General features: G+C 42.6%; 1 protein-coding gene and 1 long non-coding RNA gene across 5 annotated transcripts; one reads left to right on the top strand and one right to left on the bottom strand.

Annotated features, from left to right (window-relative positions):
* Positions 1 to 39,107: 39,107 nt before the first annotated feature.
* On the bottom strand, positions 39,108 to 53,140 carry LOC115150119 (GTPase IMAP family member 7). 4 transcript variants are annotated; one of them, XM_029693073.1, is made up of 3 exons: positions 52,887 to 53,140; positions 52,456 to 52,649; positions 39,108 to 41,063 (listed from the first exon to the last, which is right to left on the bottom strand). In XM_029693073.1, exons 2-3 carry the CDS (start codon positions 52,478 to 52,480, stop codon positions 39,643 to 39,645), a joined length of 1,446 nt encoding a protein of 481 aa, XP_029548933.1. In that variant the 5' UTR covers positions 52,481 to 52,649; positions 52,887 to 53,140; the 3' UTR covers positions 39,108 to 39,642. The 4 variants fall into 4 exon arrangements, with proteins under 4 accessions (XP_029548933.1, XP_029548934.1, XP_029548935.1 ...); XM_029693074.1 differs by lacking the exon at positions 52,887 to 53,140 and adding an exon at positions 52,758 to 52,782; XM_029693075.1 differs by lacking the exon at positions 52,887 to 53,140 and adding an exon at positions 52,750 to 52,768.
* On the top strand, positions 49,975 to 51,209 carry LOC115150120 (uncharacterized). The gene is made up of 2 exons (XR_003867050.1): positions 49,975 to 51,008; positions 51,136 to 51,209. It is a non-coding gene; the product is annotated as an uncharacterized LOC115150120 (long non-coding RNA).
* Positions 53,141 to 67,736: the final 14,596 nt, after the last annotated feature.

Genomic DNA, 67,736 nt, shown 5'->3' with positions numbered 1-67,736 from the left:
GCAGGATGTTTGCTTTCACAGGATGCCTGCCTTGACAGGATGCCTCCTTCTGGCCGTTCTGACTTTCTGAAATTCATTCATTTTTAAACATTTAAACATTTAAAAAAAAATTACATTCCCTACTTCACTCCAATATAATCCCACTCTATGCTCAAACATTTTTGTGTGTTATTTCTTACATTATTAGCCCAGAATTGTTTTTGTGTTATTAAATACAGCTGGAAATAACTTCTGGATATCAGAGCGGCGGTAACTCACCAGCATTACGACCAGGAATACGACTTCCCTGAATTGTATCCTTTGTTCGTACCCCCCAGGGCAATTGAGTTTATCCCAGAGGTTGCTCCAAGACGCCGCCGGCAGATAAGAGGTATTCGGAGTGGACTTCTAGTCTGACTCAGGAGGCGTGCACACCATTCACTGCTTCCTAGTATATTATTCACTAATGTTCAGTCTCTGGACAATAAAGCAGACGAGCTCAGGGCAAGGATCTCCTTCCAGAGACATCAGGGACAGTAACATACTCTGTTTCACGGAATCATGGCTCCCTCCGGATATACCTTCCCGGTCCACACAGCCCGCTGGCTTCTCAGTACACTGCGCAGACAGGAATAAAGAACTCTCCAGGAAGAAAGGCGGGGGTGTATGTTTCATGATTAACTACTCATGGTGTGATTGTGGTAACGTACAGAAACTGAAGTCCTTTTGTTCACCCATCCTAGAGTACCTCACAATCAAATGCCGACCATATTACCTCCCAAGAGAATTATTTTCAGTTATAGTCACAGCCGTGTATATTCCCCCTCAAGCCAATGCCACGACGGCCCTCAAGGAACTACACTTGACTTTGTGCAAACTGGAAATCACATATGCTGAGGCCACATTTATTGTAGCTGTGGATTTTAACAAAGTAAATTTGAGGAAAACGCAACCGAAGTTCTATCAACACATTGACTGTAGTACTGCTAAAATACTTGACCACCGCTACTCCAACTTCCGCGATGCCTACAAGCCCCCCCCCTCCTTTCGACAAATCAGATCATGACTCCATTTTGCTCATCCCTTCCTATAGGCAGAAACTCAAACAGGAAGTACCCGTGCTAAGGTCTATTCAAAGCTGGTCTGACCAATCGGAATCCATGCTTCAAGATTGTTTTGATCACACGGACTGGGATATGTTCCAGGTAGCCTCTGGTTATAACGTCGACGTATACACTGACACAGTGACTGAGTTCATCAGGAAATGTATAGCGGATGTTGTTCCGACTGTGACTATTAAAACCTACCCAAATCAGAAACCGTGGATAGATGGCTGCATTCGCACAGAACTGAAAGCGCGACCCACTGCATTTAACCATGGCTAAGTGACTGGGAATATGGTTAAATACAAACAGTCTAGTTATTCCCTCCATAAGAAAATCAAACAGGCAAAACGTCAGTACAGAGACAAAGTGGAGTCGCAATTCAACAGCTCAGACATGAGACGTATGTGGCAGGGTCTACAGACAATCACGGATTACAAAGGGAAAACCAGCCACTCCCGGACAAGCTAAACACCTTCTTCGCCCGCTTAGAGGATAACACAGTGCCACCGACGCGGCCCGCTCCCAAGGACTGTCGGCTCTCATTCTCCGTGGCTGACGTGAGTAAGACATTTAAATGTGTTAACCCTCGCAAGGCTGCCGGCCCAAACGCCATCCCTAGCCACGTCCTCAGAGCATGCGCAGACCAGCTGGCTGGAGTGAGTACGGACATATTCAATCTCTCCCTATCCCAGTCTGCTGCCCCACTTGCTTCAAAATGTCCACCATTGTTCCTGTACCCAAGAAAGCAAACGTAACTGAACTAAATTACTATTGCCCCGTAGCACTCACTTCTGTCATCATGAAGTTCTTTGAGAGGCTAGTTAAGGATCATATCACCTCTACCTTACTTGACACCCTAGACTCACTTCAATTTGCACACAGCCCAAATAAATCCACAGACGATGCAATCGCCATCGCACTGCATACTGTCCTATCCCACCTGGACAAGAGGAATACCTATGTAAGAATGCTGTTCATTGACTATAACTCAGCCTTCAACACCATAGTACCTTCCAAGCTCATCATTAAGCTCGGGGCCTTGGGTCTGAACCCCGCCCTGTGCAACTGGGTCCTGGAGTTCCTGACGGGCCGCCCCATGTGGTGAAGTTAGTAAACAACACCTCCACTTCGCCGACCCTCAACACAGAGGCCCCACAAAGGTGTGTGCTCAGCCCCCTCCTGTACTCCCTGTTCACCCATGACTGCGTGGCCACGCATGCCTCCAACTCAATCATCAAGTTTTCATACAACACAACAGTTGTTGGGCTGATCACCAACAATGGCAAGACAGCCTACAGGGAGGAGGTGAGGGCTGTGGCGGAGTGGTGCCAGGAAAATATCCTCTCCCTCAACGTCAACAAAACGAAGGAGCTGATCGTGGACTTTAGGAAACAGCAGAGAGAGCACGCCCCTAACCACATCGACAGGATAGCAGTGGAGAAGGTCAAAATCTTCAAGATCCTCGGTGTACACATCACTGACGATCTGAAATGGTCCACCCACACAGACAGTGTGGTGAAGAAGGCGCAACAGTGTTTCTTCAACCTCAGGAGGCTGACGAAATTCGGCATGGCCCCTAAGACCCTCACAAACTTTTACAGATGCACAATTGAGAGCATCTTGTCGGGCTGTATCACGCCTGGTACGGCAACTGCACTACTCGCAACTGCAGGGCTCTCCAGAGGGTGGTGCAGTCTGCCCAATGCATCACCGGGGGCACACTGTCTGCCCTCCAGGACACCAACAGCAACCGATGTCACAGGAAGGCCAAAAAGATCATCAAGGACATCAACCACCCGATCCATGGCCTGTTCACCCCACTACCATCCAGAAGGTGAGGTCAGTACAAGTTCATCAAAGCTGGGACCTAGAGACTGAAAAACAGCTTCTGTCTCAAGGCCATCAGACTGTTAAATAGCCATCACTAGCCAGCTACCACCCAGTTACTCAACCCTGCACCTTAGCGGCTGCTGCCCTATATACATTGACAGGGAATCACTGGTCACTTTAATAATGGAACACTAATCACTTTAATAATGTTTGCATACTGCTTTACTAATTTCATATGTATTCTATTCTACTGTATTTTAGTCAATGCCACTCCGACATTGCTAGTCCTAATATTTATATATGTCTTAACTCCATCATTTACTTTAGATTTGTGTGTATTGTTGTGAATTGTTACTGCACTGTTGGAGCTAGGAACACAAACATTTCGCTACACACGCAATAACATCTGCTAAATATGTATATGTTTGATTTGATTTCTCCCATTACCTCTTAAACATCCAACAACATAAGCATTTAGCCCTGCTCATTATACCTTATCCAACCTTTCAGTTCCACCACCCACACATGCTATGACATCTTCTGGTTTCATTGATGTTTCTAGAGACAATAGCTCTCTCATCATCACTCAATGCCTAGGTTTACCTCCACTGTATACACATCCTACCATACCTTTGTCTGTACATTATACCTTGAAGCTATTTTATCGGCCCCAGAAACCTGCTCCTTTAACTTTGTATTCTGGACGTCATAGACGACCAATTCTCATAGCTTTTACCCGTATCCTTATCCTACTCCATCATTCCTCTGGTGATGTAGAGGTGAATCCAGGCCCTGTAGTGCCTAGCTCCACTCCTATTCCCCAGGCGCTCTCTTTTGATGACTTCTGTAACCTTAATAGCCTTGGTTTCATGCATGTTAACATTAGAAGCTTTCTCCCAAAGTTTGTTTTATTCACTGCTTTAGCACACTCTGCCAACCCGGATCTCCTAGCCGTGTCTGAATCCTGGCTTAGGAAGTCCACCAAAAACTCTGAAATCTTCATCCCTAACTACAACATTTTCAGACACGATAGAACGGCCAAAGGGGCGGTGTTGCAATCTACTGCAGAGATAGCCTGCAGAGTTCTGTCCTACTATCCAGACCTGTACCCAAACAATTTGAACTTCTACTTTTAAAAATCCATCTCTCTAAAAACAAGTCTCTCACCGTTGCCGCCTGCTATAGACCACCCTCTGCCCCCAGCTGTGCTCTGGACACCATATGTGAACTGATTGCCCCCCATCGATCTTCAGAGCTCGTGCTGCTAGGTGACCTAAACTGGGACATGCTTAACACCCCAGCCATCCTACAATCTAAGCTTGATGCCCTCAATCTCACACAAATTATGAATGAACCTACCAGGTACCACCCCAAAGCCGTAAACACGTACACCCTCATAGATATCATCCTAACCAACTTGCCCTCTAAATACACCTCTGCTGTTTTCAACCAAGATCTCAGCGATCACTGCCTCATTGCCTGCATCCGTAATGGGTCAGCGGTCAAACGACCTCCACTCATCACTGTCAAACGCTCCCTGAAACATTTCAGCGAGCAAGCCTTCCTAATCGACCTGGCCCAGGTATCCTGGAAGGATATTGACCTCATCCCGTCAGTAGAGGATGCCTGGTTATTTTTTTTAAATGCCTTCCTCACCATCTTAAATAAGCATGCCCCATTCAAGAAATTTAGAACCAGGAACAAATATAGCCCTTGGTTCTCTTCAGACCTGACTGCCCTTAACCAACACAAAAACATCCTGTGGCGTTCTGCATTAGCATCGAACAGCCCCCGTGATATGCAACTTTTCAGGGAAGTTAGAAACCAATATACACAAGCAGTTAGAAAAGCCAAGGCTAGCTTTTTCAAGCAGAAATTTGCTTCCTGCAACACAAACTCAAAAAAGTTCCGGGACACTGTAATGTCCTTGGAGAATAAGAACACCTCCTCCCAGCTGCCCACTGCACTGAGGATAGGAAATTCTGTCACCTCCGATAAATCCACTATAATTGAGAATTTCAATAAGCATTTTTCTATGGCTGGCCATGCTTTCCACCTGGCTACCCCTACCGCGGTCAACAGCACTGCACCCCCCACAGCTACTCGCCCAAGCCTTCCCCATTTCTCCTTCTCCCAAATCCAGTCAGCTGATGTTCTGAAAGAGCTGCAAAATCTGGACCCCAACAAATCAGCCGGCCTAGACAATCTGGACCCTTTCTTTCTAAAATTATCTGCCGAAATTGTTGCAACCCCTATTACTAGCCTGTTCAACCTCTCTTTCATGTCGTCTGAGATTCCAAAAGATTGGAAAGCAGCTGCTGTCATCCCCCTCTTCAAAGGAGGGGACACGCTTGACTCAAACTGCTACAGACCTATATCTATCCTACCCTGCCTTTTTAAGGTCTTCGAAAGCCAAGTCAACAAACAGATTACCGACCATTTCGAATCCCGCCGCACCTTCTCCGCTATGCAATCTGGTTTCAGAGCTGGTCATGGGTGCACCTCAGCCACGCTCAAGGTCCTAAATTATATCGTAGCCGCCATCGATAAGAAACAATACTGTGCTGCCGTATTCATTGACCTGGCCAAGGCTTTCGACTCTGTCAACCACCACATCCTCATCGGCAGACTCAATAGCCTTGGTTTCTCAAATGATTGCCTCGCCTGGTTAGCCAACTACTTCTCTGACAGAGTTCAATGTGTCAAATCGGATGGCCTATTGTCCGGGCCTCTGGTAGTCTCTATGTGGGTGCCACAGGGTTCAATTCTTGGGCCAACTCTTTTCTCTGTATACATCAATGATGTCGCTCTTGCTGCTGGTGAGTCTCTGATCCACCTCTACGCAGACGACACCATTCTGTATACTTCTGGCCCTTCTTTGGACACTGTGTTAACTAACCTCCAGACGAGCTTAAATGCCATACAACTCTCCTTCCGTGGCCTCCAACTGCTCTTAAATACAAGTAAAACTAAATGCATGCTCTTCAACCGATCGCTGCCTGCACCTGCCCGCCCGTCCAGCATCACTACTCTGGATGGTTCTGACTTAGAATATGTGGACAACTACAAATATCTAGGTGTCTGGTTAGACTGTAAGCTCTCCTTCTAGACTCACATCAAACATCTCCAATCCAAAGTTAAATCTAGAATTAGCTTCCTATTTCGCAACAAAGCATCCCTCACTCATGCTGCCAAACATACCCTCGTAAAACTGACCATCCTACCGATCCTCGACTTCAGCGATGTCATTTACAAAATAGCCTCCAATACCCTACTCAATAAATTGGATGCAGTTTATCACAGTGCCATCCGTTTTGTCACCAAAGCCCCATATACTACCCACCACTGCGACCTGTACGCTCTCGCTTCATACTCGTCGCCAAACCCACTGGCTCCAGGTCATCTACAAGACCCTGCTAGGTAAAGTCCCCCCTTATCTCAGCTCACTGGTCACCATAGCAGCACCCACCTGTAGCACGCGCTCCAGCAGGTATATCTCTCTGGTCACCCCCAAAGCCAATTCCTCCTTTGGCTGTCTCTCCTTCCAGTTCTCTGCCTCTAATGACTGGAACGAACTACAAAAATCTCAGAGTAGTTGTCAGAGCAGCTCACAGATCACTGCACCTGTACATAGCCCATCTATAATTTAGCCCAAACAACTACCTCTTCCCCTACTGTATTTATTTATTTATTTTGCTCCTTTGCACCCCATTATTTCTATTTCTACTTTGCACTTTCTTCCACTACAAATCTACCATTCCAGTGTTTTACTTGCTATATTGTATTTACTTTGCCACCATGGCCTTTTTTACCTTTACCTCCCTTATCTCACCTCATTTGCTCACATTGTATATAGACTTATTTGTATATAGACTTATGTATTATTTACTCCATGTGTAACTCTGTGTTGTTGTATGTGTCGAACTGCTTTGCTTTATCTTGGCCAGGTCGCAATTGTAAGTGAGAACTTGTTCTCAACTTGCCTACCTGGTTAAATAAAGGTGAAATAAAAAAATTAAGTAAAATTTCATCATTACCACATTTCAACATTATAACCTTTCATTATCAACCTCCTACAGTCCCTAAGTCCTTGTTCCTCTAAGCTTAACAAACATAGTCTGTGCATTCTACCTTAAAGCAAACAACATGATCACATTGTTAACCTTTTTACTGCATTACTTCAATCATCCACTTATATCTCCCTGGGTACATTTCAAATGCTTTCAACTTTTAACATCATTTAACCTTGAATTATTATTTTATTTTTCTTATTTTCTTCAATCAATGTCAACTCTCAATGTTCATTCTCCTTTGTGTGTGTGAAAGTGAAACTTTTTCATTTGTGTGTGCGTGGGTGTATGCAAGTTTGTCTTTTAAATGTCACAGAGAACTGAGCCTTAACCTACTACTTTGTCTGTATCACGACATCTCCACTGTGGGGCTTCATTCTTTGCTTCAAAATTATATCTCTGTGCGTGTGTTAAGAGAGAGAGATAATATGACATGTCTTTATTCTTTTGGAACTTTTGTGTAATGTTTACTGTACATTTTTTGTTTATTTCACTTTTGTTTATTATCTATTTCACTTGATTTGTCAATGTAAACATATGTTTTCCATGCCAATAAAGCCCCTTAAATTGATATTTTTTTTGAGAGAGCACACTGCTCAAAAAATGAGGTAGAAACTGAGCCGCACTTCCTAACCTCCTGCCAAATGTATGACCATATTAGAGACACATATTTTAAGCTGAACTCTGCCTAGCAGATATATCATTGTATTAGCAACTATTAATTATGAGTTTATATGGTATTAAAGTTGAGGGACATCACCCTGGGCGGGGTGATCCTCAGTAGGGGATAAAAAGGGAAAACACCATCTTTTGTACTGAGTGTGTTACTTGCAAATTACTGTAAGTGTATACTCCGGGTTGCAATCCTTATTAAACAAACTAACCACTGATCAAAGACGTTTCCTGTGGTCACTTGTATAAACACAGGCCAGAATTCCCTTACAGCAATCACAGGAGCAACATTTGTGGCCTGTTGCCACAAGAAAAGGGCAACCAGTGAAGAACAAACACCATTGTAAATACAACCTATATTTGTGTTTATTTATTTTCCATTTTGTACTTTAACTATTTGCACATCATTACAACACTGTATATACACATAATATGACATTTGAAATGTCTTTATTCTATTGGAACTTTTGTGAGTGTAATGTTTACTGTAAATTTGTAATGTTTATTTAACTTTTTGTTTAGGCCAGACAAAATTGATTCACAGTTTAAGGGATTTTACACCTGGAAAAGTGAGGCGAGTTAAAAAATAAAATAAATAAACATTAAGTGGATAAGGAATAACTGTCACGTCCTGACCAGTAAAGGGGTTATTTGTTATTGTAGTTTGGTCAGGACGTGGCAGGAGGTGTTTGTTTAGAGTGTTTCGGGGTTTGTTGGGCTATGTGCTTATGTAAGAGGGGTGTTTGTTTTATGTGTTCCGGGGTTTTTTGGTCTATGTTCTATGTTAGTGTATTTCTATGTTCAGTCTAGTCTATCTATTTCTATGTTTAGTTTATTGGATTGACCTTCAATTGGAGGCAGCTGTTCCTCATTGCCTCTGATTGAAGGTCCTATGTATAGGGATGTTTTTGTAATGGGATTTGTGGGTAGTTGTCTCTTGTTTTGTGTCTGTGCACCTGACAGGACTGTTTAGTGGCATTCGTTGTTTTGTATACGTGTTTCTTTTGTTTTTTTCCTTCTTTTCAATAAATAAAGAAGATGAGTATACACGTTCCCGCTGCACCTTGGTCCAATCCTTACGACAACCGTGACAATAACAGTTCTTTACCACATTGCCCTAGGCGCTTGTGCACACTCTAGGTCTAATGTGAGCTTCAAGAGTGATATTATTCCATGCGAAAACCTAACAATTTTTCTTAAAAAGAAACAGATGTTACAATATTGTTATAACCATGAGGAATGAAACACAATGGGAAGTATAACTTGGGACAGTTTCTTTATTCCTGGTTTAAAAAAAAAAGATCAGATAAAAGTCAAGAACACCATAACTAAATTTGGCCCGTGTGCAGCAGAGCAGCTACTGGGTGTCAATAAACGATGGCGATTCAACATGTAGAATGACGGCCAATGTTCTGTGGTCAGAGGCAATAGCACAATCACCTGCTGCTTTTTACTGTTCAATAGCACAGTCTGTTTTGTCCTTTATTTGTTGTTTATTCTGGTCTCTAGGGTGTTTTCTTTTTGCTTACTGTCGTGGAAAATTGCAAGATTATGTTATAATGCTTGTATTGCAAAGTATGTTTGTGATATACGTGTCTATTAGAATGTATTTCTAATAGACTCTAGTGTTGGCAGTTGCATTTCTTCCCTCAGCTGGGGCTCAGTCACTTGGGGCCCAGAGAGGGGAGAGGCAGGCTTGTCTTTTACATATCCATGGTGCTATGCAGAATATTAGAAAGGGAAGAGGACAGGATGGAACATTGTCTTCATATGTGAATGTATCTGTTAAACCATGTGAAGGGATGGCGTGATTAATGGGGAACCAATTACTTTTCTCCACAATGTCTGTGCACAAGTCACTCCCTCCTGTGGCATTGGGGGAGGTGTATGGTAGTGTCTGGAACCATTGTATGTCCTCTCTGATGTTGCACTTATCCTGGGCTAGTGTATGACCTAGAGGCTCACTCCCCTCAGTGAGCTTGTCCAGGAGTGGGGTCAAGAGGGGGTTTACTTGAGATGGGAGTATCTAGAGTTGACAATTGATTTATGCCATTGGATGAGATGGGGTTTTTGTGCTATGAAGTACCAGGAACGGGATTAGAACCTCATCTTAGGGACCAAACTGAACGATAATTTATAGCGAATGCTATCTGGCTATGGGATACTCCTCTCTCAAGTAAAAGTCTTTCTTTGTGAACTGTTCCTAAATCTGTGGTTCATCATGTAGGTTGAGAGGGGTGTATCTTGGCTATAAAAGATCTTTGTACTTTTGTGTTGTCACTTTCAATTTTTTATTTCACCTTTATTTTAATGGTTCATTAGAAATGGTGCATCATTGAAAGTCAGTGCTATTGCAAAGCTCTTATTATTAAAGATGTAGTTTAAGTATAACTCTGACTGGTGTGTGAAGTTTGTAACTCTCCTCATCTGGTAATGCAGAAATGAACCACCACATTACACATTGGGCACATTGGCCTGACATGTTGTAATTGTTGTTTGAGCCTCACCACCTCTTCCCCCTCAAGAACATCTGGACATCCACAATGAACACACACATCTGGGAATGACACTGTGATTGCTGACTAATTCTGCATCTCCACTTGCGTTCCACAGGTTAGCCCCTTGAAAGCAACTATCTGCACGTCATATGGATTGTCTTCCTGGAAAAGCTCTGAACCACATGTAAAAATGATCTCATCCCATATGCGTTGGGACTGCTTTCTGTTCTTCTTTAAACAGCTTTCTTTTGGCATACAAGCAACTTGGTTTCTCACATTCAACACAGTTGATGGTAGTTTTCACCTTTGCACTGATCATGGCATCACTCCTTTTTACATGTTGTATATTTCTCGTCAGAGAAGGCCTATCCTTGTCAGTGGTGTCCAAGCTGTACAGATCATCAAATGTCTGGTACTCACGTCTGTCTGTCAATGTTTGATCAGGCACAAACCTTAATTTCTTCAATTGTTCTTCTGGCAAGCGTGAAGGATTTGTTAAGCAGTACCAGCATGGATCTTCTCCCTCGCATTTATTGATCTGTACCATGTATTGTGACATCTTGAAATGAATGTCCTGGAATTGCTTGTACTGTTCCTTTTCTGCTGAGGTCATGCATCATGTCAGCTTTTTTATCAATGATGTTGAATTGTTGTGAAATATTGGCAATTTCGTCCTGTGTTGTGGGCTGATGTACTCCTACGTGTGTTCCTTTCCAGGTGCTCAAACCGGCCAATCACAAGAGCTGCAACAGGATGCATACTCTTTTCAAAAGCCTCTTTCAGGTTTGGTTGTTTGGTGGCTGTTTCACGTAGGCCTGTCATTGTTCTACACTTCCCATGTGGCTCAGTTGGTAGAGCATGGTGTTTGAAACACCAGGGTTGTGGGTTTGATTCCCACGGGGGACCAGTACGGGGGAAAAAAATTATGAAATGTATGCCTTCACTACTGTAAGTCGCTCTGGATAAGAGCGTCTGCTAAATGACTAAAATGTAAAAAAAAAAAAATGTTCACACGCTTCTCGATTCTTCCATCTTCTAACTAGCCAGGGCTGTTCCCTGAAACCCCCAGTTTAGATGGGTATTAACTCTCTTGGCAGAGTTGGCCCAGCTTTCACCTGGTGCTGTTCTACAAGTGATAAGCATGTCAAGATCCAGTTGAACAAACGGGAGTGTGTGGAATGCTTGAACAGAGTCATAAGTTGTTCTGGCCCACCATCAGATTGAATGATCAAGATTGACTTGTTGAGAGACACATCATCTTCTCTCCCCTGAGGATGCTGAGATTTTCAACTGTGTGTCGAAGGGGACTGGATGGCTGGAAAACCGTGTCCTTGACAGTGACATGAACGTTCCCATCCTAGAATGAATTAGATGGAGATGCTGGGATCAACATGATAGATGGTACAAGTCTACTGATGTGGTAACCATGGTCGGCAGCTGCTAGAACTGGCCCACTCACAGGAGCAATGATTGGATGTCTGCCTCTGTTACAGGTTCCGATAGGCTGGCCAGGTTCTCCAACAGGAATGATTGCCTTATCATTCACACATAACATTTCACAGTCCTTCTGCCACATGCAGGCAAACTGTTAAATGTAGTTCCACTGTACTGCAACAAACTTTGAGTCTTGATGATGTCCCTTTCTTATCACCCTAGACTGGACCATGAACTTGAGGTCAAATCTTCCTGTGTACTGGAGAGCAGACATGGACCATGGATTCTTGGGTGTAAACTGCAGTCTTATCCACTGTATTGATGGGATTTTAGTTTCTTGTGGAAGCCGCTTTTCCACTGCGTCAAGCAAATCCTCAACTGATATAGCAAAAAAGGTACTCCTCCCCATGTCTGTGATCGTTGACCTGAGCTGTGAATTTGTTAAAATACTTCTGTACTTAATCCCAAAGGGGCTGGAATGAGGATTGAGGACTGTGGTTTGCCATTCAGCTTCCTTAAATCCATGATCAGGTCTGGGTCATCACCATCAACGAGGAACAAGGGTACTCTCTCATCAAGTAGACCCTGTTCATCATCGTTTGCTGAACTATTTTCATCTGTCAGAAACCGATACATTTCTCTCAGGAAGTAGCTGTTCACTTTGGCAGCATGTGTGTATTTGTACAGGAATGCTTGTTGTATTGCTCTAGTGTGGTATGTTGGTATTTCCTTTCTCAGTGTGGGGATGACAGAAGCTTGGTCTCATGAACACCATTGCGATGTGAGGATACATTCCATATGAATGTCAGAGTGCCTAGGTAGTTACCACAGGCATACTTATACAAAGTGAAAGTCAATGGAAGTTTCAAGTTGTCAATCCATTTCCTTCTCTGGAATCTATCTTCAGGAGCAAAGTCCAGTAGAAAGAGGGGGAGGTATTGGGGCACTTTCTCCAAAGTTTGTAACAGAGTGCTGTACTGGGGTCTGACCGGTTCGCATGATGCTCTCACAGTGTAGCATAAAACATCAGACTTTGGTGTCCGTAGGGTGTGGGCTGTTGGTGACGTCTGGTCATTGCTTGATTCACCTTCTCCAAGTGGGATGCATCAGCTGCTATGGACTCTGTTAGACGCAGCACATCTTCTCTGAGATCTAATGTGAACAAGGAATACAGGCCACTTTAGTTGAGAGGTTTAAAACATAAAGCTTACACTTACATTTGAAAATAAACATTTTACATTTCCTGAATAAATGGTGACATTTTACAATATCAGATACAGTATGTTTGACAGTAGTGTGTGTGCCACAAACTTAATTGCTAATTGAAAAATGACACAATACATTCTTTAAAATACCTGTGAAGTGATTCCGGTGTGCCCAGGGCTGGGATATTGAGATAGAGAGCTGACTGCAATGATCCCGAAGCTGATCTTTACTTAGTTTTGGTGCCTTGTGTCGTATTTCCTGGTATCTGTTGTGGGATTCAAGGCCTTGTGGTAATTGCAGGAATCTGTCTGGTATGGCTAAGCCTCTCTCTTTGAACTTCTCTAGATAGGGGTCCATATACCAGAATGCTTTTGATAATCGGGTAACACATGTCCAGGCTATATGGACATGAAAAATAGGAGAAATATTACATTTCAACCTGATTATCAGATTATTATTAATACACAAATTAACATGAATAAACATTATTCGCATAGAATATTGCATTATATTATACATCCTATCATATTAAACAATTATTGAAAAAAAAGAATGTATGAATGTATTATCAGTTCATTAATCTACTTAATTGTATAGCCTGACAAGGCTTTAACAAATGAAGACAATACAAATATAAAGGCCTATCATAGACTACCCTTTCTAGGAAAAATATGCCATTGCTAATAAAGGGAAATCATTCGAATTAGGTCAGATGAATGTAACACTGGAAAAAGTGCAATCCAATCTCGTAATTTATTGTGATGTACAGGGTAATGGAGTAAACTATTTAAAAATAGATATATTTCAAGAATGATTGACAATAAATAATTGTAATTAAATTAAAATGTTGATATATAATGAGTTCATTACCTGAATGCATCTCAATAGCCTACAAATATGACTAGGCCTCTCAGACTAGGCCTTGAAGAAAGAGGGTCAATCAAGTTAGGTCTGGCAAATTAATGTAGAATTGGAAAAAATACATACATTCAGCCATAGAGTATAGCCTATCATCATCAAAATAAAATTTTTAGTTTTTAACATGCACAATTAGAAGCATCAATCTATATAGAGCAAGCTCGACTAAATTCGAGCCCAGTAACTTTGCTCATCGCATCTTCCTTCGATTGTCTCGTCTGGCTGCCACGAGAAGCTCCCACCTTGGAGACAGTCGATCATGTCATTGTGGAGCTGCAGATCTGCACAAATTCGTGTGCGCGTGCCACTGGCGATGTACTTTGCAGGACATGCTAGCTGTTCTTGGCGGCGCACCATCACTTCAAATGCATTCCATCTTGGTGTTATTGGTTGGCCTAGACTACTGGTAGTACCGGTAAAATGTAAATTATGAATCGCAAATCACCATACAGCTGACACACTTCGATTTCATCAATCATTTTGACTTCAAATTGGTTGTCCAAAATACTATCAGTCTTTGCTGATGAATGCCCTGATCTCTGGACAGTGAATTGGTTCAATGACGTTGTTTCGTCTATTAATCCCTTTTAATATATCTGAAAATGCTGCATTAACCATGAATTTAACCGACTGTTTGTTTAATTCAACTTTGCCGGCCTTCTCTATTTCACTTGCTTTGGCAATAGAGAGAGCGAGAGAGCGAGAATAAATGCTGATTGGCGCTTGTAAGGACGGTATGTTGATAAGCACAGTCATTATCAACCTGACAGTAACTGAAACCGATCCAGTCAGACTCGGGTGGTCTTGGATGTAATAAGCAGGAAGAAAATCGCACATCATAACCATCAAACGAACAGAGGGTAAACAGAACAGACCAGATGATATCACAATACATTTACAGTTGGTTAGTTATTGTTTTCTTAAAAGGGAAAATGTTTGGTTTTATATTAAAGGATTCACTATGACCTAGGCAACGAAGTTGTGGGCACATACTGTTGTGGCGGGTTGGACTGGAATGTGCTTTGGGGATTACTTATTGGTTCCAGTAATGCATTTCATTGTTGTCCACATGATATAGTAATAACTCTACTCGGATGTAAAGTATTAGTGCTCCAGACGTCATGGCGTAGGAATTGTTCAACTGTTTTCTGTGATGCATTTGGCTACTCATGTGACGCTCGTCAAAAGGAGCAGACCAAGGTGCAGCGTGTCGAGTGCTCATGATAAATACTTTATTTTAACTCCGAACACTATACAAAACAAACAACGGAAAAACGAATGTCACGTTCTGCAGGCTACTAAGCTATGCAAAAACAAGATCCCACAAACTCAGGTGGAAAAAAAACCTACTTAAGTATGATCTCCAATTAGAGATGAGGACCAGCTGCTTCTAATTGAGATGATCCCAAAAAACAACAACGTAGAAATAGAAAACTAGAATCGAAACATAGAAATACAAAACATAGAAAAACACCCCCTGTCACGCCCTGACCACTCTACCATAGAAAATAACAGCTTACCATGGTCAAGACGTGACAGTACCCCCCCAAAGGTGCAGACACCGAATGCCACTAAAAAACAAAAGGGAGGGTAGGGAAGGTAACAAGTGTCAACGGCGGCTCTGATGCAGTACCCAGAACCTTATCATCCAGCGAAATCCTCCAGTAGAGGAGGCGGCTCTGGTTCGGGGAGTAATCCCCGCTCCGCCCGCTGATCCCTCTGCTTCTGTGCCACCGGACTGTGGATCATCGGCGGAGATTCCGGCCTACGAGGCGTCTCAGGAGGTTCCGGGCTGCAGGCCATCTCAGGAGGTTCCGGGCTGCAGGCCATCTCAGGAGGTTCCGGACTGGGGACCGTCGCTACAGGCTCCATGCCATGGATCATCACTGCAGGCTCCGTGCCATGGATCACCACTGGAGGCTTTGTGCCATGGATCATCACTGGAGGCTCCGGGCCATGGATTATCACGGGAGGCTTCTTGCTATGGATCATCTCTACAGGCTCCGGACAATGGACCATCCCTACAGGCTTCTTGCCATGGATTATCCCTACAGGCTCCGGGCCATGGATCATCACTGGAGGCTTCGTACGTGGAGCCGGAATAGGTCTCACCGGACTAGGGAACGTCGCTGGAGACTCCGGACTGGGAAATGTCGTTGAGAGTTCTGGACCAGGGAACGTCGCTAGAGGCTGGGTGCGCAGAGCAGGCACAGGGTATACTGGGCCTTGGAAGCGCACTGGAGGTCTGGAGCTTATGACTGGCACAACCCGTCCTGGCTGGATACTTATTTTAGTCCGGCAAGGGCGGGTTGCTGGCACAGGACGGACTGGACTGTGCAGGTGCACTGGCGACACAGTGCGTAGAACTGGCGCAGGATATACTGGGCCGTGGAGGCACACTGGAGGTCTGGAGCTTATGACTGGCACAACCCGTCCTGGCTGGATACCCCCCGTAGCCCGGCAAGCACGGGGCGTTGGAACAGGTCGCACAGGTTTGTGCTGGCGAACTGGGGGTACCGTGTGTACAGCTGGTGCAGGATAACCTGGGCCGAAGAGACGTACCGGAGACCAGGAACACTGAGCAGGCACAATCCTTCCTGCCTGAATGCCAACTCTGGCACGGCAACTGTGGGAAGCTTGCACCGAGCGCACCAGGCTGTAGCTGCGCACTAGCGACACAGTGCGCATCCCCGCATAACACGGTGCTTGCTCGATCACTCGCCCCCCAAGGTAAGCACGGGGAGTTGGCTCAGGTCTCCACCCTGACTCTGCCAATCTCCCCGTGTGCCCCCCCCCCATTTTTTGGGGGGGCTGCCTCGTGCTTGCCTTGTTGTCGGGCTAGTTCCTCTTCTCGTCGACACTGCTCTCGCTGCCTCCACCTGTTCCCATGGGAGGCAATCCCATCCAGCTTGGATCTCTTCCCACGTCCAGAATTTCTTCCCAGGTCCATTCCTGATCACGCTGCTTGGTCTTTTGGTGGTGGGATCTTCTGTGACGCACGTCAAAAGGAGTAGACCAAGGTGCAGCGTGTCGAGTGCTCATGATAAATACTTTATTTTAACTCAGAACACTATACAAAACAAACAAACAACAGAAAAACGAATGTCACATTCTGCAGGCTACTAAGCTATGCAAAAACAAGATCCCACAAACCCAGGTGGAAAAAACCTCTACTTAAGTATTGTTATGGGAATTATTTTATCCCCATGATAATAATTAACAATCAATAAGCCTTGACCAATTCCCAAGGTTTGAAAGACACTGGGTAAAGTATAATTAGGCAAGGACTCAGCTTTCTGCAAAAGGTTCGTACGGTTTATTCAGAGAACGTTCTGCCCAACATTAACAAAGAAGTTCATTTTATCCTCTCTCTCCGCTTACGCACACACCTCCACACAAACAGTAGATAACCTACGCACATACATACACACAAACAGTAGGTGAATAGTATCCCTCCCCGGACTTCCCACCACCGTTAATCACTATCCAGCGCTGCCTGTTCCTTTCCCCCGAGATTAGGGGAACCTTGAAGGCTACTCCCGGTCTCTTCACACACACACGTCTACAATTCCCTTAGGCCCACTAATTACACACACACACACACACACACATTTCTCTCCCTTCCGGGTCTCTACTAGACCTTGTCGGACTAACGTTCAGTAATTTAATTATTCATTACCCATGCTACATAACTACTAATTAATAATAGATTCTTTATATTAATTTACCTTTATTATATAATTCTCTTATCAAGTATGATCTCCAATTAGAGACAACGAGGACCAGCTGCCTCTAATTGGAGATCATCCCCCTCAAAAAACATAGAAATAGAAAACTAGAACCTAAACATAGAAATACAAAACATAGAAAAACACCCCCTGTCACGCCCTGACCACTCTACCATTGAAAATAACATCTTACCATGGTCAGGACGTGACAACTCACCACTGTGGCTAATGATTGACAGAAGGTTTACAGTAACCAAGTTATTTATCAGGAAGAGACATATAAATGGGTTATATCCTGACTTTTTGGCCCTGTCCGGGGGTATCATCGGATGGGGCCACAGTGTCTTCTGATCCCTCCTGTCTCAGCCTCCAGTATTTATGCTGCAGTAGTTTATGTGTCAGGGGGTTAGGGTCAGTCTGTTACATCTGGAGTATTCTCTTGTCTTATCCGGTGTCCTGTGTGAATTTAAATATGCTCTCTCTAATTCTCTCTTTCTCTCTTTCTTTCTTTCTCTCGGAGGACCTGAGCCCTAGGACCATGCCTCGGGACTACCTGGCATGATGACTCCTTGCTGTCCCCAGTCCACCTGGCCATGCTGCTGCTCCAGTTTCAACTGTTCTGCCTGCGGCTACGGAACCCTGACCTGTTCACCGGACGTGCTTGTTGCACCCTCGACAACTACTATGATTATTATTATTTGACCATGCTGGTCATTTATGAACATTTTAACATCTTGACCATGTTCTGTTATAATATCCACCCGGCACAGCCAGAAGAGGACTGGCCACCCCTCAAAGCCTGGTTCCTCTCTAGGTTTCTTCCTAGGTTTTTGGCCCTTCTAGGGAGTTTTTCCTAGGGAGTTTTTCCTAGCCACCGTGCTTCTTTCACATGCTTTGCTTGCTGTTTGGGGTTTTAGGCTGGGTTTCTGTACAGCACTTTGAGATTTCAGCTGATATACGAAGGGCTATATAAATACATTTGATTTGATTTGATTTGATTTAAACCTGAACGTATCCAGACAGATTGGTGTTTGCGCTATGTGACTGATCAGAAAACATGTATTTATTTTTTGAGTAAACAATTGTACAGTTAATAAAGAACAAATTAAATACAGAATAACACATGAAAGCTTTTTTTATACAACACTTGTTTTCAGTGTGGGTCTCAGGCTTTCAAGCTGCCTACTTGACAAAACTAGAAACATTGGTATGGCTGTATACCAATTGTCAACATGACGTTAATAGCATGTGGGTAGACTGTGCACATACCTCTCTTTAGGCCAGGCCAGTCGAAGTGTTCTTTTATCACGTGCCCATGTTATGTAAGATATCCGTAGATAACACATACCTAGAGTATGCAGTTTAAGATAGTGGCCGTGTTCCAGGCCGACTGCATTGCGGACGCCTAGCTGCCAGATCTCACAACGCATGGATTGGTATTTAACATATCAGCTAACCACATCTTATGATATAGCAATCTGATGCCCGAATACATAGTCAAGGACGTGGCACACAACCATTGGTTAATGTAATGTAACGCCTGAAATGTATTTTGCCTGGAACGTGACTATTATGAAAACAGTGGTGGTGTTGTGAGATCTGGCAGGCATCTGAAATATAGTTAGCCTGGGATGTGCACAGCACTAATGAGTGTATAAGTGCTGCCCTTTAGAGAGAACCAACATATTTGTTCACCAAATTGATAGAACAAAAGCAAAGGGCAGTGCATCAAAACTATTTTTATTTAGAGTGGGACACCTGTGTTTGTCCCACTGTGTGTAAGAAATTATAAAATAAAGATCTCACTGCTCCGGACCGAAACGTTGCTGCTATGGACTTACTTGTAACGCCCTGGCCATAGAGAGGGGTTTTTGTTCTTTATTTTGGTTAGGCCAGGGTGCTACATTGGGTGGGTGTTCTATGTTCTGTGTCTATGTGTTTGTATTTCTTTGTTTTGGGCCGTGTGTGGCTCCCAAATCAGGCACAGCTGATGTTCGTTGCTGTTGATTGGGAGTCACACATAAGTGCATGTTCTTGCACTGCGTTTTGTGTGCCTGCAAGACTGTTCCTGTCGTGTGTATTGTTTTGTCCGGTGGATGCTTTACTCTTTTTTTGAATTAAAATATGAGTATCCACATTCCCGCTGCGCCTTGGTCCATTCCTAACGGCAAGCCTTACAGAATTACCCACCAACAACTGACCAAGCAGCGGAGGAAGGAGAAGCGACAGGAGTACAGCTTGATGGACTCGTGGACATGGGAACAAATCCTGGACGGAGAGGGACCATGGACTCAGGCTGGGGATTATCGCCTCCCGCAGTGGGAGATTGAAGCGGCGAGAGCGGAGAGGCGATACTATGAGGAGAGAGAGCGCAACGAGCACGAGAGGCAGCCCCAATAATTTTTTTGGGGGGGGCACACGGGACAGTCGGCGGAGCCGAGGTCGCAACCAGAGCCAGTCGGGCTGACATTGGAGGTGAGCGAGGGGTACGAGGCAGAGACTGTGACGGAGTTAATGGGGAAATTAAAGGAGAGAGAGATGAGAGAGCTGCTAGTTTGGTGCATAAGGCACGGCATTCGCCCTACGGAGCGTGTCGTGGAAATTATGTCACCTGAAGCAGCTCTCCACACTCGGCCTGAGGTGCGTGCTGGTTGTCTGGTGAAGACTGTGCCTGCGCCCAGAAACAGGCCTCCTGCATGTCTTCCCAGCCCTGCACGTCATGTGCCTACGCCCAGAACCAGGCCTCCTGCATGTCTTCCCATCCTGGTCAAGCCCGTGCTTCCTCCACGGACCAGTCCTCCAGTGGGTCTCCCTATCCTGGTCAAGCCCATGCCTCCTCCATGGACCAGTCCTCCAGTGGGTCTCCTCATCCTGGTCAAGCCCGTGCCTCCTCCTCGGACCAGTCCTCCAGTGGGTCTTCCCATCCTGGTTTGTCCTGTGCCTCCTCCAAGGACCAGTCCTCCGGTGGATCCCTCCACCCTGGTCTCTCCTGTGCCGCCTCCTCAGACCAGGCCTCCAGCGGGTCTCCCCAGCCTGGTGAGTCCAGGGCCTGCGCCCAGAGCCAGGCCTCCCTCATGTCTCCCCAGCCTGGTGAATCCTGAGCCGGATCTGCCAGAGTGGCCCGCCTGTCCGGATCTGCCAGGGTGCCCCGCCTGTTTGGATCAGCCGGAGTGGCCCGCCTGCCCGGATCTGCCGGAGTGGCCAGCCGTGCCGGATCTGCCGGAGTGGCCCACCTGTCCGGTGCTGCCGGAGTGGCCCGCCTGTCCGGATCTGCCAGGGTGCCCCGCCTGTTCGGATCAGCCAGAGTGGCCCGCCTGCCCGGAGCTGCCAGAGTGGCCCGCCTGTCCTCCGGCCCAGCCCGAGTGGCCCGCCTGTCCTCCGGCCCAGCCCAAGTGGCCCGCCTGTCTTCCGGCCCAGCCCGAGTGGCCCGTCTGCCCGGATTAGGCAGAGTGGCCCGTCTGCCCGGATCAGCCAGGGTCGTCCGCCAGCTGGGAGCAGCCATCGCCGCCCGCCAGCCGGGCGCAACAAGGGTCGTCCGCCAGCCGGGCGCAGCCAGGGTCGCCCACCAGACCTTCGGCGTGGCCAGTTGCGCCACCTAAGAGGGCGACGCCAAGGGTGGGGCAGAGGCTACATCCTGCACCTGAGCTGCCGCCGTAAGAGGGCCCACCCAGACCCTCCCCTTCAGTGTCAGGTTTTGCGGCCGGAGTCCGCACCTTGGGGGGGGTACTGTAACGCCCTGGCCTTAGAGAGGGGTTTTTGTTCTTTATTTTGGTTAGGCCAGGGTGTTACATTGGGTGGGCATTCTATGTTCTGCGTCTATGTGTTTGTATTTCTTTGTTTTGGGCCGTGTGTGGCTCCCAAATCAGGCACAGCTGATGTTCGTTGCTGTTGATTGGGAGTCACACGTAAGTGCATGTTTTTCCGTTGGGGTTTTGTGGGTAATTGTTTCTGTTCAGTTTGTTAGCTGTCAGTACTGTTTAGCTGTCGGTTGTTTCTTGTTTTGTAGTTATATATAGTGTTCTTTCTGAATTAAATTATGAATACTAACTCCGCTGCACCTTAGTCTTCTTCCGACGACAGACGTTACATTACTCTGTAAATAGAAAGTGAGTTCTGAAAACAGCAAAATTGTGCCCTTTAGTTCTGAAGTAATAATAGGAGCAGCTAGAGAGAAATAAATTGGTTATGAGTCTCAGTTTTACAGAGTTTAGTTCTCGTCTGGTGGCCATGCTAACATGTATGTTTCAGCTTGTCAGCATGACACACTCCCTTATAGACCTCCTGGGTGACCAGGAGCATGAGTTGGTTCAGGTTTTTCTGTGACTCAGGAAACTCTGTAGGACTTCCCACCCAACCGAAGAGGCAATGTGACAGACATTGTTGAAAATAATGTTGAAGGTCTACCGTGATGAAGGATCCAAGTGCATGTGCTGATCCGCTGTAATGGAACACAGGTGGGTTTTTGTCTTCTATGGGTATTGAAGAAGAGGGGGATACATGGGCTTATACACACGTTTATTCTACCTCCTGACAATACAACACCCTGTGTGTGGACACCTGTCATGAAAATAAACAATGACTTCCTATTAATGGTATTGATTGCTAAACACTCGTGCTGGCTCAGCAGGCAGTTTCGCCACAGCAGAGGGATGGCACAAGCTTTCTTAATTGGTCATTCTTCATGTTTTTTTTTGTTTCAGTCTTTTATGTTGCGTCAACAACCCTCAATAAAGCCACAACAACATGTGACAGACACATGACACTCACGCACAAAGCTATGTTTTTGTGAAATTTCAGAGGTTTTTGGACTGTACAAATGCTTGACCATTAAAAATCATATTTTCCAAAACCCTAAAATTAACCCTAAATCTTAAAATAGCATTTGAACAAATTCAGGACCTGAAAAATGTCCTGACTTGTTTTTCTACCTTTTCAGGACATTAGGGTGAAATGTTAGGACAATGAGGTCCTGATAATGTAGGAAAACAAGTACACACACACAAACACACTGCATAGCTCTTCTCTCTCTCAGCAGTGAGTGGAGCTGGAGGGCAGGTCTGACCAAGCATCAGTCCAGCTGTTCAGTGTGTGAGCAAGGGCTGAGAGACCCCGTCTCTTTTAACTGTGGACACAGAGTGTGCAGACAGTGCATCGGCAGCTACAGGGACCAGCCTGGTCCATCAGGAGACCCTGGCTGCCCCCAGTGTGGAAAGAGATCCAGAACACATTCTGAACCAAACCTACTACAACAACATGCTATTAGACACCAAGAAAGTAAGACACCTTTTTGAAAATTAGGATTATTTTTCCAATTTATTTGTAGGAAAAAGAATCCTTGAAAAAGTGTAATAGATCAAAATGATTGACCAAGTACATTTGGATCTACATTATATCGTGCAATTAGAATGTTTGCCACCAATTTTCAAATCACTGTGCCAATGTTGTTCTGTTTGATTGTCAAATAACAGAAGACCAGCATGTTGAGGAGCATAGAGTAGCTTCTACCCCAACCTCCATTAGAGCTCAGGATGGAAGCACTATCATCGCCCCATTCATCTACAACTCTACTGTAAGAGACATCATCATCACTGTGCCAAAAACAGGTGAACACTTTATCATTCTCACACAGTTGATGTCTGTATGAACAGATACTGGTTTTAGTGAAACATCTCAGATCAGATGTTGTATTGTGCAGAGCTGGGATAACTATAATTTTAACTATGCTTTGTGGAAAGTAACTATTTTCCCTGGGGAACAAATAGTTACTGTGGAGGTGACTACAACTATTTGAATATAGTATTTGGCAGCCATCAAATAATTGTATATTGCATATATTCAAATACTTTGATATTTAATGATGATAATGATATTCTCGAGACATACAAAGCCAGTCTGAGGTAGAGATCAAACTCCCCTTTTAATAGAATTTACACACAGCTCTACATCACACAGGGAGAGTGTGAAGGGGTTTTAATAAAGAACATGAGGTTCGGCAGATTGAACATACATCCAGGACAAAAACATCACCAGACACCCCTATTAATGTAATAACATTTTTAAACAATCACATGGAGAAGAGGAACACATAAGAACTGTGCTGACGAAGGGTATCGCTGAAATCGGAAAAACGGTCTCATTGAAGAAATTCATCGTCAACTGGGCAGAAGGACAAGCCAATCAGGATGTGGATTTCATCTTTGTGCTTCCTTTCAGAGAGCTGAATCTGATGAAAAAACAATGCAGTCTTCATGGACTTTTAAATGGCTTTCACCCTGAACTTTCTGAGATAGGAGATGTAAAGAAGTACACTGATTGTGAAGTTCTGTTCATCTTTGATGGTCTGGATGAAAGCAGACTTCCCTTGTATTTCCAAAACAACGAGACACTGTTTGATATGACACAGATGTCATCAGTAGACGAGTTGCTGACTAACCTCAGCAAGGGGACTCGGTCAGTCGGATTTCAGAAGTACGAGGGTTCACTGACACGCAGAGAGAAGAATACTTCAAGAAGAGATTCGGTGAATGGAAACTAAGCCAACTAAATCACCTCACATGTAAAGACATCAAGGAGCCTCCACATCATGTGCCACATACCAGTCTTCTGTTGGATCACTGCAAAGGTTCTATAGGACGTGTTTCATAGACAGAGAAATGAGAGAGGAGAGATCCTTACAACTCTGACTGAGATGTACGCTCACCTCATGGTCATTCAGATAAATCTGGCAAATGAAAAGTATCAGGGGCAGAATGAGAGGGATAGACAGAAGATCTTGGCATAAAATAAAGTCTTAATTTTGAACCTGGCACAATTAGCATTTGAACAGCTGCAAGAGGGCAATATCATATTGGACGAGGAAGACCTGAGAAACTGTGGGATTGATGATAGTGAAGCCTCAACATACTCTGAGTTTTGCACAGAATTCCTGAAAGAAGAGTGTGGGTTGTATACAAAGGTGTACTGCTTTGTGCACCTGACCTTTCAGGAGTTCCTTGCTTAGGAAATACCTCAAGAATCCTGGTGCACATCATGTGTCACCTGAAAGGTACATGAACCTTTTCCTCTCTTTGACTGAGATGAAGGACAATTCAGTTCAGGAGAACATTTAGAAGTTCCTTGAGTCCAGAGAAGAACTGTCACCTGCTGACTGCTCAGCACTGGCCTACGTGCTTCTGATATCAGAGGAGGTGCAGGATGATTTTGACCTGGTGAAATACAACACATCAGAGGAGGGGCATGACAGACTGGTCCCAGCTGTAAGAAACTGCAAAAAGGCAATGTAAGGCTTCAGTCAAGACTAAACTCACACATACCAGAAAACGATGAAATCTGAAAAATTCTAGTCCTCATTTTTCATAGTATGTATGTATGTATGTATGCTGAGAGACCTAATACCCCTAACCATTTGTGTGTTTGCGTTCATTTCACTTATATATGTTTTTATCAGAACAACAGGTTGCATGAGATCAAGTTATTATGGACAGATCCTACTCAGCAGACACCGAATACAATAGGATTCAACAGTTTGCCATGGCCTGCACAACATCAGACTGAAATGATATGTTCTCTGTTTCTGCTGACTGTCTGGCTATACTCTTTCAAATCAGGTCTGTGACACACTTGCCTCCGTTCTCCAATCATACTCACCTCTGAGAGAGTTGGACCTGAGGAACAGTGAGCTGTTTGATGATGGAGAGTTTGTACTTTTTGCTGGACTGGAGGATCCACACTGTAAACTGGAGACACTGAGGTCCGTACATTTGGAGACATCTTTACATCACCAAATCAAATTGTATTTGACACATGCGCCGAATACAACATGTGTAGACCTTACAGTGAAATGCTTACTTACAAGCCCTTAACCAACAATGCTTTAAGAAGTTTTAAGAAAACCAGAAACTGTAACATTGTTGGATAGTTTGTTAAAGACATAGTTTGGGACTTTATCTACTTCCCCAGAGTCAGATAAACTTGTGAATACCATTTGTATGACTGTGTACAGTATGAAGGAAGTTCGAGGCCAATGCTAACTACAGTAGTATTTGCTTACCCTAAAGCTAGTTAGGAATTGCGCTAACGCAAGTTAGGAATTGCGCTAACGCAAGTTAGCAATTGCGCTAACGCAAATTGGCAACGTCCATCACACTGAACACAGAGACATAACAATGGGTTACACAAGTTCAACTGACTCTTGGGAAGTAGATAAAGGGCATCGTTGCCAAAATCCCAAACTATCTCTTTGAGGTTAATTTTCAGTCTAAGAGCAAGCTCTAATGCATTCTGTTTTCATTTATCATAATTAGCATTAAGATCATCTTAAGTACACTGGTAGAAAATGGACGAACAATGATCTAATGTTAAAGATGATCTTTATGTTTTTGGGAAGTTCATCCCAGCCTGTTTCAATGGTATGTTCTCACATCTTTATAGACTTACTGGCTGTGGCATCACAGGGGAGTCTTGTGAAATATTGGTCTCTCTTAACGTATCTCTTATTGAGTTGGACCTGAGTTACAACAGACTGAAGGATTATGGAGTGAAGCTGTTTGCTGCTGGATTGTTGAGCCTACACTGTAAACTGGAGAAACTGAGGTCAGTCATTACTTTGTGATTTTCCTCTCTTTATGGCTACTTGTTGCCTAGTGTGTTATAATATTATTATTTCTCTCATTTAGGCTGAATCGATGTTGTCTGACAGAAGACTGTTGTGAAGAGTTGGCCTCAGCTCTCAGCTCAACCTCCTCTTACCTGAGAGAGCTAGACCCGAGTAACAATGACCAAAAGGATTCAGGAGTGAAGTTGCTCTCTGCTGGACTAGGGCATCAAAACTGTAGACTAGAGATACTGAGGTCAGTATTTATGAACATACTGTACATTTCTATGGCCTGGATTCAATCAGATCGAGCGTTAACCAGCGTTAGAGGTGTAACTGCGGTATGAGGTAACATATCGGTGAGCAGCTGCTCTTGTGTGTCACAAACCAGTCCCTTTCTTATTATTCCTACTGTGTTAGAAGTTCAAAATGGAGCTAGAAAGTGTAGGCTCTATCGATGTTAGAATTAATGACTGTCCAATGTCAAACCATTGATGTGAGGCTAATGCATGTTTTCATGTTCATTTGGATGGGGGGGATTTATGCATATCAGTCTAATTTGAGTGTTTGAACTTGTAACGCGGCTGCATGGGATTTGTCGGATTATAGTCGGGTGTGGTTTCGTTGTATCCAATGGCAGTGTCTGTGATCAGGTAACGCAACGAGCCGCTTGTGAATTTGACAGCTCTAACGCAGTTCCACCTGTGACACCGCCAAAACAATGCTATGCGGATGTCAATCTGATGGCATATAGCCCTAGATCATAAAAACACCTTACTGTCTTTCTTGCTCTAACACTTGTCTTCCCTCACTTGCTCTGATTTCTCTGATAGATGTTTTATTGAAGAAAGTTTGTACTTACAATGACTGTGATATGTGGTTCTCTTACCTACCCTATTTGAATGCACTGGCTGGATACCATGTAGATATAAATGCTTTAACAATAGTGTATCTCTGAAAAGATAGGTTCATATTTCAGCTCTCACCAGCCTCAGTCAAGCTATAAAACCCAGAATTGTTTTTCTCTGCAGGCTGTTATTCTGTAAAGTCACAGAGGAAGGCTGTGCTGTTCTGGCTTCAGCTCTGTGATCAAACCCCTCCCACCTGAGAGAGTTGGACCTGAGCTTCAATCCCCCAGGAGACTCAGGTGTCAAGCTGCTCTCTGCTAAACTGGATGAGGCCCATTGTAATCTCAAGTTAGTGCAGTAAATCTGTGCCAATCTTTTCATTTGCATCTTTTCGTATGCATATTTCTCTCCTATTTGAACCACGACATTGAATTCTGACCTTCAGTAATTCCAATGGCAACACTTTACTTGTTTCCTTGTCGCTCGCTCGCTCGCTCACTCGCTCACTCACTCACTCACTCACTCACTCACTCACTCACTCACTCACTCACTCACTCACTCACTCACTCACTCACTCACTCACTCACTCACTCACTCACTCACTCACTCACTCACTCACTGTTCCTCTGCCACAGTGTGGACCATACTGAAGAGATCTGGATAGAACCACAGCTGATTAAGAAGTGTATGTATGTTTGTTTGTTTTAACATCTCATCTATTTTGGTCAATGTACTAAAAGAACACATTTATTATTCCTGTAAATGTAGTGGAGGTAAGACACTTTAGTGATAAGATAGTTCAGATCCCACCCGTGACTTAAACACACGGACACGTTGGTTTGATCCATCTTATTTCCCCTCTGACCTCTCTTTTCATCCACAGATGCCTGTGAGCCCACTCTAGACCTAAACACAGTAAGCAGACTCTTATCTCTGTCTCAAGGAAACAGACAGGTGACAGGGGTTCGACAGCAGCAGCTGTATCCTGACCACCCCGAGAAATTTGACTGTCCACAGGTGCTGTGTACAGATGGTCTGAGTGGGCGCCATTGCTGGCGGGCAGAGGGGAGTGGGCACTTGACTGTCATAGGAGTGGCATATAAAGGAATCAGCAGAAAAGGAAATGGTCGTGTCTGTAAGCTTGGATCCAATGACAATTCCTGGTGTCTTGCTCTAAGTACCATGACTCTGCCGACTACAATAATGAAACCACTAAAATAACCTCCCCCCAAAGCTATCTGAGCAAAACAAGAGAGTAGGAGTTTTTCTGGACCATCCTGCTAGAACTGTCTCCTTCTATGAGGTCTCCTCTGACACAATGACCCACCTTTACACTTTTCAGACCACATTCACTGAGCCCCTCTATCCAGCATTTGGAATCCAGAGTACAAACTCCTCAGTGTCTTTTGGGGTTGCCAGTCATCCTGTAGAGGCTAAGAGGCCATCGGTGGAAGAATTTCAAGAATTGGGTGGTGTTTCCTTAATTGGTGGATTTCTTCATGAAGATCCTTTCCATAATAGAAACGCAATAACTTTTTATTTGAGTGATTTTCACTGTGATTAAAAATCAATTAATCTCATGGAGGTCAATAATTGAATATAAAGGACTCTGATTTTTGTATAAGATATGACTGTTTGTGAAATGTTTGTGTTGCTTCACACACACACACACACAACACTCCTGTTTGGTACTGTATCTGATTCGGAAAAATGCTGACTACTATTGACAACAGATGTTGATTTACTGACCTTATTCCCGCAATCATCAGATAGTACATTAATTCTGGACAGGGAGTAGACAACTTCCTCTGATAAACAAGATAACATGCATGAGAAATGTATTCTCTACTTGTATTATGTGAAAAGTATTATGCATGGGATGTAAAGCTTCAATAATGTTTTGAATGTTATATCACAATTTCATCTAACTTATTGGAACATTTCATGCTCAGAACAACACTGCTTTATAATGTATTTTAATTTTAAATGCAAACAAGATATTCCCTGTTTTAATAACACCTTACTTATCATCTATTTCCTGCAGCTGAAAGCATTATTATTATTTTTTTTAAAGACTGGATTTCAATGCAAATGGATCAATAAAGGTTGTATTGATTGTTTTTTTTATACCTTTAATTTAACACATTATGTTATACTCCATATTTAGGCTATACAATGGTTTTAAAGTAAAATCATGAAGTCCAAAATCTGACTGTATAACAAGCTCATATTTTTGGGTTATGATGGGGTAAAACTGTTGAACTCTGCTCAATGGCTATATATTACTAACTTAAGTCCTAAAATGGATGTACCAATCGCAGACTGCAGCAACACTTTAATCAATGACTGGAAAAGGTTAGTCATATAAAAATGTACAGATTTATTCAAGGACAACATACTATGTGAAGATGTAATATATTTTCCCTATACTCTCAAAGTAATCAAATGTGGGTCATGTCATTCACAATGGGTTAGTCGGCACATTCCAATACCTCAAATTGCATCAGCTTTACACCAGTTTGCTTCCTTTCATAAACTTAATAGATTGATCACCCAGGACAATACAGTATCATCTCACCATATTTGATCCAATAGAAAAGGATGTTGGAGAAGTGTAAAACAAAACAGTACCTACCATCTTGTTTCCGACAGGCTCTACAAACAGATGTCTACAGTTTGCAAGCTCCTCTTCTTCCACTCTCCTTTCATCCCATGAAAGCATGACTCTGAGAAAGCTGGGTAAAGACTGTCATACTTTGGTGCAACATGAAACTCATGGACATTAAGCCCTGAAGGATACAGAGGTCCAGATGAAGGGATGGAGACCAGAAGGGACAAGACATACATATTGACGATTGAGACTATTCAGGAATAACCACTTCCTCCTTTTTCTGGTCTATGCTGCAATCTACTGGTATGGAGTACATCAGTGGCGCATCAAGTCCTGTGTGGGACAAGTTTCAAAACTAACAGCTGATGCATGTTTCATTGATATGTTAATTACATGTATTATTGCAGTTGATTGTTGGGTCAGAATGAAAGTGTTTATTTATTGCCTTTATGCAGATAAATAGCCATAAGACTGCTAAATAGTTAGTCCGGGTAATCATTTAATTATCTGCACTGATCCTTCTTGCACTGACTACGCACACTCACAAGACGATTCAGTGCATTCGGAAAGTATTCAGATCCCTTCCCTTTATCCACATTTTGTTACATTACAGCCTTATTCTAAAAGTGATTAAAAAATATTATAATTCTCGGCAATCTACACCCAATACCCCATGACAAAGCGAAAGCAGGTTTCGAATGTTTGCAAATTTCTTAATAAATAACAGAACTACCTTATTTACATGTATTCAGATCCTTTGCTATGAGAGTTGAAATTGAGCTCAGGTGCATCCTGTTTCTTTTGATCATCCTTGAGATGTTTCTACATTGATTGGGTTCCACCTGTGGTAAATTCAATTGATTGGACATGATATAATACAATTAGTTTACTGTTTAGAATGGCACCTACTTGTAGCCTGGGTGCCATTCTAGAAACCTGCACGTAGCCTGGGAGCCAGTCTAGAAACCTGCATGTAGCCTGGGAGCCAGTCTAGAAACCTGCATGTAGCCTGGGAGCCAGTCTAGAAAGCTGCATGTAGCCTGGGAGCCAGTCTAGAAACCTGCGTGTAGCCTGGGAGCCAGTCTAGAAACCTGCATGTAGCCCGGGAGCCAGTCTAGAAACCTGCATGTAGCCCGGGAGCCAGTCTAGAAACCTGCATGTAGCCCGGGTGCCAGTCTAGAAACCTGCATGTAGCCCGGGTGCTGGGGGGGGGGGGGGAACTCAATATTAAGGATGGTGTTCTTAATGTTTTATACACTCAGTGTATATTAAAAAAGTATATATATTTCTTTTGATTAACAAGGAATAAAACAAATCTAAACAAGATAGCGTTCAAAATTATCAGTATCCCTGTTTTCAGACCATTCTCCAATCAGAATCCTTCCAGATCCTTGACATCCTTCGTCTGCACTATGGACTGCCGTCTCCAATTCAATCCACAGGTTTTCAAAGTGCATTTGGAAAGTATTCAGACCCCTTGACTTTTTTCACATTTTGTTACGTTATCTAGACTTATTCTAAAATGTATTAAATTGTTTTTCTCATCAATCTACACACAATACCCCATAATGACACATTTTGAAAATGTATATAAAAAAACCTGAAACATCACATTTACATAAGAATTCAGACCCTTTACTCTGCACTTGTTGAAGCACATTTGGCAGCGATTACAGCCTTGAGTTTTCTTGGGTATGACGGTACAAGCTTGGCACACCTGTATTTGGGGAGTTTCTCCTATTATTCTCTGCCGATTTCAAATTATGTCAGGTTGGATGGGGAGCGTCGCTGCACAGGTATTTTCAGGTCTCTCCAGAGATGTTTGATCGGGTTCAAGTCCGGGCTCTGGCTGGGCCACTCAAGGATATTCAGAGACTTGTCCCGAAGCCACTGCTGCGTTATCTTGGCTGTGTGCTTAGGGTCGTTGTCCGGTTGGAAGGTGAACCTTCGCCCCAGTCTGAGGTCCTGAGCGCTAGGGAAGAGGAGATTTCAAGGATCTCTGTACTTCGCTCTGTTCATCTTTCCCTCCATCCTCACATTCCCTGTCGCTGAAAAACATCCCCACAGCATGATGCTGCCGCCACCATGCTTCACTGTAGGGATGGTGCCAGGTTTCCTCCAGATGTGATGCTTGGCATTCAGGCCAAATAGTTCAATTTTGGATTCATCAGACCAGAGAATCTTGTTTCTAATGGTCTGATGTCCTTTAGGTGCCTTTTGGCAAACTCCAAGTGGGCTGTCATGTGCTTTTTACTGAGGAGTGGCTTCCGTTTGGCTACTCTACCATAATGGCCTGATTGGTGGAGTGCTGCAGAGACGGTGGAGTGCTGCAGAGATGGTTGTCCTTCTGGAAGGTTCTCCCATCTCCATAGAGAAACTCTGGAGCTCTGTCAGAGTGACCATCGGGTTCTTGGTCACCTCCCCGACCAAGACCCTTCTCCACTGATTGCTCAATTTGGCCAGATCTAGGAAGAGTCTTGGTGGTTCTAAACTTCTTCCATTTAAGAATGATGGAGGCCACTGTGTTTTGGGGACCTTCAATGCTGCAGAAATGTTTTGGTACCCATCCCCAGATCTGTGCCTCGACACGATCCTGTCTTGGAGCTCTACGGACAATTCCTTCAACCTCATGGCTTTGCTTTTGCTCTGACATGCACTGTCAACTGTGGGACCTTATATAGACAGGTGTGCCGTTCCAAATCATGTCCAAATCAATCAATTGAAATTGCCACAGGTGGACTCCAATCACGTTGTAGAACCATCTCAAAGATGATCAATGGAAACAGGATGCACCTGAGCTCAATTTCGAGTCTCATAGCGAAGGGACTGAATACTTATGTAAATAAGGTATCTGTTTTTTTAGTTTTAATGAAAGGGGAAAAAAATTCTTAACCTGTTTTCGCTTTCTCATTATGGGATATTGTGTGTAGATTGATGAAGGATTTTTTTTTTTAATACATTTTAGAATAAGGCTGTCATGTAAGAACGTGGAAAAAGGGAAGGAGTCTGAGTACTTTAAGAATGCACTGTACAAGGATTACAAGTACTAACTCAATGTGCATGGGTACGGGTTAGTTGAGGTAATAGCTACTTGTAGGTAGGGGTAAACGTGACTAGGCAATCATGATAGATAAAGTACGGGTAGCCATTTGATTAACTGTTAAGCAGTCTTACGACTGTTCATGAGCCTTTTGGTCCCAGTCTTGGCACTCTGGTATGTCTAGCTGTGTGGTCGCAGAGAGAACTTTCTATGGCTTGGGTGGCTGGAGTATGACAATTTTTAGGGCCTTCCTCTGATACTGCCTGGCAGGGAGCTCGACCCCAGTGATGTACTGGGCCGCACACACTACCCATATAATTATCTTTAAGGTCCCTCAGTCGAAGAGTGCATTCAAACACAGATTCAACCACAAAGAATAGTGAGGTTTTCCAGTGCCTCGCAAAGAAGGGCAACTATTGGTAGATGGGGTAAAAAAATTAAAATCAGACATTGAATATCTCTTTCAGCATGGTGAAGTTACTAATTACATTTTGAATGGTGTATCAATACACCCACATTATACAACATGCGGGTGAATACCAGATACCTTTCAATGGATTATCTGTCATCTTTCAATGGATTATCTGTCATCAATGCTTTGTCTTACTGGTATTGTAACGTTATTCCTTCTCATTGTCATGGTTGTCGTTGGTAATGGAGGACCAAAACGCAGCAGGTATGTGTAAGCTCATCTTGACGTTTATTAACTCAGAATGAACGTACAAAAATAACAAACAAGCGCACAAACGATCACTCAAACAGTCTGACAAGGCTAAACACAGAACAATCTCCCACAAACACACAGACAAACACACCCAACTAATATAGGACTTCCAATCAAAGGCAACACCACACAGCTGCCTTCAATTGGAAGTCCACCCCAATTAACTCAACATAGAAACAGACTACCTAGACTAAACATAGAATACATGAATCTCAAACAGTACCCAAAAACCCCCGGAATACTAAATCAAATGCCCTTACTACAAAACCACCACCCTGAACCACATAAAACAAATACCCTCTGCCACGTCCTGACCAAACTACAATAACAATTAACCCTTATACTGGCCAGGACGTGACACTCATACAAAATCATTACAATGTTCATAATATCATCCTATGTTGTATAGAAACATTTTTGATGGTCAAGTTGAAATGTATTCAGTATATACTGCTTCATCAAGTGTTATAATAACAAAGATGTCAAGGTTAGATGACAAAACACGAGTGGAGTCATAAGAGATCGTTCAAGTCTGTCTGAACAATTCCACTGTTCGTGTGTCGGACAGGAATCTATATATCCACCACTACTGGCCCTGATTTTCACCTGAATGTTAAGGGTGTTTATATGTAAACTACTATGGGTGGAGGGGGTTTCAGCCCAGGATCTCTTTACCCAGGGCCCTCTTTAACTCGGTCATGCTCTCTCTCTTCAGTCAGGCTCTCTCTCCACCCATCCAAACTATGGGTATTCAGTGATGCGTGATAAAACATAGGCCTATTGTATACTCTAGTTATATCACTGTCATCCATGACTTTGTTGTTTTCCTTGTCTCTCTGTTTCCAATCACACTAGATAGGAGGCTGAGAAGGTATTATGAGCTTGTGTTGGAAGTACTTCTGATCTCAGACACTAATGACTAGTAATGACTGTAGTAATGGGGCTCTCCTCCCTGTCAGTTGGTTGAAGGATACTGGATCTGTCTGGAGGGAATAGAAGAGTAGTATGAGGTGCAGTGGCGGACTTACCATTAGGAAACTCAATAAATTGACTGTGGCCTCATCTTCAGGGGCCTCGTGAACTTTGCATCATTTTGATTAATAATACATACTTTCTCCATCTTGCCTTCTCCTCCGCTAGAGACCCTCCGCCACTCATGAGTAACCTCCGTTGTCAATTTAGCGGTTGTGACCATCTCCGGTTGTGACAAACTGAGGTTTTCTGTTTTCTTCCTCAGAATTTGGCTCGGTAGTGAGTGTTGCAACCAAGGACAGGCAATTATTTTCCGCTACGCGCTTCTGCACTAAGCGGTTCCATTCTGCGAGATTGTGTGGCCTACCACTTCATGGCTGAGCCGTTGCTGCTCCTAGACGTTTCCACTTCACAATAACAGCACTTAGAGCTAACCGCGGCGGCTCTAGCAGAGCAGACATTTGACAAACTGACTTTTTGGAAAGGTGGCATCCTGTGATGGTGCAGGTTGTATTTGTGTGAAAATGCTTTAAAAAAGGTCATAAAAGGAAGCAAAAACATATTGGTATTGGTCGATATTGCAAAAAAATAAAATAAATCAGAGTTAGGCACAGATGTGGAAAATCTAGGCCAATACCTAATTAACTAATTACAACTAAATAGAAAGTGTATAAAAATGATAATGGACCTATAGCCTATAAAAATCCTAATATTTGTCTTGCCCACAAATAGCTTTTGACTAACAAATTTGGCCTTGGCCTGATGCCTCCAAAACACTAAGTACGCCCCTGATGAGGTGTAGAATCATACACTGCTCAAAACAATAAAGGGAACACTTAAACAACACAATGTAACTCCAAGTCAATCACACTTCTGTGAAATCAAACTGTCCACTTAGGAAGCAACACTGATTGACAATACATTTCACATGCTGTTGTGCAAATGGTACAGACAACAGGTGGAAATTATAGGCAATTAGCAAGACACCCCCAATAAAGGAGTGGTTCTGCAGGTGGGGACCACAGACCACTTCTCAGTTCCTATGCTTCCTGGCTGATGTTTTGGTCACTTTTGAATGCTTGCGGTGCTTTCACTCTAGTGGTAGCATGAGACGGAGTCTACAACCCACACAAGTGGCTCAGGTAGTGCAGCTCATCCAGGATGGCACATCAATGCGAGCTGTGGCAAGAAGGTTTGCTGTGTCTGTCAGCGTAGTGTCCAGAGCATGGATGCGCTACCAGGACACAGGCCAGTACATCAGGAGACGTGGAGGAGGCCGTAGGAGGGCAACAACCCAGCAGCAGAACCGCTACCTCCGCCTTTGTGCAAGGAGGAGCAGGAGGAGCACTGCCAGAGCCCTGCAAAATGACCTCCAGCAGGCCACAAATGTGCATTTGTCTGCTCAAACGGTCAGAAACAGACTCCATGAGGGTGGTATGAGGGCCCGACGTCCACAGGTGGGGGTTGTGCTTACAGCCCAACACCGTGCAGGACGTTTGGCATTTGCCAGAGAACACCAAGATTGGCAAATTGGCAAATTCGCCACTGGCGCCCTGTGCTCTTCACAGATGAAAGCAGGTTCACACTGAGCACATGTGACAGATGTGATAGAGTCTGGAGACACCGTGGAGAATGTTCTGCTGCCTGCAACATCCTCCAGCATGACCGGTTTGGCGGTGGGTCAGTCATGGTGTGGGGTGGCATTTCTTTGGGGGGCCGCACAGCCCTCCATGTGCTCGCCAGAGGTAGCCTTACTGCCATTAGGTACCGAGATGAGATCCTCAGACCCCCTGTGAGACCATATGCTGGTGCGGTTGGCCCTGGGTTCCTCCTAATGCAAGACAATGCTAGACCTCATGTGGCTGGAGTGTGTCAGCAGTTCCTGCAAGAGAAAGGCATTGATGCTATGGACTGGCCCGCCCGTTCCCCAGACCTGAATCCAATTGAGCACATCTGGGAGGAGATCTGGGAGGAGATCCCTAAGGAGACCATCCTCCACCGCATCAGGAGCATGCCCAGGCGTTGTAGGGAGGTCATACAGGCATGTGGAGGCCACACACACTACTGAGCCTCATTTTGACTTGTTTTAAGGACATTACATCAAAGTTGGATCAGCCTGTAGTGTGGTTTTCCACTTTCATTTTGAGTGTGACTCCAAATCCAGACCTCCATGGGTTGATAAATTGGATTTCCATTGATTATTTGTGTGTGATTTTGTTGTCAGCACATTCAACTATGTAAAGAAAAAAGTATTTAATAAGATTATTTCATTCATTCAGATCTAGGATGTGTTATTTTAGTGTTCCCTTTATTTTTTTGAGCAGTGTACTTTTGCTGAAAGGAGACATATTTAGCCGTCTGAAAAAAATGTGCTGTAGACGCTTCTCAGATTTGATTAATTTCAGTCCACAAGCAGAAATCCAAATCAGGCTTTGAAGGTGAAAAGCTAAAGTCAGCTCTCTCCGTCTCCGCTGAGACGCCAGGTGACCTTCTCTGAACGACAACGCTTGCCATATGACCATTTTTTAAAAGGTACAATATTTACTTAAAGCTGAACAATACTTGTGTTTTCTATGTGTTTCCTTTATGATACCACTCTGCACCTTTATGTGGCAGTTTTGTTCTGGATCAGCTGTTTCAGGACAAAGGTTTGCTAGTAAAAAGTACAAGTATCATGGAATGTTGATCTATCAATTAAATATTTATTGGCTTTTTCACAAGCACAAGATAATCATTATGCTTCTTTATCATTTAAAACAATATACTGTAATTTCGATTTTGTATGATCATAAGTCTGTTATTATAGTAATTCATAATTGAATATAATGATGTCTTAAATCAAGATTACACAGTACTATAATACATTGCATGATCATTACACAGGTACAACTTGTTTTGGGGACATTAAAAGGCCACTCTAAAATGTGCAGTTTTGTCACAGATGTCTCAAGTTTTGAAGGAACGTGCAATTGGCATGCTGGCAGCAGGAAGCTGTTGCCAGATAATTGCATGTTCATTTCTCTACCATAAGTCGCCTCTGACGTCAGCAGCAAGAATTCCTCCAGCTACTCCTAGTCCTGTTGCAGCCTCTGCTGCAATCTCCAACCCTGTAAGTAACTCAACTGCTGTTTCACTCAATCCTGCTCCAACTTCAGTAGTAGCTGCCCCACACATTTTTATTCCCCCAACTTCTGTTCCATCTTTATCTTCCTTATACACTGTTGTGATGTCTTTGGCAAAAGATATAGCCAATAATCCACCAATAAATATGAAAGGTATTGCTCCTTCCAGACCCACTCCAAGCAGTAACCCCAGTAACACTCCAACTGATACTCCTAACACCTGTTTCAAAGTTTTTGTTTTCACTCTCTTGCCCATTTCCTGATCGCAGGAATCTCATCACCTTTGGTTTCCTTCCCATGTCTTTATGTTCTTCACCTCAGTTTCTATGGCATTTCCCATTGCCACAAGTGATTCATTTGTGTAAGGCTCCTTTATAGCTGTACAATACTTGTGTTTTCCATAGGTATTATATATGCTACCACTCTGCACCTTTATGTGGCAGTTTTGTTCAGGATTAGGAAAAGAGAATTTGCTAAGGAAGTAAAAGCATCATTGAATGTTGATTTATAAATCAAATATTGATGAGCTTTTCACAAGCACAATATAGTCATCATACTACTGTCATGACATTGTCCTGTTGGTAAGGTTTATGACCCCCATAAATACCTTCCCTCTTTCCTCTCTCTCTACAGTGTGACTCTTAGAAAGCCCTTTGTTAACAGAGTCTGATAACATCAAAAGGGTGGTGAACAGAACCATATTTCGGTAATCCAACCAGTTAAAAATATGCGTTGGTACTTAAAGAATATTATGTCAGCTCAGTTGTCATCTGAGACATTATTACTGATAATAGGATGACAAACTATCTTGGAAAGCCTACACATTCTAGTTATCAGATCCACATGGAATTGTTGTGCAATTTAAATATGAAACTATTTGTGAAAAGATTAAATGTAATTTTAGCTTCTAAATGAGAGAATTGTTTCCATAAGGTAAATTCTGTTCACTCCGTGGACCCACCCAAGTGAACAGACATTGGTTGTAAACTATGAAACACGCCTTCTCTCCCCACTACATAAGCTCCTATTAACGAAATGAACATTTGTGTTCCCGAGGACGACGGTCCATACGTAAAAAGGGCTAATATCAAACTACAGAACTAAGCCAACTTCAGCGTGAGCTTAAAGTATGGCAACTTGGTATGAACTTTGAACTCTTATTCACTAAAGAAGTGATACCTCCTAGCCGTTGAGTGAGCAGCAGCAGCTGTAAACGTGGGCTAGGAAAAGACAGACAAAGTATCTCTTCTACCAAACACACGACGGTGCGACAACGTATCCGTTCTACCACAAGACATATTTATCAAAGGAGATCTCTGTTGGGCAAAACGGCCTTCCTATTGAAGCACCACTCAGAGTAAATATTTCTTGCATTTTCCTTTTCCAAATGGGCGGTTATTTAAAATGCATAAGATTCTGTATTTACGATAGCTTCACAAGGTCCGATCAGAGACCCTTATTCTTTTGTTCCTCAGTCTTCCCGCGCTTTCATTCAAAACCCAACCCCCTTTCTTTGTGTAACCAGGCGTCATATTGGTTCCGTCCGCTAGGGACGTTTTCTTTTATGACATAATTAGTAATCAATGTATGACCCATCCTGTGTATGTGTAATTCTGTGTGATTGTTTAGGTATTTAGTAAATAAATAAGCCACATTTTTTATTGCTGATTCAACTTGTTAGCCAGGGTTCGTGTAGATAACCAAGAATTCTACGACTTCAGATGAGACTGAAATAAGGTGACGATTAAGAATTGACTGCTATTGATATAAAAGATGACCAGGTCTTTAAGAGTTTATTCGGAAGATGACAGCTCTATAACCGTTATTTTGTGGTGCCCCGACTTTCTAGTTAATTACATTTACATGATTTGTTCAATTAGGTAATATTAATTACAGAGAAATTATTTTATAGAATAGCATGTCATATCACTTAATCCGGCATAGCAAAGACATGACACTACTTTGTCATTCAAAACGTACAGCATTAATCTTTTGGATATGATCATAATTATATTATTGTGTAATAATCTAATACCGTTATATGCATAATACCGTTACACACATTATTGTTAAGTGAAACAGAAGAACCACCCAAAGCACCAGTTTCAATATGAGAATAGTCAAACGAAATATCAATAATCTACCAATGATCAGTTCACAGAAAAATATTATGCTTCTATAACTAAAAACAAAGACAATAACCATTTATATCTTTAAAATGTTGATGTTGTAAGATCATTGAGATTGTTTCCATGAAACAATCTACAATATGTATTAATTGATCTTCGAGGTCATTGATCTTTGATATCTTCGTATTTTGATCCAGGTGTGTTAGCTTCAGATTTGGATACATTTTCAAATAGTCTTTGTGGTGTTTCCCAAATAGCTTTGACTATGCTGAGTGTCTCCTTTTTCACTGAACCAGCTGCATTCCTTGCTGCTTCTTGTGGATCATCGGATCTTGTTGCAGCTTTGGCTCCTACCAACCCACCTGCAACTATTCCACCAGCAGCAAGCACTCCACCAGCTACTCCTAATCCTATTCCTGTTGCAGCTGCAGCTCCTAGTCCAACCTCTGCTCCTATCTCCAATCCTACTAATACCCCAGCTGCTGTTCCACCTGCTGCTCCTGCCCCAACTCCAGTAGCAGCTACCCCAGCCATTTTTCTTCCCTCAATTTCTGTTCTTGTTCCATCTCTAGCTTCCTGACGTTTCTTCTGTTGTATTGCCATGGCTACTTTGGTTCCACCTGCAAACAGTAACCCACCAATTAGTATGGCTGGTAATGATACTCCTACAGCCACTCCAAGCAGTCCCCCCAGTAGAACTCCAACCCCTATTCCTGACACCAGTTTCAAAGTTTTGGTATGAACTCTCTTTCTAGCCCGTTTCCTAATCTCAGACATCTCAACAATCTCTGCTCTCTGCTCCAGCTCTTTCTTTATGTTCTCCACCTCTGTTTTTATGGCATTTCCCAGTGCCACAAGTGATTCATTTGTGTAGGTTCCTCCATTCTCTCTCATGATGTTTATGGTTTTCATGAGCTCTGCAACCTGAAAGCTGTTACTTCTGTACTCTGGGGTTTCCTCTGTTGACAGCATTGATTCAAGTGCCTGACGTTCTTCATTTGGGTAAAACTCTGGCATCTGTCTCATCCTCTCCAGTAATTTATTCATTGTGGAATGTTGTGGTGGTTGGGGTTTAGGGTTCCAGTGCCTGTTGTCAAAGACATGAACCCGATTTCCACATTGTTCAACAAGATCTTTCAATAAATCCACATCATTGGTAAAGTCAATGATTGTTCTGTTGGCAGGAAGGTCCTCACCATGTGTGAAAAGAATCACAGTATGCATCAGGGCATCTTTGCCAAACCATTTGAGTAGTTTTCTCACAGCTTCTTGCTCCTCTTTTGTGTATCTCCCCAACCTCAGCACTAAGACAAAGGCATGAGGTCCAGGTGCACACTCTACGAGACATGAAAGTACTTCATGTTTGATATCATTTGCTGGCCTGTCAGAGTCAAAGATTCCTGGGGTATCAATAATGGTAACTTTCTGTCTATTGATGGAACCTTTTTCTCTGTTGCAATCTTTTGTATGAGATTTTGCAGCATAACCCTCTTCAAAGCGTTTCACTCCCAGAATGGTATTTCCTGCACTGCTCTTTCCAGATCCAGTTTTTCCCAGCAGCACAATCTTCAACTTATCAGAGCCTTTAGAAAAGAGAGAAAATAGATTACCATTATTTGCTGTTTTCTCTGAATGATACCTGCATGTAACCTGCTTGTTTTTCTGCTCTCTTGCCAACTCCAGTGCATGACAAGTAGTTGGAAGATAGCCCAAAACAGATCTGAGACCAGACTAACCAGCTTGTGCTTGCTAACCAGGTATACTGAACAAAAATATATAAAAGGTGGTTCAACACAACGACATAGAAAGAGAAGGTGTTTATACACTCAGTGTATGACATAGACTGACCAGGTGAAAGTTATGATCCCTTATTGATGACACCAGTTAACTTATCTAGGGTAGGGGGCAGCATTTGGAATTCTGGATGAAAAGCGTGCCCAAATTAAACTGCCTGCTACTCGGGCCCAGAATGTAGAATATGCATATTATTAGTAGATTTGGATAGAAAACACTGAAGTTTCTAAAACTGTTTGAATGATGTCTGTGAGTATAACAGAACTCATATGGCAGGCAAAAACCAGAGAAAAATCCAACCAGGAAGTGGAAAATCTGATGGTTGTAGTCCTTTCAAGTCATTGCCTATCTAACACACAGTGACTTAGGGTTCATTTTGCACTTCCTATGGCTTACACTAGATGTCAACAGTCTTTAGAAAGTTCTTTGAGGTTTCTATGGTGAACACAGAGCGAACAAATGAAGTTGGAAGTTGTTGACTCAGGAAAGGACATGACTTCATTGGCTCACGTTCACATGATAGTTAGCTGTGTTCCATAACGTTTTTCCCTAAAGATTGATGCTATACAACGTTTGACATGTTTGAACGAACGTAAATATAACTTTTTTTGACTTTTCGTCATGACATTTTGGCTGTGCTTCCTACATTTGGAGTAGCTTACTGAACGCTCAAACAACAAGGAGGTATTTGGACATAAATTATGGACTTTATCAAACAAAACAACATTTATTGTGGACCCGGGATTCCTGGAAGTGCCTTCTGATGAAGATCAAAGGTAAGTGAATATTTCTAATGCTATTTATGATTTTAGATGACTCCAAAATGGCGGGTATCTGTATTGCTTGATGTCTTTTTCTGAGCGCAGTACTCAGATTATTGCAAAGTGTGCTTTCCCCGTGAAGCTTTTTTGAAATCTGTCACATTAAGGAGATGTTCAGCTATAATTCTTTGAATAACAGTTTAATATTTTATCGTTTATGATGAGTATTTTTGTAAATTGTTGTGCTGATTCACCGGCAGTATTGGAGGCAAAATATTTTCTGAACATCACGCGCCAATGTAAAAATGCTGTTTTTGGATATAAATATGAACTTGATCGAACAAAACATACATGTATTGTCACACATTGAGTCCTAGGAGTGTAATCTGATGAAGATCGTCAAAGGTTAGTGCATAATTCTAGCTGAATTTATGTTTTTTGTGACCCCTCTCCTGCTTGGAAAATGGCTGTGTGGTTTTTCTTGTTTTCACTGTCCTAACATAATCTAACTTTATGCTTTTGCCGTAAAGCCTTTTTGAAATCGGACAACGTGGTTACATTAAGGAGAATTGTATCTTTAAAATGGTGTAAAATAGTCATATGTTTGAGAACTTTGAATTATTACATTTTGAATTTGGCGCTCTGATTTTTCACTGGCTGTTGAATAGTGTGAACCGTGGGTGGGACGGTAGCATCCCACCTGCCCAAGAGAGGTTAAATCCACTTCAATCAGTGTAGATTTTTAAGCCTTGAGACGTTTGTGTTTGCCATTCAGAGTGTGAATTGGAAAGTGCCTTTGAACAGGCTATGGTAGTCGGTGCCAGGTGCACTGGTTTGAGTGTGTCAAGAACTCAAACACTGCTGCGTTTCACACACACACACACACACACAACAGTTTCCCGTGTGTATCAAGAATGGTCCACCACCTTTATTATTTTATTTATTTAACCAGGTACAACTGTGACCCATCCAAGATAAAGCAAAGCACCTGGCACCCTATGATCACTTGGCTACATAGCTGATGCCTGCTGGACTGTTCAGTATCACGGTAGTCCATTTTGTATCTGTCGGCCCCAGCCTCAAACTCAGGCCCTGTGTGTAGTTAACTGACCTTCTCTGCCCATTCATCAACATTTTACCTGTTGTTGTCTTAAGCTGATTAGCTGCTGTTGTCTTACCCATTGTTGTCTTAGCTAGCTCTCCCAATCAACACCTGTGATTGCTTCATGGCTCTCTCATGTCAATATGCCTTGTATACTGTTGTTTAGGGTAGTTATAATTGTTTTATTTTATTGCGGAGCCCAAAGTCCCACTCAACATGCCTCAGATAGCTCTTTTTTCCCCACCTCCCACACATGCGGTGACCTCACCTAGCATAACTAGTGCCTCCAAGGATGCAACCTCTTATCGTCACTCAATGCCTAGGTTTACCTCCACTGTACCCGCACCCTACCATACATTATGCCCCAAATTTATCCTACCACGCCCAGAAATCTGCTCCTTTTATTCTCTGTCCCCAATGCACCAGACGACCAGTTTTGATAGCCTTTAGTCGTACCGTCATCCTACTCTTCCACTGTTCTTCGGGTGATGTGGAGGTTAACCCAGGCCCTGTGTGCCCCCAGGCGCTCTCAATTGTTGGACTTCTGTAACCGTAAAAGCCTTGGTTTCATGCATGTTAACATCAGAAGCCTCCTCCCTAAGTTTGTTTGACTCACTGGTTTAGCACAATCCGCCAACCCAGATGTTCTTGCCATGTCTGAATCCTGGCTTAGGAAGGCCACCAACAATTCTGAGATTTCAATCCCCAACTACAACAATTTCCGTCAAGATAGAACTGCCAAAGAGGGAGGAGTTGCAATCTACTGCAGAGATACTCTCCAGGTCTATGCCCAAACAGTTCAAGCTCCTAATTTAAAAAAATGAATCTCTCCAGAAATAAGTTTCTCACTGTTGTCGCCTGTTATAGACCCCCCTCAGCTCCCAGTTGTGCCCTGGACACCATATGTGAATTGATTGCACCCATCCATCTTCAGAGTTCGTTCTGTTAGGTGACCAAAACTGGGATATGCTTAACACCCCTGCCGTCCTACAATCTAAGCTAGATGCCCTCAATCTCACACAAATTATCAAGGAACTCACCAGGTACAACCCTAAATCCGTAAACATGGGCACCCTTATAGATATTATCCTGACCAACTTGCCTTCCAAATACACCTCTGCTGTTTTCAATCAGGATCTCAGTGATCACTGCCTCATTGCCTGCATCTGTTATGGGTCCGTGGTCAAACGACCACCCCTCATCACTGTCAAACGCTCCCTAAAACACTTCTGCGAGCAGGCCTTTCTAATCGACCTGGCCCGGATATCCTGGAAGGATATTGACTTAATCCCGTCAGTAGAGGATGCCTGGTTGTTCTTTAAAGGTAATTTCCTCACCATCTTAAATAAGCATGCCCCTTTCAAAAAAAATTGAACTAAGAACAGATATAGCCCTTGGTTCACTCCAGACCTGACTGTTCTCGACCAGCGCAAAAACATCTTGTGGCGTACTGCAGTAGCATCGAGAAGTCCCCGCAATATGCTACTTTTCAGGGACGTCAGGAACCAATACACAGTCAGTTAAGAAAGCAAAGGCTTGCTTTTTCAAAGAGAAATTTGCATCCTGTAGCTTTAACTCCAAAAAGTTTTGGGACACTAAAGTCCATAGAGAATAAGAGCACCTCCTCCCAGCTGCCTACTGCACTGAGGCTAGGAAACACTGTCACTACTGATAAACCAACGATAATCGAGAACTTCAATAAGCATTCCTCCTGGCTACCCCAACCCCGGCCAACAGCTCCGCACCCCCTGCAGCTACTTGCCCAAGCCTCCCCAGCTTCTCACCCAAATCCAGATAGCAGATGTTCTGAAAGAGCTGCAAAACCTGGACCCGTACAAATCAGCTAGGCTAGACAATCTGGACCCTCTTTCTTAAATTATCCGCCGCCATTGTTGCAACCCCTATTACTAGTCTGTTCAACCTCTTGTATCGTCCGAGATTCCTAAAGGTTGGAAAGCTGCCGCGGTCATCCCCCTCTTCAAATGGGGTGACACTCTAGACCCAAACTGTTACAGACCTATATCCATCCTGCCCTGCCTTACTAAAGTCTTCAAAAAGCCAAGTTAACAGATCACTGACCATTTTGAATCCCACCGTACCGGACCTCTGGCAGTCTATGGGGGTACCACAGGGTTCAATTCTCAGACCGACTCTTTTTTTAAATTTTATTTATAATAATGACAATTACAACAATACAGAATGAACACTTATTTTCACTTAATATAATACATAAATACTATCAATTTAGCCTCAAATAAATCATGAAACGTGTTCAATTTGGTTTAAATAATGAAAAAAAAGTGTTGGAGAAGAAAGTAAAAGTGCAATATGTGCCATGTAAGAAAGCTAATGTTTAAGTGCCTTGCTCAGAACATGGGAACATATGAAAGCTGGTAGTTCCTTTTAACATGAGTCTTCAATATTCCCAGGTAAGAAGTTTTAGGTTCTAGTCATTATAGGACTATTTCTCTCTATACGATTTGTGTTTCATATACCTTTGACTATTGGATGTTCTTATAGGCACTTTAGTATTGCCAGTGTAACAGTATGGCTTCCGTCCCTCTCCTCGCTCCTACCTGGGCTCGAACCAGGAACACATCAACAACAGCCACCCTCGATCAACTTTAGCCATGCAGAGCAAGGGAAACAACAACTCCAAGTCTCAGAGCGAGTGACGTTTGAAACACTATTAGCGCGCACCCGGCTAACTAGCCATTTCTCATCGGTTACACCAGCCTAATCTTGGGAGTTGACAGGCTTGAAGTCATAAACAGTGCAACGCATTGCGAAGGGCTGCTGGCAAAACGCACGAAAGTGCTGTTTTGAATGAACGCTTACGAGCTTGCTGCTGCCTACCATCGCTCAGTCAGACTGCTCTATCAAATCATGGACTTAATTATAATATAATTAACACACAGAAATACGAGCCTTAGGTCATTAATATGGTCGAATCCGGAAACTTTCATCTGGAAAAAAACGTTTCCTGTCAGTGAAATATGGAACCGTTCCGTATTTTATCTAACGGGTCTAAATATTCCTGTTACATTGCACAACCTTCAATGTTATGTCATAATTACGTAAAAGTCTGGCAAATTAGTTTGCAACAGCCAGGCGGCCCAAACTGTTGCATATACCCTGACTGCGTGCAATGAACGGAAGTGACACAATTTCACCTGGTTAATATTGCCTGCTATCCTGGATTTCTTTTAGCTAAATATGCAGGTTTAAAAATATATACTTCTGTGTATTGATTTTAAGAAAGGCATTGATGTTTATGGTTAGGTACAGTCGTGCAACGGTTGTGTTTTTTTTCGAAAATGCGCTTTTGTTAAATCATCCCCCGTTTGGCGAAGTTGGCTGTCTTTGTTAGGAAGAAATAGTCTTCATACAGTTCGCAACGAGCCAGGAGGCCCAAACTGCTGCATATACCCTGACTCTGTTGCAAGAGTTGACACATTTTCCCTAGTTAAAAGAAATTCATGTTAGCAGGCAATATTAACTAAATATACAGGTTTAAAAATATATACTTGTGTATTGATTTTAAGAAAGATATTGATGTTTATGGTTAGGGACACGTTGGAGCAACGACAGTCCTTTTTCGCGAATGCGCACCGCATATATGCAACGCAGGACAGGCTAGATAAACTAGTAATATCAACCATGTGTACTTAACTAGTGATTATGATTGATTGTTTTTTTATAAGATAAGTTTAATGCTAGCTAGCAACTTACCTTCTTACTGCATTCACGTAACAGGCAGGCTCCTCGTGGAGTGCAATGTAAAGCAGGTGGTTAGAGCATTGGACTAGTTAACCCTAAGGTTGCAAGATTGAATCCCCAACCTGACAAGGTAAAAATCTGTCGTTCTGCCCCTGAACAAGGCAGTTAACCCACTGTTCCTAGGCCGTCATTGAAAATAAGAATGTGTTCTTAACTGGCTTGCCTAGTTCAAAAAAAAAAGCTAATCGTCGGCCAAAAATACAGATTATGAAAACCTGAAATCAAACCTGAAATCAGCCCTAATTAATCGGCCACTCCGATTAATCAGTCGACCTCTAAAGGAAACCACTCAGGGATTTTACCGTTTAGGCCAGTAGTGACTTTAAAACCATTACAGAGTTAAATGGCTGTGATAGGAAAAAACAGATGATGTATCAACAACATTGACAGAATGAAAAGGAGGAAGCCTGCACAGAATACATTTTTTCCAAAACATGCATCCGGTTTGCAACAAGGCATGAAAGTAATACTGCAAAAATATGTGGCAAAGCAATTCACTTTTTGTCCTGAATACAAAGTGTTATGTTTGGCGCAAATCCAATACATTATCCATATTGTTACGTTCTCCCTCAGGTGTAGTTCGTCTGAGGAGGAGACGTAAATGCTTGTGCCTACGCACACAAGGTAAACTAGATGAATGGGGAAGAAATGTGGGGTGTAATGAGCAGAAATAACCAGACAACAACCAGAACTCAATGTTAGCCCTTGGGGGATGTTTAGTAAAGTAATTAAGCAAACAATATAAAACACCCATAAAGAACCAGTAATAAACTATTTTTTTTAAACCAGGGAAGGTAAGAGAAGGGAATGTTGGGTATCGGGGTCCAAGTAATGAAAATAAACAAAAGGTCCCTCCTCTACACACCTAATCCTTCCTAACACACTCTAAGCCCTAACCCACTTTCCTACCTGGTTCCAAAAAAATACAAAAGTGACACCCGCCCGGCTAACCTACTGTATAAAACAATGGGTTATCTACGTGGGAATGTACACCCATGGGCAGATCTACCTTTTCCCTTCTCCAGGACCTAGGTAGGGTGGAGTACCTCAGGAGGACAGGCTGAAACACAAACAAAGATACATTTAAAAAAATCCTCAACTAGCCAAAAAAAAAGTGTCCCCTCTCTCTCAGAGCTCACACGGCAAACAGTTATCCTCTCGTCAATCAGCTACCAGGACTTCGGACCGAAGCCACGCCCAACATCGTCAGCCGCAACTCAGTACACCTGTAATGCCCAGGACACAAACACACTACAAAGGAAAATGGGGAGCAAGAAAAACACGTCACACATATTTGAAAGAATATTGGAGGCTGAATCACGTTATCGGTATGTTTCTAAGGGCTGGGGAGTTTTTCAGGATAAAAATAAAATAAACAATGGGGCTAAGCACTGGCAAAATCCTAGAGGAAAACCTGGTTCAGTCTGCTTTCCACCAGACACTAGGAGATTAATTCAGCAAGACAATCGTCAAAGACCCCAACCACCCAAGCCATAGATTATTTTCTCTGCTGCTGCACGGCAGGTACCTGTGCAGCAAGTCGGACACCAACAGGCTCTTAAACAGCTTCTATCCCCAAGCAATACGACTGATAAAAGCTACACAGACCGAGTTTACCTTGTATCTTTATTGACCTTTTATTTAAGTATTTGCACTGGTCTCCATACAAACAGGGCCCTACACACTCACTGTCACTCCAACACACACACACTATCTGATCTCCATCACCTAGGACGGGGGTCAGCAACCCGCGGCTCTAGTGCCGCATGCGGCTCTTTAGCGCCGCCCTAGTGGCTTCCTGGAGCTGTTATGGGTGTAAGATGGCACAGTGATGCCATCTGTTGGTAAATGTTAATTACTGCAACTCCAGTGTTTTTACCGGTGTGCTTGAAATACCCGGATGTATTGCAATATAACTGAACAAGACTGGTTACTAACATCAATGCCTCTGTCTCGTCATTTAACATTCAAACAGGAGCTTTTTCAAAAATATGAAAATGGAAAAAGATGGTGTGAATATATATTTTTTAATATAATTTATTATCCAATGCAGTAAAAATGTGTATAATAAATATTTAATTTCAACATTTCTGTCAACGAAGATTTACGTCATAGCCTGCGACACACGTTTCTTTCAGCTCGGCGTAGTGCCAGACAGGTGGCTGTTGCAAACAAACCGGCGGGTGTGTCATGGGCCATGGATCCCAAATGGAAAAAGAGAAAGATAGCTGAGGAGAACAGAGGTTTCCACAGTTCTTGGACCAAATCATTTGCTTTCATTGCCTGCATGTTTGCTTTGTAATGAGAAGTTGTCAAATAACAAAAAGAGTAACGTGGAAAGACATTTCCAGGGGAGGCATGCTACATTTGCAGCCGAGTACCCAGTTGGGAGTGAGAGAAAAAGTGCGATTGCATTACTTCTGGAGAAATTAGAGGAGCGCAAAGATGGATTGCATCTCCAAACTCCACTACTGCTGCTAGTTTTGTTGCAACCCGGGAGATAATAAAGCGTGGAAAACCGTTAACAGATGGTGACTACATGAAGGATTCATTCATTAAAATATCAGAGCACCTATTTTCAGACTTCAAAAACAAAACCGAGATAATACAGAAAATTAAAGACATGCCTCTCTCCGCAAAGACAGTGAAGGAAAGGGCCATTAAAATGGCAGGCAACATCACCAATCAGCAAATCAAGGACATTAATTCAGCTCCAGCATACTCAATTGCCAGTGATCTATATTGAACCGGCAGCGCTGTTATGCAGGTATGTGAACTCTGATGGGCCGCAAGAAGAAATGATCGAATTAATACCACTGAAAGGCCAAACACGCGGGGAGGACATATGTGAGGCTGTGCTGAAGTGTTTAAATGACAATGGAATAAACACCAACCACCTGATTTCAGTGGCTACAGATGGGGCACCCAGTATGAGAGGATCACAAAAGGGGTTTGACTTTACTACAGAAAGCGTTGGATCGAAATCTGCTTGCATTTCACTGCATCTTGCACCAAGAAGCACTGTGTGCACAAACATTCCCACCGGAGTGTATGGAGGTGATGAACCTTGTCATCGAGATGGTGAACAAGATAATTGCAAAAGCATTAAACCACCGTCAGTTCCGTGCATTGCTAGATGAAGTTGACAGCGAATATTCCGATCTCCTGCTACACAACAAAGTCCGATGGCTGTCCAGGGGTGAGGTTTTGCATCGCTTTGTTGCTTGTTTAGAACATGTGAAAACATTCCTGAAAAGCAAAAACCTGAACTACCCGCAACTGGAAGATACCCAGTGGCTGGAAAAACTGCACTTTATGGTGGATATGACAAGTCACCTAAACATGCTGAATAAAAGTCTCCAGGGGCGGGGAAACACTGCACTGCAAATGCTGGAAGCTGTTTTGTCATTCGAGCGCAAGCTGACTGTATTCGCCAGAGATGTACAGCGAGGCACGCTCTCTCACTTCCCCTCCCTGAGAGAGTTCAAAGAAGCCCATCACGATCACACACTCAACGGTGATTATTTACAAGGTGCGATCGTTGATATGCAAACTGCATTTGGGAGCAGATTTAGCGAGTTCCGAAAGGAAAAAAATGACACTATCTTTCCCTGTCACACCCCTGGAGATTGACCCGTCCTTGTTGAACACATTCCCAGGAGTAAATCAAGCTGACCTTGAAATGGAAATGGCTGATATAGCTGACAAAGATTTATGGATGTCCAAATTCAAAAGTCTGACAGCCGAGCTTGAAGACGTCACTCGCCAGAAAGCCCAGCTTGCCCAAAGCCACAAATGGAGCGAAATTGAAAGCCTCCCAACACCCGAGAAACTTGTGTTTGAAACATGGAATGCTCTTCCTGACAGTTATAGGAACATGAAGAAATATGCATTTGGAGTATTATCCATCTTTGGATCAACATACCTGTGCGAGCAGATATTCTCAAACATGAACTACATAAAATCCAAATACCGCACCCGCCTCACAGATGAGAGTTTGCAGTCCTGCGTGAAGATTAAAGTTACATTTTACATGCCCGATGTTGAGAAGCTGTCCAGTGATGTCCGAAAACAGAAGTCACATTAAACGGGTAAGAACACAATCCTGTCATAGGCACATATTTAGTAACAAAGTGGCTGTTTTTATAAAGTGATTTCTGATTTGTCAGTATATATTTGGAATGACACATAGGGATATTATTGTGTTTTGTTGCTCAGGTCCGAGGATGGCTGCATTGTATTGTGCGTGTCAAAAGAGAAGAGGAGCTGCTGCACATTTGCAGAAAACTAAAGAGAAGAGGATAATGCACAGAAATCGAACTTAAACTGTATTATTTTAATTTGATATACTTTACCTTTTCAAAAGGCTGCTGTTTTATTGCACTCTGTCTGTTGCCCAGATAAGGGGGAAAAGAGAAGAGGATTGTATCGTATTATTGAGGATTGAAAAGGACCGCATTTTATTTCCATGGGGAGGTCTGAAATTACAGGAGGCCTATTATGCACGTTGCACATTTTGTTGTTGTTTTTTCGAATCCTAAAATAAAAATGACATCAAATCTGATTTCTGTATTGTATTTCTATAATTTCATCAATGCAACAAAACATAATACATTAATATTATAATGGAAGTTAAACTTAAAGCACCATCGTACAGCAGAGTATTCTCTCCAGGATGCGCTGCAGGTAAAATAAACGTTTAATCATGAATGCTCATTATGTATTTGTAGCCTTCTTATCATTTTGATAGTAGGCTAATATAGACACTTACAGCATGTGTTGCCTTCATTATACGGCTTATATAAGGCTTTTAATTTTTTGCGGCTCCAGACAGATTTGTTTTGTTTTTTTGGTCCAATATGGCTCTTTCAACATTTTGGGTTGCCAACCCCTGACCTATGACAATGGTTAATCGAACCATTTTTGCCCGTTTTTGCATGCTTTTGAAATGCTGTTTTTTTTTTTTGAGTCGAGACTCAGAGCTACAAAATGGTACATCATACACTGCATTTGAGGAACAATGGGAAAGTAATTCTGCTTTGAAAGTTGATAAACTTGTAAAGTCACTTTTGAGAAAATGGCATTTTAACGTTTTGGTATCTAGTGAAGAGCTCTTTGTCTACACCCATTCAGCATTGTTCACACCCTCTTAAACTGTAGCCCCACACATCTTGTTTTGCTCTCAGAGCGCCCACTTGACGCTCTGGCCGATTTGCTTACCTCTGTATAACATGAAAACAGCCTAAGTAGCAAAGCAAACGGATCTGGGATATGAATAATAACTTTATACACGCATCGTTAGCTAGGGAGACAGCCAGCTAACGTGAGCTAGTTAACAGTACACGTTAGCTTAAGACATGTAGCTAGCTAAACAATGAACCAAGTTAGGTAAACAACGTGTAATATCACACACGTCACGTTAACTAACGAGACAGCCAGATAACGTTAGCTAGTTAACAAGTTAAATACAGGTTAAATGTAGTTAAATGTAAAAAATACAAGCAACAAGATCCTTATTTTAATTAACACCTTACTTACCACCCATTTCCACTTCTTCAAGCATGATTATTGTCTCTCACATTCAAGGATTGTACTCTATGCCAATGAAGCTCTCATTTCTTTTGTTCTTCTTGATCTTCTCTTTCTCAAGCTCAGCATGAACACTTGTTTACATACCTCTCTTATATACTGCAGTTTACTGCTTCCTCATTGTTGGGTCTCGTCAATTCAATCTGGTATTGGAATAAAACAGTTAACACAGAGTAACTTCTGATTTCTTTGTACTTTAATTAATGCAAACACATTTATGGTAAATATGATGTTCGTATATACGGGCTCACTGTGTCACCACGCAGGGCAGACAGAGAACTGAGTTACACATCCTTTGCTTTTCATTAAATACTCTGACAGAGATAGTTCCCGCTCACTGCTGGCCTGTCAGAGGGAGGATGAGCGTGGTTTAAACTTACTCATCCTATCGTTGGCGTGCAGGTTGGTCCCAACCTCGAGACGCCTCCTGTTGCCGGGCGTAGTTATTATCTTTGGCAGTCGATTTATCTTGTGACTGCACAACGCACAGTTCTCTAAAACCCCGACACCCCTCCGCATATACATTTCACCCATATCCTGCCCTTATCTTTTAACAAGCTCTTCCACATCCCTGATTTACAGCATCTGCATTCTTTCCATATGACTCACCATCCCATGAGCCCCTTCCTCTCACACAGCACTATGCTCTCATCATATAGAGTATAAACTTAATATTATAGCATAGCTTCTTTGTTAAATTATATAGGTTATGCAAACAAATAGTTGGTCAAACCCTAACATCATTGACAGCACATGACATCTGAAAAGGTGTAAGTTTAACGCAAAAGGGTTGTGGCACACAACAATTGTAGACCAATCTAAGCGGATTGATGTTTAAAGACTGACTGATATTTACAGCCATCTTTTTCATTTAAATGGTGAGATTTGGTAGAGTGATTGGATGAGACAGACACAGAATTTGTCAAATGTCACCCAAAAATATTTTATACAATGGTTCTACAGGTTACTTTAGTGCCTAAATAGCAGGGTAATTGTAGCGGAGGGAAGTAGGGGTGCTGAGGGTCTCTTAAAAATCTGAATAAAAAAAAAAGATATATATATATATATATAAAAGCCCTCCTTTTTGTTGACTATTCGAAACCAAAAGCTGTTTTATTGCTATTAAAATATAGGTTGTGATAGCTGTCAGCCTAATTGTTATTTTAATTTATTCGCCCATTAGGCTAGTGCAATTTTGGTTTCAACTGAAAAACTTGCTATTCCCCAAAATACATGTCTTGTTTTTGGCTTCAAAGACAATAAAAATGATAAGCTATAACAAATGTGCATTGGCAATGATAATTGAGAATGCATATAATTAATGATTACCTAAACTCAGCAAAAACAAAACGTCCTCTCACTGTCAACTGCGTTTAATTTCAGTTAACTTAACATGTGAGAATATTTGTATGAACATAACAAGATTCCACAACTGAGACATAAACTGAACAAGTTCCACAGACATGTTACTAACAGAAATGGAATAATGTGTCCTTGAACAAAGTAACAGTCAGTATCTGGTGTGGCCACCAGCTGCATTAAGTACTGCAGTGCATCTCCTCCTCATGGACTGTATCAGATTTGCCAGTTCTTGCTGTGAGATGTTACCCCACTCTTCCACCAAGGCACCTGCAAGTTCCCGGGACATTTCTGGGGTGAATGGCCCTAGCCTCACCCTCCGATCCAACAGGTCCCAGACGTGCTCAATGGGATTGAGATCCGGGCTCTTCGCTGGCCATGGCAGAACACTGACATTCCTGTCTTGCAGGAAATCACGCACAGAACAAGCAGTATGGCTGGTGGCATTGTCATGCTGGAGGGTCATGTCAGGATGAGCCTGCAGGAAGGCCTGCAGGAAGGGTACCACATGAGGAAGAAGGATGTCTTCCCTGTAACACACAGCGTTGAGATTGCCTGCAATGACAACAAGCTCAGTCCAATGATGCTGTGACACACCGCCCCAGACCATGATGGACCCTCCACCTCCAAATCGATCCCGCTCCAGAGTACAGGCCTCGGTGTAACGCTCATGCCTTCGATGATAAACGCGAATCCGACCATCATCCCTGGAATCCGACCATCACCCCTGAGACAAAACCGCGACTCGTCAGTGAAGAGCACTTTTTGCCAGTCCTGTCTGGTCCAGCGACTGTCGGTTTGCACCCATAGGCAATGTTGTTGCCGGTGATGTCTGGTGAGAACCTGCCTTACAACAAGCCTACAAGACCTCAGTCCAGCCTCTCTCAGCCTATTGCAGACAGTCTGAGCACTGATGGAGGGATTGTGCATTCCTGGTGTAACTCGGGCAGTTGTTGTTGCCATCCTGTACCTGTCCCGCAGGTATGATGTTCGGATGTACCGATCCTGTGCAGGTGTTGTTACACGTGGGAGGATGATCAGCTGTCCATCCTGTCTCCCTGTAGCGCTGTCTTAGGCGTCTCACAGTACGGACATTGCAATTTATTGCCCTGGCCACATCTGCAGTCCTTATGCCTCCTTGTAGCATGCCTATGGCACGTTCACACAGATGAGCAGGGACCCTGGGAATCTTTCTTTTGGTATTTTTCAGAGTCAGTAAAAAGGCCTCTTTAGCGTCCTAAGTTTTCATAACTGTGACCTTAATTGCCTAAGCTGTTAGTGTTTTAACGACTGTTCCACAGGTGCATGTTCATTAATTGTTCATGCTTCATTGAACAAGCATGGGAAACAACCCTTTACAATGAAGATCTGTGAAGTTATTAGGATTTTTTCAAATAATCTTTGAAAGACAGGGTCCTGAAAAAGGGACGTTTCTTTTTTTGCTGAGTTTAGTTGGGCGGGCTAACTTTTTAACTTCTTGCTGTAGGCCTACATCATCATCCTCTGCCTGCATCCCGACCTGTAGCCTACCTGCCTCTGGTATGCTTTTCTACCTCACCTCAGTCTTGCTTGTCCATCTCCCTGAATTAAAATGTGATATTCCAACACATCAATCTTGTTATTTAGCTATAGTGTGGATGTAGGGCTGCTTTTTTGTACAGTATATGACCCAGATGCTGCTTAGGCAACACAATAATATCAGAGAGACAAGCTGGCCCGGGGGAATTTTTTTTTGGGGCAGCCTCCGTGTTTGCTACTATGTCGCAATATTAACATTCTAGGAGCAGTCTTGTTGATACAACACTTTTCATTATTCTCTGAAACACCTTGTTGATGCAATGCTTCAATATTTGCAGAATGTTTCCCTGAGGAATAATGCAGACAGGCAAACGCACAAATGAGCTGGGCGCACCAAGTCCGCGTGATCAAAACAAGTGCGGATTCCAATTAGTCAGACCAGTGTTGAGTAGTGCTCAGCACGGGTACTTCCTGTTTGAGTTTCTACCTATAGGAAGGGAGGAGCAAAATAGAGTCCTGGTCAGATTTGCCGAAGGTAGGGCGGGGGAGGGTCTTGTAGGCATCCCGGAAGTTGGAGTAGCAGTGGTTGAGTGTTTTAGCAGTCTATCACAGTTTCCCAATCCCAAATTGACCCCTAGACCCTAAGCCCTTTGCACTTGTGAAGATCTGAGTTGATTAGACAGGTGTAAGCATTACATTTACGTTTACATTTTAGTCATTTAGCAGACACTCTTATCCAGAGCGACTTACAGTAGTGAATGCATACATTTCATACTTTTTTTTTTTTTTCCTGTGCTGGCAATTTGGTAATAGTTTCAACTTGCTCTCCGATAGGCTGGGTGAAAGTTTCACCATATTGCCTAGACCCATCCAATGATCTCAGATCTCCACAAGTGCATAGGTTCTAGGGGTCGATTTGGGATTGGACCAGTCATGGGTGGTAACTCTACAATACACTAAAAAGCCACACTCGGAAATATCCAAAGGAGGCTTTACACCCCTCATAGAGGGGTCTAGGAAGAACCTTTAGTGGATAAAATGGTTCTTCGTAGAGACCTTTGTACAGGGTTCTATCCTGTGAAGAGCTCTTCATAGAGGGTTCTTTTGAGCACCAAAAAGCATTCCCCTATGAGGACAAGCCGAAGAACCTTATATAGTTCTACTTAGCAACTTTTTTAAAGAGTTTACCTTGAAAGAAATTTCCTTTGAGCTTTTTGTTGTATATTGTGGCGGATGAATCAGAATTAGTTGGGTAACATAGATAATTAAGATGTTTTATTTGCAAACATTGTCTTCATATGTGAATGTGTCTTTACCTATTCTTAAACCATGTGAAGAGATGGCGTGATTAATGGGGAACCAATTACTTGTCTCCACAATGTCTGTGCGCAAGTCACTCCCTCCTTTTCTTTGTTGTGGGGAGGTGTATGGCAGTGTCTGAGACCATTGTATGTCCTCTCTTAGATCTTGCACTTATCCTGGGATAGAGTATGACCTAGAGGCTCACTCCCCTCAGTGAGCTTGTCCAGGAGTGGGGTCAAGAGGGGGTTTGCTTGACTTAGGAGTATTTAGAGTTGACAATTGATATATGCCATTGGATGAGTTGGTGTTTTTGTACTATGAAGTACCAGGAACGAGATTAGAAACCTCGTCAAGGGGACCAAACTGAGCGATAATTTATAGCGAATGCTATCTGGCTGTGGATACTCCTCTCTCAAGTAAACAGTCTTTCTTTGTGAACCGTTCCTAAATATCTGTGGTTTGTCATGTCAAATGGGGGTGTATCTTTGCTATAACATTTCTCAGTAGCCATTGTGTTAACACTCAACGGGTCATTAGAAATGGTGAATCGTTGAAAGTCAAGTGCTAATGCAAAGCTCTTATAATTAAAATTGTAGTTTAAGTATAACTCTGACTGGTGTGTGTGAAGTTTGTCTCTCCTCATTTGGTAATACAGAAATTAGCAACCACAATATTCTTTCCTGAACCACATCCTGCCCATCGGACTGTTTTGTTTCTTGTAAACCATGTGACTTTCAGTTACAGTTCTAGTTTGTCACGACTTTCTGAAGAATCGGACCAAAACGCAGTGTGTTCGTAGTTCCACATATTTTTATTAATCGTGAAACTAAATGCAATACACCAACCACTTTAAATAACAAAAACAACAAAGCCGTAACGCAGAGCAGGCAAACACTACTCAAAAATTAACAACCCACACATGGAAAACAGGCTACCTAAGTATGGCTTCTAATCAGAGACAACGATAGACAGCTGCCTCTGATTGAAAACCATACCTGGCCAACGCATAGAAAAGGAAAACATAGAAATTGAAATCTAGAAACCCCACAATGAAACAGTAACCCCAAAACACACCCCTGTCACGCCCTGACCACTCTACTATGGAAAATGACCTCTTACAAGGGTCAGGACGTGACATAGTTATGTGACAAAGAACATTATGTCAATGAACAGTGACAGAGCAACTGAAGTTTCCCTGCCACGCCACCAACCAACCTGCTCACCTATTTCTGTTATAACTCTTGACGAGTGACACATTTGTTAAAGGTTACAATAATTACTTATATACTGAACCAAAATATATATGCAAAAATGTCTAATATGTTGCTGAGTTACAGTTCATATAAGGAAATCATTCAATTGAAATAAATTCATTAGGTCCTAATCTATGATTTTCACAAGATTGGTCAGGGTCACTGCCATGGGTTGGCCTGGGAGGGCATAGGTCCACCCACTTGGGAGCCAGGCCCACCCAATCAGAGTCAGTTTTCCCCTACAAAAGGTCTTTATTACAGACAAAAATACTCCTCAGCTAGCCGCCCCTCCCTCCCATCAGATGATCCAGCAGGTGAAGAAGCCTGATGTAGAGGTCCTTGACAAAACTGCACATTTTAGTGTGGCCTTTTATTGTCCCCAGCACAAGGTGCACCTGTGTAATGATCATGCTGTTTAATCAGCTTTTTGATATGCCACACCTGTCAGGTGGATGGATTATCTTGACAAAGGCTAAAATGCTCACTAACAAAGATGTAATCAAATTTGTACACGACATTTAAGAGAAATTAGCTTTTTGTGCTTGTGGAACATTTCTGGGATCTTTCATTTCAGCTCGTGAAACATGGGACCAATACTTTACATGTTCCATTTATATTTCTGTTCAGTGTAGATACCATATGTAGGTTTTCTATATGATATTACATTGCACCTTTATGTGGCAGTTTCATTGTGAATCACATGAGTTTCAGGGAAATGTTTGCTATTTAAAAAGTAAACCACATCCTGCCCATCTGCCGTTTTGTTTCTTGTAAACCATGTGAATTTCAGTTTCAGATCTTGTTCTAGTTACATAACAAAGAACATTATGTCAGTGAACAGTGACAGAGCAACTGAAGTTTCTCTGCCACGCCACCAACTAACCTGCTCACCTATTTCTGGTGTAACACTTGACGCGTGACACATTTTTTAAATGTACAATCATTACTTATATATATCAATCTTAGGTTTTCTATATGATACCAATTTGCAGCTTCTTGTGGCAGTTTTATTCTGGATCACGTGAGATTCAGGAAAATGTTTGCTAGTTAAAGTAAAACCATGTAATGTTAATTTATAAATCAAATATTGATTAGCTTTTTCACAAGCACAAGATAATCCATACTCTTTGTCATTCAAAACTTACAGCAATATAATAACATTTTCGTATGATCCCAAGTCTGTTATAATAGTAATTTATAATTGAAAATAATGATGTCTTAAATTAAGATTACACCGTACTGTAATGGGCATTTGTTATTGTTAACAATTAAAATGTGAAACAAGTACCAACCAAACCATCAGTTTCAATTAAAAAATAATAGTAAAACGACATATACAGTGCTGTGAAAAAGTATTTGCCCCATTTCTAATTTTCTGAACTTTTGTATATTTTTCATACTTAATGTTCTGGCCTGGAGATAGATGTTTTTCAGTCCCTCAGTCCCAGCTTTGATGCACCAAAGCTGGGACCAAAACGAATGCTAGACTGTCAGGGAGCATTGTAAATTCCAAAATCAGTGGATACTGTGAGGACAGACGCTGGGAGACGAGTAGTAAGTACAGGGAGTGAACATTTAATAAATAACAGACATGAAACAGAACACGGACAGCGTCTGGACAGGGGAAACATAACAACATTAATGCTGACACGGGATCAAACTGAGGAACAGACATATATAGAAGAGGCAATCAACAAAGCGAAGGAGCCCAGGTGAGTCCAATGAAGCACTGAATCTTGTAACGATGGTGACAGGTGTGCACAATGATGGGCAGCCTGGCACCCTCGAGCGCCAGGGAGGGGGAGTGGGAGCAGGCGGGACAGAACCCCCCCCCCTTGGGACGCAACCCAACGTCCCACCTGGGCGAGCCTGACGTGCCGGCCGAGGCGAGGGAGCCCAAAGAGCCGGCTGAAGCATGACGTGGGATGTGAGCCTGGCGAGCCAGCTGAGGCATCCCTGGTTCCTTCGACAGCGGCACCCGGACCCGACGTCACCAACCAAAACAAAACAAAAAACTCCATAATGCTTCCAATATTTGGTGTCAGCATTCTGTGAGGACAGACGCTGGGAGACGAGAAGCAAGTACATGGAGTGAACATTTAACAGTGAAAAGAAGGTGTTTACATCAAATAGTTTGCAATGACTTCTCTCCCCATAGGAATACATTGCCTGCTCCCCTAAATTCAACCTGAAGCCTATGTGGGTTATGAATGCCTTATGAACCTGTCTTCGATGACAATTCATCAGGCTACTATGAGGTCTACCTGTGTTGATTCTAAGCTTCCTGGAGCAACCGGAAGTGGTTAAATTCACCCTAAAGGTGTTTTGATGTACCAAACCTGCAGTTTGTGAAAATCACTGCATTCAACCCTGTGTAAATCAGTCATTTCTTAACGTAAAGACTTAAAACTCAGGATTCTGTAAAAGCCCACCCAAATGAGGATATGTGTTTACTTTAATCTTCCTGTGCCAACCGGAAGTGCCTTAAATTGGGGTCACAGTGGCTGTTTCGAAGGGTTAAAAAAGTCACATCTTTCCAAAACTTCATATGTGTGACTAGGTAACCCTTATGAACTGTAAATCAGTCATTTGTCCCATCAGATTTCCAAGAAAAGCTCTCACACACACACACACACAGCAAGGATGGAGTGACACAGTGTGGGGCTTAGAGACACACAAAGCCTGCAATAGTTACCTTTGTTTGAACTATCAAAGAACCGTCAGACGTAGAGCTCTGAAACTTTAGAAACCTGTTCTAGAGCTCAAGTCGATAGTGCACGGTGAGTTATGTGGCTCTAGAAGGTCCTCAGACCGAAAAACAGCCTCGTACATTTGCAATAACTTCAATTCATTTTGACCATTACGACAATAACAACATTTAGAAAAGTCCCAGAGTCGCAAGACTAGGTGCATTGAAACCGCCTCACCCCGTAGAGACGGACCCCAATGTTTCTATCCGATAGCACATTCAAGGACCCTGTATCAACGCCCGGAAAATTAGGATTTTCAGCACCAATTAAGGTAGCCAAAACTTGGGATTCGGGGTCGCCTCAGCTAGGCCTACACATAATGTCAGAACTGGACCCGCAGCTAGAACGTAACTACGTGTTTTATGTTTTTATTATGCTTTAAACAGAAGGCGCTGTGAATTATGGGCCAGCTCTGAAATATGTGATAGTTGGCTTATAATCGAGTTGGAAAAAGTGGGTCTGGTGTCAGTTTGTATCAGTTTGGTGTCAGAATGGTATCTAATTGACTGATGGACGGTGACTTTCTGGCTGACTTTTTTCCATTTGCAATATGTTTAAACAGTGATAGACCATTACCAAAATGACATTCTAAAATCAACACCAACGAGCGATGGAGAGGAACCAGAATCACTGCCCGGCCATCCCGAGTTCAGTGGGCCAGTCAATTTCGCATTCCTGCAGTTTTTTTGAGCATGTTAAATTCGTGATGGTAAATGCCCATTGAAACATATTGCAAAAGGACAGTCGTGCGCCTGGTGATTGGAACGGGTTACCAGGATAACATTTTTATAATGGTTTGAAATGCCTTTAGGGGTGCAAGGGGTCCACGGTTGGGTAGGGAGTACCTCCCATCCAATAGGAGGTGCCCCTAGTCATTTTGGAATTTAAAAAAAAAATAATTCAAAAACGACAGAGTCCCACTTCTCTCATTTCACCATTGAGCGATGGAGAGGAACCACTAGCACTGCCCGGCCATCTCGAGTTCATCGGGCCAGTCAATTATGCATTTCTGCAGTATTTTTGAGTATGTCAAATTCGTGATGTAAATGCCCATTGAAACATATTGCAAATGGACAGTACATTTGCAATATGATTCAACAGTGAAAAAACATCACCAAATGGACATGATGAAATCAACACAACGAGCGATGGAGAGGAACCACTATCACTGCCCGGCAATCCCGAGTTCATCGGGCCAGTCAATTATGCATTTCTGCAGTATTTTTGAGCATGTGAAATTCGTGACGGTAAATGCCCATTGAAACATATTGCAAATGGAAAGCTGTGCACCTGGTGATTGGAATGGGTTATCAGAAGCACATTTTTCAAATGTTTTTTAATGCCTTTAGGGGGGAGCAAGGGGTCTACGGTTGGGTAGGGCGCACCCCCCACCCGTGCCCATCCAAAATTGAAAAAACACCCGTGCCCCTGGTCATTCTGGATGTTTTTTAAAAAATCGTTATAAAACAGTCCCACTTCTCCCTCATCATACATGACAAATAGACCATCTAGGTTGATTCATGGCTTAACGTAGGGCTAAATATTATTTGGGCAGTATAAATGCCATTTGAACATGGTTCACTGACATTTGGGTTTGGAAACCGACTTTCTATGATCGTACATGGCAAATGGACAAACATCCTGATTTGGCACATTCAATACTTTCGTATTGCATTTGAACATTTCTTATGGCATTTGGCAAAAAAAAGAAAAAAAGTGACTTTTGACTTCGACTTTTGCCTTCCTATGAAATCATATTGCAAATGGACAAAACATATGTCTTATGGACCTGTATGTTCAGACAGTTCTTATACGTGTGTAATTGACAAAATTAAATCAAAAGAATTTCAAAAAACGGTCCAGAAAGCACTTTTTTAAGGGGGTGATGTTTTCGAAAAATGTTTCATATTTTCAACATTTTAGTCTTGGGTCTTGACTTGTGTTACATTTGCAACAAGTTACGGTGGAGCGCGCTCGCCATCTATTGGATTTTTGCTGTGTGACACTTGGCATTTGCCATATGACATTTGCAATATGTTTTTAATGAAACGGCGTCCAAATGAGTGGCATTGTACATCGTGTATATGTTTCGTATGGTGCCAATATGTTCCCATTCATTTTTGTCCATTTCATGGGGGTCTTCCCTTACTTTGACAGCCTAGTTTAAACCTAACACATTGGAATGAGTGAGGATATTGAACAATTTTAACATTTATTCACCTTCAAACTGCGTTCAGAATGACTGCCAAGGTTTAGATGACTTAGACATGAGACTAACTAAACCAGGGTTGTCTAACTCATTTTCCCCCGCGGTCAGCATTTGTTCTTCACCGAGGTCCAGAGGGCCACACTGAAAAATCATTATATTTCCTCATGATATTTCCTCGCCGGCAAAAATTAGCGACATTTGTCCTGTATCTGTTGTGCCTGCTCCCGCTCCCCCTACATGGCCCTTGAGGGCGCCAGGCTGCCCATCATTGCGCACACCTGTCATCATCGTTACGCGAATCAGCGCTTCATTGGACTTACCGCAACTCCTTCGCTTTGTTGATTTCCTCCCCTATGTCTGTTACTTAGTTTGATCCCTGTCGTGTCTTTGCTATGCCGGATTAAGTGCCCTAGCCATAACAGGTTAAGTGATATGACATGCTATTTTATGAAATCATTTCTCTGTAAAATTATTGGTTATCTTCACGAACCCTGGCTAGCAAGTTAGCAATACAAAATTTGGTTTAACCTCTTATGGCTAGGGGGCAGTATTTTCACGGCTGGATAAAAAACGTACCCGATTTAATCTGATTATTAGTCCATAGAATATGCATATAATTATTAGCTTTGGATAGAAAACACTCCAAAGTTTCTAAAACTGTTTGAATGGTGTCTGTGAGTATAACAGAACTCCTATGGCAGGCAAAAACCTGAGAAGGTTCTGTTCAGGAAGTACCCTGTCTGAACATTTCTTGCCCTTGTTGATTCTCTCTATCTATTACAAGGGATCTCTGCTGTTACGTGACACTTCCCACGTCTCCAATGGGCTCTCAGAGCCCGGGAAAAACAGGAATGACGTAATTCAAAGCCCTGGCTGAAACACACGAGAGCAAAAGCTAAGTGCTCTATCAGTGGAGAAATGCTTAGGCTCGTGACCTGCCCCGCCCCCGTCTTTCGGTTTTTCCCTCAGTTTACAGACATGCAGATTCCCAGTCGGAATATTATCGCTTTTCTACGAGATAAATTGCATAAAAATTGGTTTTAAACAGCGGTTGACATGCTTCGAAGTACGGTAATGGAATATTTAGAATTTTTTTGTTACATTCTGCGACATGCGCACGACCGTGATTTACCATTGGGATAGTGTCTAGAACTCACGAACAAAACGTCGTTGATGGAACATAACGATGGATTATTTGGGACCAAACCAACATTTGTTATTGAAGTAGAAGTCCTGGGAGTGCATTCTGACGAAGAACAGGAAAGGTAAGACCATTTTTATTATAGGAAATGTGATTTTGGTGAAGGCTAAACTGGTTGGGTGTCTAAATAGCTAGCCCTGTGATGCCGGGCTATGTACTTAGAATATTGCAAAATGTGCTTCATCCGAAAAGCTATTTTAAAATCGGACATATCGAGTGCATAGAGGAGTTCTGTATCTATAATTCTTAAAATAATTGTTATGCTTTTTGTGAACGTTTATCGTGAGTAATTTAGTAAATTCACCGGAAGTGTTCGGTGGGAATGCTAGTTCTGAACGTCACATGCTAATGTAAAAAGCTGGTTTTTGATATAAATATGAACTTGATTGAACAGACATGCATGTATTGTATAACATAATGTCCTAGGTGTGTCATCTGATGAAGATAATCAAAGGTTAGTGCCGCATTTAGCTGTGGTTTTGTTTTTTGTGACATTATATGCTAGCTTGAAAAATGGGTGTCTGATTATTTCTGGCTGGGTACTCTGCTGACATAATCTAATGTTTTGCTTTCGCTGTAAAGCCTTTTTGAAATCGGACAGTGTGGTTAGATTAATTAACCTCTTACATCTACACGTTCCGCTAGCGGAACGTCTGCTCCAATATCCAATGATAGGCGGGGCGCGAAATACAAACTCCTCTAAAATCCGAAAACTTCCACTTTTCAAAACATATGACTATTTTACAGCTATTTAAAGACAAGACTCTCCTTTATCTAACCACACTGTCCGATTTCAAAAAGGCTATACAGCGAAATCAAAACATTAGATTATGTCAGCAGAGTACCCAGCCAGAAATAATCAGACACCCATTTTTCAAGCTAGCATATAATGTCACATAAACCCAAACCACAGCTAAATGCAGCACTAACCTTTTATGATCTTCATCAGATGACACACCTAGGACATTATGTTATACAATACATGCATGTCTGTTCAATCAAGTTCATATTTATATCAAAAACCAGCTTTTTACATTAGCATGTGACGTTCAGAACTAGCATTCCCACCGAACACTTCCGGTGATTTTACTAAATTACTCACGATAAACGTTCACAAAAAGCATAACAATTATTTTAAGAATTATAGATACAGAACTCCTCTATGCACTCGATATGTCCGATTTTAAAATAGCTTCTCGGATGAAGCACATTTTGCAATAATCTAAGTACATAGCCCGGCATCACAGGGCTAGCTATTTAGACACCCACACAGTTTAGCCTTCACCAAAATCACATTTCCTATAAGAAAAATGTTCTTACCTTTCCTGTTCTTCGTCAGAATGCAGTCCCAGGACTTCTACTTCAATAACAAATGTAGGTTTGGTCCCAAATAATCCATCGTTATGTTCCATCAACGACGTTTTGTTCGTGCGTTCTAGACACTATCCCAACGCTAAATCTCGGTCACGAGCATGGCGCAGAATGTGACAAAAAAATTCTAAATATTCCATTACCGTACTTTGAAGCATGTCAACCGCTGTTTAAAAACAAATTTTTATGCAATTTATCTCGTAGAAAAGCGATAATATTCCGACCGGGAAGGTGCATGCCTGTAAACTGAGCGAAAAACCGAAAGCCGGGGGCGGGGCGGGTCGCGAGCGTAAGGCTTACTCCACTGAGAGACCACTTAGCTTTTGCTCTCCTTTGTTTCAGCCAGGGCTTTGAATTACGTCATTCCTGTTTTTCCCGGGCTCTGAAACCCCATTGGAGACGTGGGTATTGTCACGTAACAGCAGAGATCCTTAGTTTTTGGAAGAGATGTCAAAGAAAGAAAATAAATGGTCAGAGAGGGTACTTCCTGAACAGAACCATCTCAGGTTTTTGCCTGCCATAGGAGTTCTGTTATACTCACAGACACCATTCAAACAGTTTTAGAAACTTTGGAGTGTTTTCTCTCCAAAGCTAATAATTATATGCATATTCTAGTTTCTGGGCAGGACTAATAATCAGATTAAATCGGGTACGTTTTTTATCCAGCCGTGAAAATACTGCCCCCTAGCCATAAGAGGTTAACGAGAGTCTTGTCTTTAAATAGCTGTAAAATAGTCATATGTTTGAAAAATTGAAGTTTTCGGATTTTAGAGGAGTTTGTATTTCGCGCCACGCCCATCATTGGATATTGGAGCAGACGTTCCGCTAGAGGAACATCTAGATGTAAGAGGTTAATTATTTATTTACTAAATACCTAAATAATCACACAGAATTACATATACACAGGATGGATCATACATTCATTACTAATTATGTCATACAAGAAAACGTCCCTAGTGGACGGAACCGATATGACGGCTGGTAACACAAAGAAAGGGGGTTGGGTTTGAATGAAAGCGCGGGAAGACTGAGGAACAAAAGGATTGGGTCTCTATCGGACATCATGAAGCTATGCTATCGTAAAAACAGAATCGTATTCATTCTAAATAACCGCCAATTTGGAAAAGGAAAATGCAATAAATATTTACCCTGAGCTGCGTTTCGATAGATTAGTTGTAGATGGAAGGCTTGGTTGTCCAGCAGAGATCTCCCTTGTCCTTTGAAGAATATGTCTTGTGGTAGAACGGATACGTTGTAGTACCGTCGTTGTGTGGTAGAACAGATACGTTGTAGTACCCTGTCTTCGTGAAGAGATCGTCCGTACTATCCTAGCCCACGTTTACAGCTGCTGCTGCTAACTCGACATCTAGTATGTGTCACTTCTTTAGTGAATAAGAGTTCAAAGTTCATACCAAGTTGCCATACTATAAGCTCATGCTATATTATGGCTGGTATAGTCGAAATTCATCCTTCCAGCGTGTCGATCGTCACCTCCACGTTGAAATTCGCCCTTCTAAACATATGGACATCAGTCCTCACGTCCCCGTGAACACAATGTTAATTTCGAAAGGTTGTAGTCGTTCAACCATTCGCAAACAGAGCTCACGCTGAGGTTGGCTTTGTTCTGTTGCTGATATTATCCCTTTTAAAGTATGGACAGCAGTCCTCATGTCATCGGGAACACAATGTTGTCTTTCGTCAATGGGCTTTTGTAGTGGTGGAGAGAGGGCGTGTTTCATAGTTCACAACCGATGTCTGTTCACTTGAGCGGGGCCACCGAGTGAGCATAGTTCACTTATGAAAACAATTATATTTTTTATTTTCCTGAACCACATCCTACCCATTGGGCCATTTTGTTTCTTTTAAAACCATGTGACTTGCAGTTATAATTCTAGTTACATAACAAAGAACATTGCGTCCATTTACAGAGACAGATCAACTGATGTTTCTCTGCCACGCCACCAACCAACCTGCTCACCTATTTCTGTTATAACTCTTGACACAGATTTTTTTTTAAAGTGTCACGTCCTGACCAGTAAAGGGGGTTATTTGTTATTGTAGTTTGGTCAGGGCGTGGCAGGGGGTGTTTGTTTTATGTGGTTCGGGGTTTTTGGTTTATGTTCTATGTTAGCATATTCCTATGTTTATTCTAGTGTGTCTATTTCTATGTTTAAGTTTCTTGGGTTGACCTTCAATTGGAGGCAGCTGTTCCTCGTTGCCTCTAATTGAAGGTCCTATTTAGTAGGGGTGTTTTTTCCTGTGTTTTG

The sequence above is a fragment of the Salmo trutta genome, chromosome 16 (genome assembly GCF_901001165.1).
Source record: "Salmo trutta chromosome 16, fSalTru1.1, whole genome shotgun sequence".
Taxonomy (NCBI): Eukaryota; Metazoa; Chordata; class Actinopteri; order Salmoniformes; family Salmonidae; genus Salmo; species Salmo trutta.
This window is presented reverse-complemented; position numbering and strand designations above follow the sequence as displayed.

What these genes read in the sequence shown, in the direction of transcription:
- LOC115150119 (XM_029693073.1), bottom strand. Translation starts at nt 52,480, where the DNA reads ATGCTTGAAGAAGTGGAAATGGGTG. An exon ending in TGAAGAAGTGGAAATGGGTG is followed by an intron (nt 41,064 to 52,455) that starts GTAAGTAAGGTG and finishes TCTTTTCTAAAG; the next exon opens with GCTCTGATAAGTTGAAGATT.